The sequence below is a fragment of the Pieris rapae genome, chromosome 10 (assembly GCF_905147795.1).
Source record: "Pieris rapae chromosome 10, ilPieRapa1.1, whole genome shotgun sequence".
Lineage (NCBI taxonomy): Eukaryota > Metazoa > Arthropoda > Insecta > Lepidoptera > Pieridae > Pieris > Pieris rapae.
In genome coordinates, this window is record NC_059518.1 from 8,317,293 (window position 1) to 8,388,740 (window position 71,448).

The window sequence follows — 71,448 nt, forward strand, 5'->3', positions numbered from 1 at the left end:
GGTTCGTAAATGCGTTACAGCTAGACTTGCAACGAATATTATATTCGGCAGTATACCGAATACCGAATATTCGGCGTGCGCCCTAACCGAATAGCCGAATATTAGGCAAAAGTATTCGGCTGGATTTTAGTGCTAAAAACTTACGTACAGACGTGATTTTTTCGCTCCTTTGTTTTGTTCTAAGCCTACCCTAAGTCGAATTGGTTCGGAAACACTTCGTGCAGCTGGTGCGCGGCAATTGATGACAGGGATTTTAATAAATATGTAATATTAGAAGACAGATATTTGTAAAATTGATGGGATATAATTAAAGATAATTGATGCATATTCATAATGAATATTAATGTGTATGCATTTTATTTTTACAAAAATATTTAATGGTGCATAAATTATAAGGGTTCTTGCTGTTGAATTAATGGATGCTTCCGATCAATGACCGCTGATGAGTTTACATTCAAGATTTGAAATATATACCTGGCAATATTATTTATTTGTCAGTAACTAAATATTTTAATAACATTCGGACCATCCAATCATTTGTATTATGTATTATTTGTAACATATAAATAGAAAAGGAATGCTACATTATCTCGGTAAACTTAGAATCTAGAGCAATGTTCCTAGTTTGTTTATCACTGTATAAATGCCCATAAAACACCTGGCTAAACGAGATGAATTCGATCGCCTTCAGAGATCCGCGGGCCTAGGCTATGTATAAACATTTATTTCAGACTACAGCCAACATAACGACCTCAGGTATTTGTACGGCCTTGGCCTGTTTAAACTAACTAAGGAGGTCGGTATCAATTCGACCTATACTTTGATTGTTTATATTTGTTGGTAGTTAAGCATCTGGCACGTTGCTTGCGACCGTTTTGCTGTAGGTCACACTAAAATGTTTAGAGCTGGCCAGTTAGAAACATTGCTTATGAAAACTTTTTTCGAATTTCAATTTTAGAACGCTTTATTAACCGAGTTTAGTATTTTTCATTCGTTTGTCATTTGTTTTTATAAATTGGCGGCAAATCGAAAACTCTTGTTACACCTGAAAACTAACCGTGAATCTAGTGCCACTATTTTGGTTTAACGACTTTAAGCGTAGACAACATTTACCACCACAACCACCCCCACTAGATGCCTATACTTTAACCGACGACCACCTGTGCATGGACTGGTGTCGCCAAATTTTAGATAAGTTTAACGGAGGTGACTCAATTGCTGTATTTGACATCATCACAGGTGATGAAAACTATATTGCTACGAACCCAAAACTAAAAAACAATCAGCTCAGTGGGTGTTTCCTTTTGAGGATCGGCCAACTAAGAATAAAGAAAGGAAGAAGTCGAGGAAAAAAGATGATTCTTGGGTCGGAAAGGTCATTTCGCGTCAGTTGTACTAGAAAATGGAAGGACAGTTACCTACTGCAAACTGGTATGTAAATTGCTGTTTGCCTATTGTCAAGGAAAAAGTTCGACAGCAGCGCCCTCGAAGCAGGATCCTCCTTCGCCATGATAATGCTTCGGTGCACTCCGTAAATCGGATTGTTCAATATTTGACAATGGCAGGTGTCGAGATAATGAGTCATCCGCCATATGGTTCCATCGAATGCGACGATGTGTAGAGAGGAACGGAGATTACTTCGAAAAACAATAAAAGTATTGGCAATTTTCTACATTAAGCCGTTTTTCATTTTGTAAACATTTTCAGTGTTGCCTAACAAAAATATAAGGAAAACTACATTCATATTTGATTTTTACTTTACTCATATTTATGCTTTATCTTGAATCTTATCTACCTTATCCTATGAGCACTTAGGTTTCGTAAATTTAAGAGTTGGGATTAATTCTGATAAGATTTCAAACACCTTTGCTGGAATTCCAATCAGCGTCTTTCATTATTTTAAAACTAATAGCAAGCGGTCCATTTCCACGGTCCACCCCTATCTATAAGGCGATCCAACTCTCCAAATCAAAATTTTTATTGTTTCGCCGATAATTAAAACATAGTTATACGGGATGTTTATAAGCGAGTAAGCCAGGTAGTTATTATTTCTGAACAGTCAAATGTATGATAGAAAGAAACGCTATATTTTGTGTCAAGGATCTTTATTGACTCTTAGGAATCAACGGCTAAGGATTGATACTTTAAGGAATAATTTCCCCATAGTTTATATGTGTCGCAAGTAAAGCTGCTATGACAACTCATGGCATATTAATAGTATTAAGTTACATAACATATATAATAAAATTCTAAATAATTTAAATCAAAATAACATTTTTCAATCGTGTACCCGTATGTACCCCAAATGAAACAATATATATTTTTGATATTTATTTTTATAGTAATTTCGTCTACAAACGGGTGAATGACAGTTACAGTATACATGGAATGTGTAAGTATCAAGTAACCGTGACGATGTGACAAGAATACTTACAATAATTGATTTGAGATGTTACTACATTCACGTTAAATACGTTAAATAGATTATTACTGCGGTCATATGATATAGAATAAAATAATATAGATTCTCCAATGTATCGACTTAAATGTTCTATAACTGTATATACACAAAATTTCTGTAAAACAATTTGCTTTTATTTACACAAATATTTATCTATTCACACTATTTTTACTATCTTACCGGTGCATTATGTCGCCTCACATAAATTAAACCATTATAGTATTACCAATAATGCTATCTTTATCAAGCAGCTCAGAATAACCCGATTCGTCGCTGCACGCGCTGTCGTTGTCACCGACAGTTTTAAAAACATCAGTCTCGGTGCTCGAGTGCAAACTCTCCACGTCAGTTAGATTATCCAGTAGGGATTCAAATTTACCATCAAGATTACTATTAGGAGGCGGGTACGTCGAACGTCGTCGAAAACCATTGTTTTCACCAATCGGTATGTGGTTTACCTCATCAGAGGCTAGACTTAATTCATTTGCATCGTCTATTCCATGTATTGTGTTTGAGTAGCTTCTGCTACTCTTTCGCGTGGACTCGTAAATTTCCCTGCAAAAAGCCGAAGCTCTCTCCTCGTCACTATCATCCTTATGCTCTTCTGGGAATTGAGGGAGGGAGATGGGCTCAGCATCAGATGAAGTGACGGTGCTAGCTGTCTCACATCCCGAAGAAACTGACCCATCGTCGCTATCCGTGACGAGGTAGTTACTTTGTGACATTAACTCTTTTCTTTCGCTTGTCGTAGTCATTTCTCTGATTTCTACAATCGCATCTAATTTATCGCTATCATTTTCATCTTTTTCTTCCACATCAGTTTTAAGTTTACTTTCTTGCACAAGTAAAGTTACTATATCTTCAGTAGCGCCATTAGATCCTTCAGATTCAGATCGAATCCTTTTGATAACATTTTCTGGACACGACATTTTTCTTGGCGATTTAATATCTGATCGCCGCCTGTCTAATGTTTGAGTATCATAAAAGTTAGATACATCCTTTTTACTACTTATTTCAGCTTCCTCTTCATCTTCTTCGGAACAGAGTTCTTCGATAGCACCAAGTTTAGGAGCAGATTTAGATCTTTCTAAGGGCGGCCTATAATTAAGCGCGCCAACACTGAGTAGTATTTTTCTGCGAGGCATGCTGGGATTATCGTAGACGCTGTTAGCAAGACTTAGCCTAGCGTTTTGTTTAGAAATTCGATCTTTCTTAAATTCGACTAGTGCCTGTTTTAACTTAATTTGTAATTCTTCTGTTATTTTCTTTGAAATGGATTCTTTGGTGCAAAGTACGGCGTGGCATCGTAGCTCGTGTTTAAGTTTTTTACCTTCATGTCGGTAGACCCAACAGAAGAGCTTAGGGTAATGTGGAGGGCTCGTGCAATAGGTAATGCGGTGGGACCAATACTCTGTGAGGCCGTGTTCTTTGGTGATGCCTTTCAGGCCGGAGTTGGTGACTGAGAGTTTCATGACTACGTCCGGTTTTGTAGATTGCTGGTAATTGCGCCACAACGTCGCAAGCGGCTTCTCTATGCAACCTTCACCTGAAAGAGAAAGAAAAAAAATTAATCTATAAGCTTTTACTACGTCAATAGTAGCTTCTAACAGTATTGTAATTATTGATATAACTTATATAGAAATGTATTCATTTCCTGTAATATTTATTAAAGGCCAAATATCTGGTCGAATAACAAATTAGATGGTAGTGTTTAGGCACGTATTTAGGGCGATTGACGTGGGTCGTTCCGCTTACGTGAATGTCATGTCGGTAACTGAATGATATCGATTCAATCTACTGACTCTCATTGGTAATGTCGAGGTGAGCCAGGCATACTTTTCTGTGTATGGTACCCGTATGACATTGTCTTTTAAATTCTTAGTCGATTACGATCTCAATAGAGTTTTTTGTAGCCGACGTGTTTGTTTCGACGTGCGACAAAAAATTTGAATACATTGATCATTTTTTTTATATTGTTCTGCAAAGTTGTATTGAATTGGTTTTGTTTTTATAGTTTAATATAACAGTTAATTTCAATATACAAACAATATAAGCTAAAGCATGTCAAAAGTATCCTTGAAGAGGTCAGCAACCCGTGACCCCTGCCACCCTAAGATTACATTTCACCTCTTCCGGCGAAGCATGAACCGTGAACGCCTGCGTCATCCGAAGACTTATTTTAAACCTAAACTATGTACATTGTTTTCTTGAAGCTTTCAAAAATTTCTTTTTTTTTTAACATAGGAAGGATTTCTCATGATTAACTCAGAAATCAACGCTAAATGTTACGTCAATTACCAAACGATTTGACAGGTTCAATTTCAAGGTATCCTTTCCATTCAGAAATCGTAGTTTTTTTTATTGATAACGATAGCAGACGTATTTGCTTTGTGATTTGATAAAGACGTACATTATCATAATTATTTTGCAAATGCGCCAGGAATTGTCACTTCTATCTTTATGTAAATAGAAGTATTTATTTATTATGATTGATCATAAGATTTGTAAATCTGTGTGTGTTAAAAACATATATGATGCTAGCGAGGCGTGCTAAATCAAAAATATGCCAGCAAATCCTCACATGAATTCCAGGTTTCGCATAAACTAAATAATTAATTTAGTGATTTATAGCTTTAACACCAAAGATTGTCATTAGGCGTGTATCTTTTATTAACAAATGAAGTGAATTAATTACCTCATTTACTTTCGAGTGTATCCAGCAATCGTGGTCATGGCAGAAGTTTTACTTTAATGTGTAGTACTCGTACTTAAACCAGAGACAATTTTATTTTATAACTTCTATCAAACGAATCGTGCGTAACAAAAACAGCTCTCCAATCGTTATGAAACAATTCGCAGCTGCTTCAATTGGGCTCAATTTAGTTTATTTTTAATTTAGGTACAAATATTATTTCCTAAATTAAAGATAATCATTTATTCACGTAACAGATATCACTTTCAGATATTTGTATATAATATAATCAAACAAAATGTTTACAATAAAACTTATTTAACTTGTTGTTTCATTTAAATTAAATACTTTGCTGCTAAAGACGTAAAAGTTTAAAAATAAAAAGACGAAAGATTTTTTTTTAAACTAAACTGGTTTGGATTTCGAATCACAATTCTGAGTATAGGAATCATTTCATTAAAATTTAAAAAAAATTATCGCTACTTTAGCTTCGTACCAATTTGTTTTAAAGCAGCGGTTTTTAATTTATATTTAACGTATTACAGTTTCACTGTTTAACATGAAAAAAGAAGTCGTCAAAATATAAGGTTTCCAACCTGAAACAATTGAAATTAAATACGTATTCTTCATTTAAAATTATCCTTACATTACTCATTGCCATAGACCGCATGTGCCCTTTTTAAATCAAAATTTCTAGTTGCATGATTACAAAACATGGGTTTGATAAATTTTAGTTAGGATGGGATGTTATGAAACCACATCTAGCAAAAGAACCAAGATCAAAAAATACGTTATAATTTTTACAGACATAAGAATTGAGAATTAATTGCCAAGTCCTTCGAGAGAGTAAGGATCCCTAAATAACCCGATTGACAGGCGTCATTTATTTATTTTATACAGTATAATCCAGGAAACTGTATGGGTTTGGCGTCAGATTGCATCTGTTTCTTTGATTTTAATTTTATAGACGGTTTCCTGACCATGTTTCATTTTTCCGCACAAAAAGTTCAAACTATAAACTTTCTATTTCTGTTCTGACTCTCATCAGATCAGATCAGAGATGAGACTTGAAGCCAATATTCCAACAATGCTCTTTTTATATAACTTCATTTAATATCTGTCAAATTTATCTCCTGTGGTCTTCCTACCGGAAGCGGTCAGCGCTCGGCACATTACATAACAGTTACATCACATGTAATAACTTATGTAAAGTAACGGTCAGAGCCTGTCCAATGACTGATGACTCTTTGAGACGGTTGTGTCTAGCTGTTCCGGTGAGATGTCCTACTTGTTTTCTTTTCCTATATCTATGTATTTGAAATTATTAAACAAAATTGGATCATAACTGAATAAGTTAATGCGAAAAATGGCAAAACGAACCGTTAATTTAAATAATGTAAAGTTGAATGAACAAATATTCCCACGGTAGAAATCGGCTATAGCATTTCAAACGGTTAAGAGGTAACATTTGATAATTTGAGATTAAATTAAACAGGGTTTCAATTATTTAGTAAACGTAACAGTATTCTAAATTATAGTATCGTAAAATATTATAAGGATATTTTACAAACACGGAACATATCACAGTCCCATACTGAATACAAAATTTGAATTTAGATACGCACACAGATCCATTCACATACTTGCATTCACACATATTAAGGTCTTACACAACTTTTGGTTAATTAGTTATGCTAAGTTCATTAAAAAAAATGTTATAGCCACGCTCCATGTACTATATTGTATTGTAATATAGTTACCCAAAAATCAAAGGTCCCTAGTGTGGGGCTAGTCCCCAGATATTTTGTCCAGATGTTTGATAAAAAACAAAACATCACAAAAAGAAAAATATATAATTACGGAATACTTTCACTTCGTATCGTAGATGTGTTATGTCATATTTAGTTTTTATAAGGATAACGTAATTACCTGAGAACGTTTTAACATTGTAATTGGTTCTTTGTAATCGTCTTGTTTGTCGTCGTCTTATTGACTTTTGTTTAGAAAAACAACTGTTTATTGTGAACTCTTATTTCAAGAAAAACACCAAAAATAAATGGACATGGTTATCACCAGATACTCGAACCGCTAATGAAATAGACTTTTTTATTATTAAAAGACCCTATCATCATACCGTCGAAAATATAGATATAATTAATACCACCCACCCAACAGACCACCGTATGGTTCGGGCAACAGTGAAAATTTCAGCAAAAATTAAAAGTAGAAAACAATTTAAAGGCAGACAATCAGGACTGAACCCACTAGAACAAGAAACACTTAAGAATATTTTTTCGGTTCAACACATTGAAAAATCTAAGAATATACAAGAACAATATAATAATATTATACATCGAATTAAAACCAGTGTCGAAAAGTTACCAACAATACCAGGGATAAAGAGAAATAACTATATTATAACTGAAAAAATAAGAGATATGATAAGTGAAAGAACTGAACTAAAAAATAAACCTACCAAATCAGAAAGTGAAAAGAAGCGTCTTAAGCATCTGTATGGAAAAATTAGAAAAAATATAAAAAAAAATAAAGAATATTATCAACTCAAAATATTAGAAGAAGAAATAGATAAAAATCTGTCAGTTAAACGAGGAAACAAACGCATAAATAATACGAAACAATGGGTACAAACACTAAAAAGTCGTACAAACGCAACAATAACAAACAGAGATAATATACTAAATATAGCCACTAATTTCTACAAAGAACTGTACAGTTTGCAAAATCAACCACTAGATATTAGTAATAATGGTATATTAGAAAGTTATAAAAATGAAGAGACCCCTTTGCTACTGGAAAGTGAAATCAGGCATGCCATTATGAAACTTAAATCTGCAAAAAGCCCTGGAGATGATAACATAACTAATGATATACTTAAAGCAATAGTAGAACCTCTAACATCACCTCTCACGGAACTACTCAATGAAATTTTAAAACAAGAAAAAATACCTAAACAGTGGGAAACATCTGTAATAACATTACTATATAAAAAGGGAGACCCAATGAACATCAATAACTACCGACCAATAAGTTTATTGCAATCCACTTACAAACTTTTTACAAATATCATCCTTACCAGAATGAAGATGGAGCTAGAGTTCCAACAACCAAGAGAGCAAGCTGGTTTTAGAAGTAAATATTCAACTCTAGATCATATATTCACACTTAGACAAGTCATTGAAAAATACATGGAGTACAAAAAGACAGTATATATAGCCTATGTGGACTACTCCAAAGCCTTTGACACAATCTTACATAACAAACTCTGGTTAGCTTTACGAGAACAAGGAATACAAAATAAATATGTTAACTTATTAGAAAAGATATACCAAAGAAGTAAAGCCACAGTGAAGTTGGAGAAGAAAGGTAACATGTTTCCACTGAAAAGGGGTGTTCGGCAGGGCGATCCCGTGTCGCCAAACTTATTCATCGCACTTCTGGAATTTATCTTCAGAAAGCTGGATTGGTCAGGGTTAGGAGTAAATATCAATGGCGAAAATTTAAGCCATCTTCGGTTCGCAGATGATATTGTTCTAATAACTGAAAGGCATGAAGACTTACAATACATGCTGCGTACCCTAGAAGACATAAGTAAAGAGTGTGGGCTGGAAATGAACCCTGAAAAAACATGTATAATGACAAATGGCATAAAATATTGTATAACCGTCAACAATAGAAATATAGAATACGTCGACCAGTATGTCTACCTTGGCCAAAATATTTCGTTTAAAAGCCATTATATAGAGGAGGTAGAGAGAAGAATTAAAAAAGCCTGGATTTCATATTGGTCACACAAGCATATTTTTAAGTCTCAAATGAGTCTATCACTGAAGAAAAAAGTGATGGACTCAGTTGTGACACCTACACTGTTGTACGGCTGCCAATCATGGCCTATCACAGTTGAATTAATAAAGAAAATTCAAATATTTCAACGATCAGCCGAAAGGAGCATGTTAGGCTTAAGTCTCAGAAACAGGGTAAAGAGTACAGCGATACGACAAAGAACAAAAATTATAGACGCGGCAAAAATGGTGTGCCGCCTGAAATGGCGTTGGGCAGGGCACACAGCAAGAACAAGTGACAACAGATGGAGCGAGAGAGTGCTGCACTGGTACCCGCGCGGCACGAGCCGGCCGCAGGGGCGCCCACGCCGACGCTGGGCAGATGACATCATCGCAGTCGCCGGGGTTACCTGGCCGCGCCTGGCCCGCGACAGACGCGAGTGGAACCGGAAGGAGGAGGCCTATGTCCAACGGTGGACAAACCAAAACTTAAGTGAATGACGTTTTATTGTCCCCTAATTTTAAAGTTTTTTGGAAATAAAGGCTATTATTATTATTATTATTATTATTATTATTAATCGTCTTGTTTTATCAAGTTTAGGAATTAATTACTTAATTCTGTTTAGTCATCTCTCAATTTATACACTAGACTAGCGTACAATACGCTGCCAGTTATTCCTAAATTAACTAAATGTACAAGGAAATATATGAATCGATATGTTTTCCTTCAGATATAAGGATCGGGTCGGCTATACTTAGAAACATCACATTTCTAAAGGCATGTAATGCAATCTGTGTTCGCAATTACCAGGGCCTAAATAAAGCTAAAAATTTAAATACTAATAAGAAAATCGTCTTAAATCAATATTTATTTAATGATAGTAGACGTATTCAAATAAATATTGAAATATTTGCAGAGCAACAAATATTTTTTTTTAACTAACCTACATTAAATTGAAATTTTCGCGCTAAGTGAATGTAATTCTTTGAGACACAAAGTATCCTTAAAAGGAAATATGTACATTGAATCTAAATATGTACAAAATTTAGGGATAATTACGTGACTTATATCTGCTCTTAGCTTACAATAACATCTGGAATATGTATTTTTTTTAAAGAATTCTATAAATTTAAGTGTTATGTTACCGCTAGTGGAGTATGAAGAAAATCGCATACAAACTAGCATGCGTCAAGCTATCGGCAGAACTAGGACGTAAAGATAAAGATTCTGTAATCAAACGAATTTTATGTTTACGTGCAAAGTATAACGTTAACGAGTAAGCATGCTAACGGGTCGTGATAATGCAAGACTGAAGCAAGGAAATGAGCGGAAAAAAGGCGTACAGTCAGCCACACTTAAAACAAACGGCATATATTTTTAACAACCATCGTTAAGATACCGCCCCGCCACCCATACACATTACTAACAGTATGCAAATGCGTTGCCAGCAGAGGAAGAAATTGGTTCAAACTTTTTTTGAACTAGCGTTACTATTAGTTATGGTCGTTGTGAAGGTAAAAAGAAGGAATGTATTTCTGTACGAGCCAAGGCTGTACACTTTGCTTACATAGGCTTAATTAGTGTTGTACGGGGCGCGATTACCTGAATCGTCGGTGTTACGCCCCGAGAGTATAGCCACACTCTTAACCATTTTATTTCCTAGCATATCAAGTCATTATTGTCAATACAAATTTATATTATCTCTGCAGCTCTGCAGCGCTTCATTTTTTTGTTTCAAAACTTTTTAAAGCATGTTAAAAAAGTGCGTGTTAAAAGGACCAAGGAACCGCACAATATCTATTACTAAATCTACTACTACTACGATACTTAATATTAATTGAAAATTGAATTGTAGTAAACTTCTTCGAAATACTAATGTGCCTATCTTCATATGTTACATTGCATGTAATTTATAATATTCAATAAAATCAATGGGATATAGATAGCATCTGAATTAATTTGGAATCGCGTAAGAAGTACGAACGTCGTAACAGATTTTTTGCTTAACGTAACCTAAATTTAAATATAAGTTTGGTATTATTGAGTAATTATCGGCAGTTCGCCGCAGACATTTTCTCTGCGAGTGCTATATCCAACTGGTTTAGGGTGTTTATGAGGTTGCTTCACTCCTACAGCGGATGTTTACAGCGGCACGCATCGATTGCTTTTTCGCAACAATTCGAAAGCGGTGCCAGTTGGCAGTCAAAAGGTTTTGCAACAAAAAAATGAAGCGCTGCAGAGCTGCAGAGATAATATAAATTTGTGTTTTGAATAAATTATTGCCACACATTAATTGACATTGCAAAATAATTTTATTTAAATAAGTATCTCAAATATAGAATGAGGATCGCAATTGGCCCAAGTGGGTTATTGGACACCTAAAGGGCGAAAAACCGGTGTGTAAGTAGGTAAGCTTTCACTGAACTGTCAATACTGCCACGCAATAAACATCGCGTATATAAACGAGTTGATTGTAATTTTAAGGTATTTTTATCGATATTAAACACGAATATACAATTGATTCTTTGTAAGCAATCTAAAGCAACGTTGCATGGACAGAAATTTATCATTTTAAAATTTACATACATAGTTTATCCAAAAGTAAAAAGAAACTACCACCAGATTTGACCTAATTTAAATTATTTATAGTACAAAATAAAAATCAGAGTCAAAATAGATGTCAGGTCATTGTTAGACCTCGAGTCGATGACCGCATAGCTACGCATTAGGACGCCATTATTCATTCCATTCATATTATTCATTCATTCATTATTATAATTTCTTTATTACGTCTTATTAAACATCATTTAATAATAATTTAGGTCTGATATTCTATATGCATGTCGCGTCGTGTCCGCGTGTTTTAGGAACGCTTTTTAAATTTTTGTATCTATGTTAATTTTGACATATGTTTGCCCTAGTTTTGTGGTCCAAATAAAAAAAATGCATTCAAGGTTACAGTTTATTTTGTAACGACTGGTATAAGATATATTAATAGTATTGGTCCACTATTAACCACTTTAAGGCTAGAAACGCATTCGCGGAATGTGAAATTTTATACATTCACTCACCTATTATGTGTAAGTAAAATAAAATATCAATTCTTATAAGGTCGGCAACGCACTTGCGAGGCATCTAACACTCCCTCTCTATCACTTAACATCAGTTAAACATCCTGCCCGTTTGTAGTATAAAAAAGTTTTACCAAATTAGGTTTATGTAGAAAGGTTTTACGTAATTAAAAAGAAAAAGAAAAACAATACTTGCAGAAGTGACGCATTTCCTACAAAATAATTTCCTTAATTTCGAGCGATAGCTATAAAAACATTAATTCGAATATAAACTGAAAAATCATACTTGTACTTCCTTAAATGTAATTTTATAAGGCATTTAATAATTTATTTTATTTTATTTAGCGGGTGCTATTACTGTGCAAACTACGTATTGTATGTATATATATATATATATATAAATAATACGACAACATGAATCGTAGGTTCGATCCCTGCAACTTTGTGTCTATGTACGCACTACGCATTATTAACAATTGTAGTTGAAAACTTGATGAAAGCTAGGGCGCAATAGATTCGTCTTTAAACTTTCTATACAATAAAGATGCCGCTGAAGGCCATTTTACATATGTATAGGTGTCCACGAGATTACATTACGAAGGCAATTTCACCTAATGTGTTTACTGTTTGTCGAGACATGACAAACACGACTTCATTTGCTTACCTAATATAGCAACCTAACTTTGTATTCTACGGAATTCCATATACCTATGTAAGAAATAAGAAATATTGTTATAACGACCAGTAGATGAAAATTATACAGGGCGGTTGGGGTTTTTTGTTGAAAGAAGACTTTATTTTCTTTTTAAAAGTTAGTAATTCTGCATTCTAAGATTTTCTAAAAATTACTTGCCTCTGGGAATTAAATGTGGAATCGACTTAAATGTAAAAAAAACACTCCTACTTACATGATACCAACCGAAAGAATGGCCAAAAACGAATAACTTTTCTTAAGTTACGTAGTATTTCAATAATATTTGAAAATAATAATATAGGCTGTTTGGGATATCGCCCCGCTGTGTAACAGCGATTAACGACTACAGACGTGATATTATCTGAAATCATGAAATTTAATTTCTTGTTGAGTGTCATGACCGCTAAGTCATTGCCCGGATGAGATTAGTTATACAGACTTCATGCAGAAGATGCAGGTGAGATTGAAATTTGTATGCAGCGCAGTAGGCAAAGAAGTTTCCGATGTTAATATAACAAAAATTTACTAATGTTCTGCGACTCTATTGAAGATGTCTTACTTCTATGTTTACCTTATTATATTAAGTTGCAAAATTGAATTTGACAAATTCTGATAATTTATATAAAAAATAAAGAATTAATCAATAAACTCTCGAAAGACTCCAAATCCAAAGCGTTGGGTTCTTCATTCTTCCCCTCATAGCACGGATTGGTGAGTTTTTCAACTTTCACTTGTCACAGATTACGTACTTCTTCAGTATAGATATAGAGCAACGGCCTAGTGGTTTCAACGTGCGATCTCGTCCCTGAGGTCGTAGGATCCCCGGCTGTGCACCAATAGAATATCTGTCTATGTGCGTATTTAACAATCGCTAGTACGGAAAAAGAAAACATCGTGAGGAAACCGTCATGTCTTCGACCCAAAATTTGATGTGATCTAAGGTCCAGACGCTGTTGGTATATAAGTATATATCAAAGACATCGTCAACATTTTAATCGTTGTAGTCGTTACTATTTTATTCCTCATAACGTGTAGGAATTACGCAGTTAAAAGCATATATGACATTACTAATAAAATTTTAACGTGCACTAAAGATTTTTAGACGAATTGCTGGAAAGTATTTTCAGTTTGCTATTTTTGCCTGACTCGGTCCAAAGGTTGGGGAATTGTATCTGTTATATTTGTAAAATCTTATTCATATAAGTAACCAAGTACACTTATGAAGGTCAACAGAAATGATTCTAAATTTACATTTACTACCAGTTCGCAAGTCAAGGGCGTACAGCGGGCAAGAACCTTTGCCCGTTTTTTTTAATCGCTAAGTTTTGAGTCATACTATTTGTATGGCTGAGCGTCGATAAATATTTAAACTGGAGTAAATCATTCCCAATGATTAGAATTATTCAAATCTTCATAACATTTTACCTCCAAAGCATCACTCATTATTACATGATGAATATAAGTCATTTAAGTATTAAAAAAAGTGGTTATAATTATCATTGCTTTAGCTATTACTTTTAGAATTAGTTTAATTATAACAATCAATTGAAAAATTATAAGTTAATGAAATTATAAAATGATAAAAGAACTCATGAGGGAAATCCCTAGAACTCTAATGATTTAAATTTAAATGTATAATTAAATAACATCTTAATATTTTTTTATTTTCTTTTTTTTTATAGAACAGGTGGCAAACGGGCAGGAGGCTAAGAAGAGTCTCCGTACTAACTTAGAGGTAGGAATTCACTTCAATAATTTGTTTTGGCACAACTAATTTTGGTTGGCTGATCATCAACTTGGCTACACTCAAACAATGATCATATTATGTTAATATAATGTTTTTTTCTAAGTTTTATAATTACTCGCAAACTTCGGGCCAGAGAATATTTTAAAATAATGGCACCAATTGAAATAAGTGGTAGTGTTAATACAATTCTACATTAAATCTTATTAAGACAAAGGACCGTTGCCAATAAAGACGCATTATCTTGTTACTTGCTCATTTAATGCACTTTTTAACACATTATAGTCAATTGCCTCGTACGAACGGTTAATAAATTCTAGTTAGGGCCGTCAATTCTAGCTGCCTTTAACCTACAAATTAGAATACAAAAAGCTATTTTGTCCTTACAAAGGTATACAATGACATATAAATAACATACAAATGACATACAAAGCTATTGTCGAAATACTATCAAAGTAACGCCGCAGACGGAAGATGCAAAAGTGAAACTTGTTTTTTTATAATTTTATTGTTTTTGTTCAAGATTTTATAAGGATAAGCACATAATGAGTAATTGATACCAAATATGACAAACAGGACGACCAAGACCGCCAAATATGGCAGTGCCGACGATACAGTAACGACATACACCGATCACTAATTGCTACAGACTGAATTGCTGAATTAAACTTAATTCAAAGCCATTAAGTTGCATAGGGAGGTATAAGTATTCGAAGCACATATACGAGGGGAGATCAAGGCAAATTGCAAGTGCAAATTGTGAGTTGATAAAAGGAAGGAAATCGCAATATATATCTAATAAATAACTACACACAAATCAGTGGTATAATGGAAACGTCGATGTCCGTCGTACTGAATGAGTGTTTTTTTAGGAAGTTTTTGCCTCGCACCACCACTATGTGGAACCTGTACATTAAAGTATTTCAAGAAAAGAGTGAATCAAATTTTTAAAAGCCGGCAATGCACTTGCCAGCCAAATAGCCATCTGGCAATGTGTCTATGGGCGGCGGTATGACTTAACATCACATAAGCCTTCTGCTCGTTTGCCCCTGTTACATAAAAAAAGGAACAAACAAAAGCTTTCGTATGAACTTCAGAATTTTATTTTAGTTATAAAAAAACATATATCATTAAAACAAGCGTCATATTAGGCAACATTTGTTTCGATTTCGTGGTAATATTTACCACAAAATGAATCAAGTCAATTATGATACCATAAATCTTCATCACATTAATTTATTAGGGAAAACATCGCATACATTTAGGCGGAACTAAGGTCATTCCCATTTGGCGCCTAAATAATTCAATATAATAATAAATTCTAATAATAAAGCTTTTTGCTTTGTTACCATATTTTTAAGCCAAATGAGGAAAACGTCTAGATGATAACTTTATGTTCACACGTATTACACGCTATATAAGCTTAGCTTACCTGAGAAGAACGAAACATAATTATTCATCGTTTCAATTTAATATTTGTATACGGCTTAAAGATAACGATACTATGTTTAAGTATACTTTTCACAAGCTTGAAAAATAATTATACCATAATAGCTAATAAAAATCCTTGGTACGACGTAACCTTTCAATAAAAGGAAACAAAAAACGACAGTTTATTTTTCTCATAATTAACACATTAGTTTATCACGTTGATGTCATAGTTATCACACCCCGAAAATTGGCTAGACATGTTATTAAACAACCCGTGAATATCGTATTAAACTTTTAACAAGTAAACCTTATCAATAATATAAATAAAACCTTGAATACAGGTATGAAATATTAAAATTTAACAGATAATATAAGCTATACCTTGTCATCTCTATAAGGCCGTAAATCTCTATATAAAGCATATAACTACAACTAGAACGTAAAGTTGGGTTGTTGATTTTTAAAACAAATTTCTTTGTATAAGCACGATTAAAATTAAAACCTGAATTAAGCAAACAAAATGTTACCAAATTAGGATTCATAAACAGCAGATTCAAGAGGTTAACGTCCAAGGAGCGATAAGACGCGCGCCAATTCTGTGGTACTTATTTCAAAAAAGGTTTTATTATCTGTGGCAGCGCGACGCCCGGCTTACGTGATAACTTAACTTGATAAGAAAACTTGGTTTTATGTTTGGCGCCGCGATTTTTAAGTTATTAACTGATACTAAAGGTTTGCTAAATAAAAAAGCACATAACTAAACATTGAAATACTTAATAATTATCAATGAAAATTTTCAGTTATTTTTTTACATTATGTAACAATCTCATTTATTACACCTAGTCATCGTACTATAATATCTTTGGTTGAATAAATAAATATTTAATATATTTTAAGAAAAAGCAGCAGTATCAAACTATGTACCTACTACATATTTACCATACAACGTCATAGACTATTTGGTGATCGATATTTACATAAAATAAATTTGCAAAAGCGTGTATATATATCAAAGACCAAAGATCGCCCAGGTTATTATTCATTCAAATTCATAGTCTAAATATGTTAATTAATTCTAAATACAGAATTTACATAATTGTTCCGTAAGTGACGTATGACATAATTGATAAGTCAATAGAGGTTTTTAGTCTATGGCATCAGTTATACGCCAAAATATAATAAGTTCCTTTTAATAAAAAAATAAACCGCAGTATTAAATAATAATATTTTTTATTTATTTAGATAAAGTAACCTAACAGCTTACTTAATATATATTATAATACAATACAAAAGAATAAAATTAAAAAACTGAAATTTGACATTTAAAAGCAACAAATAATACTAAGAATTTAAAACTACAACTTAAAAAAACTACTACTTAACAAAAGTCAGAGTCTTCCCGCTTCTTCAAGTACTTCTTGACATCACTCTTTTTGTGGTGAAAAAAGATCAATGTCCTGACAAAGGTTGTCATAGTTTGATAAAACCCGAAACATTGGCGAATTACGTAGGTAATTCGACTTCGTTCGAGGCACACTGAACAATTTCGAGTATCTTGTCGCATACGCAGGAGCGATTTTAAATTAAATTAACGATAGCAAATAGGGGCTATCTATCCGCCTATTAAGAATAAAAATAATAAGTCTTGCTTTGGCTTTGTTATTGTTATAATGAATTGTATAAAGTGCCTAACTTTTAAAGTCCTTCTCATCCTATTTGTTACAAATTCTATTTATGTAACACCTCGATTCGTATATGGACGAAGAAATGCTTGAACATATAAAACAAAAACTCTTCGATATGATAACCTCCTTAAGTTTTTTAATAACAGTGAAAAAATACTAAGTCTTGTTATGATCTTTACTAAAAATTATGCTTTTTAGTTTTTTTTAATTTTATGGCCTGGAAAACCAAGGGTTATTTTCAGTTAATAATTTGCACTTTTTTAATGCATGTAATTTCACATGTTCTTACGTTCCACTTGTTTTCTTATGTCATCCCCACAGTTTTTATATCTAAAACAAAATGCGTTAATATTTTAAATTATACAAAGGAACATGGTCTATAATACAATTTGTACTACAGATGGTTAAAAAAAGTTATTAAACGTTAACGTCATATATCATAACCATATATGAAAAGTCGATGTCACTGACCCAGTGAATCACATATTTTTATTACAATAAACTTACGTAAAGTCGTATATACACTTACATTACATTTACGTTTTATGACGGTATGCGACCCTAGACAGCAGTATAACGTAAACTGCAACGTTTCATAAGTTTAGTACAGAAATTCTTTACCTGCATCAACCTTTAAAAAAACTTAAATTTCGTTTCAAGAGCTGTCAAAACATTTTATTTAGTAAAATTGATGAAAGTAATGGCGTGGTGGAACATAATCTTAATACCAGCGAATATAACATGCTCTGTGCCTTTACCCGAACTTTTTTGTATCCTAGAATTACAAACGGAAGTAGGTATTTGTAGATTTTACTCACGTTTATAAATAGAACTTTATTAACTTGAAACTATAATTAGTGATAGCAATTCAATATTTATATATAATGCACTAAAATATTATAGAAATTTCGCGTCGCTCGGCCTTGCAAGTTTCACTTTTAATTCTTCACTATTCATATCCCAATACATACTATTATTAAAATGTTGTATGTAATTTAATCGCTTTTCGAATAGTTAACCAATAAACATCTAATTAGATATCATTAATTAGCTATAACTAGATGCAAATTGTACACGCAAATATATGATTATGCGCAAATCAATGCCTAACCTACATTTGTAAACAACGCGGCAAGTTATTTATATGCAATCGCATAATGAGCATTGCGAGTACCACGTATTGTTTACCTTCACGGTAGACTTCTGGACTGATTTCGATATCTTACAAGGGCAAACGTCAAAACATCTGTACTAATATTATGAAGAGGAAAGATTTGTATTGTTAACAGATTAAGGGCCTGTTTCACAATGTATGGATAAAGTGCCAAATAGCTATGCAACACATAAATTAATCGAAAGATAAAAGTTCCGAATAAGATACTTCGCATTTCATGACGTATAGCACTATCTGACAGTCGTGAAACGCAAAATACTGTTTATCCTACCAATAAGTAACAAATATCTTATTTGGAACTTATCCGGACAGTGTGAAACAGGCCCTAAGGGTCTATTTCACAATGTATAGATAAAGTACCAAATAGCTATGCAACACATAAATTATTCGGAAGATAAAAGTTATGAATAAGAAACTTCGCGTTTCATGACGAATGGCGCTATCAGACAGTCGTGAAACGCAACAATAGTGTTTATCCTACCAATAAGTAATAAATAATTTATTTGGAACTTATCCGGGCATTGTGAAAAAGATCCTAAATCAATAATTTCTACATTAGAATGTTATATAACATTCAAATACACAATGCCTATTCGTCTGACAGTTATAATATTTCTGTTCGTCTTGATTTTTCTTATCTTTCAAATATCAGTACACACATTTCGATATTATTTAGATATATCGCTAACAACCCTTTTTAAGTATCTGTCTCATATTTCTGTATCGCTTTCGTAAACAATTGTTTCTTCTAATAGGTAAGTAGGTGAACTTTCTTCTGTGCCTCACACACGCCGTCGACTCTTTGGGTCTTACGCATGCCGCTTTCCTCACGATATTTTCCTTCAACGTTACGAGTGAGGGTTAAAATAGTATGTTAATAATATAAAGCTCAACAATAAACGAATGCCTTTACTTATAGTGAGTGACAATCACGCGCAGGCGCGGAAGCGGTCCGGCGCCGCGTGACCACGTGACTTCCGCTTACTACCGACATGTACTACAAGGCTTCCTATGAAGCCGTAACTTCATTTTAAAGGGGAAGAATTTAAACATGATAAGTTAAGTGAAACCACTAAGCTATGGTGGCCAAATATTGATTATTTTTTGACGTGACAATTGAATTACGATTTTATTATATTTAAACTTTTAAGTATCAATAATCTTAAATTAAGGTTAAAAGTTTAACGAACTTAATTACTGCAAAGGCATACAATTGTACCCTCTGTGATAACGATTTAGAGAAAAGAAATATCAAGTAAATTAAACAAACAAATTATAAAATTATTTTTGTTTTAATAAAAATAAAAAAATATTTAAAATGCTAAAGAGGAGACAATTGTGTGTGTCTTTGAGGAAATAAAGTATTTTAAACCTTTAACCTTAATTAAAGATTAACATTAAATTGTCGATTTAAATGTATATTTTTAGATTTATTTATAAATAACGCAAAATTCATATACGCCTTTACAGGTGGTGTAAGCCGTGAGTATTTAATTTGAAAGAATCGTTACGGGAATTTAGAATTGAAAAATATAAAACCATTTTGTATTAAGCAAAATTTAATATTTGATAATATACATTGCATAATTTCTCGTCTCAACATTCGGTAAGTATTGCAACACCAAAGTGACCTTTTCATTATAAAAATATTTGCAATTTCGGATTTTAACACACTGACACCGATTTAGGCGGAAGGTGTTTGTTTGCGCAAGCAATAAATGGCACCTTCTTTGAATTTAAGTACCTACATAGGTGACCGCGCTTTCTTGTGTTATGTGGCACTAATAATATTGTTGTGGATAAACGAGATAACGGCAGATTTTATCAACGATTTATATAACGTAACGCAATTGTAACTTATTTAATTACGGCATACTATTATTATAGATTACCCTGCATACAACCTAAAAAAATTATTAAAAAATAACATACATTCTGTTAGTCGTCCCAAAGCTATCACACATATATCAGATGCAGAACTGAGGAAACGGTTAATCATATAAATCAATGACTGCCGGTGAAGTACAATTCCTGAGTTTGACATTGTATTTTACTAATTGCAATAAAGATTATTAATTTAGAAAAGATTTTCAGTTAGAAGTAAATACACAAAAACAAAATGAACAACCTGAATATAAACTATAAACTAAAATATAAATTATATTGCTATAAAGTCAAGCTAAGCATAGAATTAACTTATTAAATATTCAATTTCCAGTAAATAATTATGTACTTCAGTCAGCGAACTTCTTTACCTCGCATATCAGTTCTTTAAACATATTTTTTTGGTAATTGGGTTTAGTAAAAGCTGCTGTGTACGTTATCTTAATCAAATAAAAAATTATAAGATAGTATTACATACAAACTTCAACGCCTGCTTTAATAAAATACCAAAATCGAGTTCACTTTCTCTCTCCTTCCGAATGCAAGTGAAATTATTTACTGGTTGTTATTTTGTGTACGTTTCGCGAAACTAAACGATTTGGTTTGCAGATCTCGGAGATCGGAGACGTGACAGAAATATTCATCGTTTGTAAACATTTCCAAGAACATTTGGACAATGCCTACCTACCATATGAGAAATACAGACTGTAAATATAAAAATTGAAGCTGAAATATCTCATCGTCTACTGATGATATTATTTGATACAAAACATTTCGTTTGAACAATGTTGCCATTGTGAACAAATCCTTCAAGTTTGAATTCTAATTTTAAATAAATTAAAATAACTACGTTATTTGCATTCGTTTTTTACAAGTGTTTTGTTTAAATATAGAATGCCAAAGTCCTAATATGGAAATAATATAATATGTATATCGTCTGCATATAACTATAGGACGCGTTATAAAGAAGTTAAATGAGCGAGATAGAATATTACATGCCATTTTAATTAGTCATAGTAAATCGGTTAATAATATTGGATATATGCGAGCTTTTCCTTGTACTCTGGGTTATCAGTAACCAGTAAGCCAGTATATATATCGATGTATTCAATCAGGTCAGTTATGAATTACGAATTATTAGTGCATGACAATGTTTCGCAAAAAAACAACCGCCTTTTTTACTAAGCCAAGTTATATATAAAAAACGCGTGACAATTTTTTTATTTAAAAATGCACTCACCCAAATAAGTTTATTACAACTTTATTTCGAATTTAGAATGATTACAGTGATGTCAAACGTACCTCTGAGAAATTTAGAATGGGTCTCGTTCTGTTGATAGTATTCAGCATTCTTTGCAGATGAATGTTTTTCGTTCTGAAATTGAACTCAAATCCAAATGTATCTCAAATGTCTAGAATAAATTACATTCATTTTGTATGAAGTAATAAAGATTTGGTACATTAAATTGTCTATATTAAAATAAAAGGCCGTATACTTAAAATATTTGTTGTTTATATAACAGAAAGTAAAGTATTTAACTTGAAAAAAATGCAATTAAATCGGAAACAAATGTTAACGAATTACGAAACCGCGCGCCATTTAAGCTGCTATTAAAATTAACCTCTTGACATCTGTAGTAACCCTGCACCCAGCAATTTGTGTAATTAGCGATTGCGGGAACCTGACTCACGTCCTTCTGACAATGTTTTTGTCATAATTGCTACTACTCATCTACCCCTGCTAATTGAATAAAAATCTGACGAGCCATTTGTAAAAATAGTATATAATATACTGTTTTATTGAAAGACTGCTTTTCAAAGGATTCATTTGTTTTGTTTTGTTTGAATTTTGTTTGAGTTTTTGTATCTTATTTCTATATAATTAAAGTTAAGACACATGAATGATGGAAAATAAGGTAAATCAGGAAAATGAGAATCATCGGATTGTAAATATGTTTGTAAAAAAAATAAAACCACTTTAATAAAAAATGAGCTCATTAATTTTAAGTTGCTGTCAGCAGCAACACCGAATTTTTGGTGGACTTACTATATTAAAGTTATAGCTACATGCGCTGAACAAAACTATTTTTTTTTATCTATGAAATTATTATAAAATTTGCGTGGCAGTCCATTTGTACCATTAAACTGCTACCAATAGATGCATGAATAAATAATGAAGCAAAAGAGTAATATAATAAATTTCGGTCGATTTGCTGAATACACTGCATGCAAAAATCCTGTATCACGGAATTGTTTCTCTTTGTTCTGAAAACGCAACAAAACGTATAATCCGGGGAAATTACAAAAGGCTTTGTTTCTGTCCATTATTGCAAGGATTATATTATCGGCGTTATGTTTACAGCAACAGATGAAAGAGAGAATATGTGTTGACCGATGACAGGACTAATATTATGTAGACTAAGATCTTAATATTTGATAGATTAAAGCCGAGAGACGAGACGGCACGTAATAAAAATTACCCGTAATATCAAATTACCCGCATGCCAAAACTTAATAGGTTTTAGACATTCACCACACACAACCAATGTTTTACCAATACACGAATTAAATTTACGAATAATAGTTATATGAGCAAGATATCTTGACAAAAATTTATGGTAAAAAAAGCCGAAACCCATTAGAATTGTTAACGTGGCTGCACACGCAGTCGAGCACTCTCTTAAGCATATTATTTTACATATTTTAGCATATATGTATATTGCGTGTAGTTAGAAACTCAAAACCAGTCCTCTTATACTGTGATAGTTTATTCGTGCGATCTTTATATACAACTATATGTTTATAATATATGTAACTTTGTTAAGAACCTTTGGCTTAGGTACAATTTAAAGAAGGAGGTTTTATTTTAAGAAGTTCTTTCAACTTCCCAAAATAAAATTAAATTACGAACGAATGTTGCAGCGCAGGACAAAACTCGAAAAACAGGCTTCAAAATCTAATTCTCAAAACGGGTTGCCGTAAATTATCGTTGTGTGCAGAATTTATTGCTGTGCACTGTGTGGATGTTGAATATATCTACTTAGATATATTCAACATATAATTACTTAATTAACAAAAAAATTTTATTTTAGGAAATTTTTAGTAACTTTACGATCATGACTTACCATGAGAAAACTGGGAGAAAATTCTAGCACCCCGAGCACTCTTATAGCAGCCAAGACCATTAACAGGTGCTCTACTCTAAACTACTCATGGTAAGATGACTCATTTCTCTCAGACATCGTTATACATATATTTGAAACATTTTTCTTTACCAATTAATAAGTTTTTTAAATAAATCAAGTAAATGTGTCCGCTGTTTTAAAATATACTGATTAATTGAGGTTCGAGAATTTTCCGAGTCGTTGACCAGGAATGAAAGAGTATGTTGAATTTAAATAAAAAATATATCTGTGCACCGTATGATATATATATTTCTTTGTATCAAAATGTTGTAAAATTAATATCAAGGCTGGCAAACTTTCACATTAAAAAATACACGTTTGCTTTTATTAAAATAAACTTTATCCTTAAATATTACGAAACAACTTCAACGTTAGTGCAATTTTAAGAGACGAAATATTTTGAAGCACGTTATTGCTACAGATGTAGTTCTTAGCAAGATATTTTATGGGAGCATCTACACACAAAAAGCTGAAAAAAAAACGAATTCGAAACGTGCTATCATTGACTATTGAAAAAATCAATAGTCAATGTTAGCACTTTTTTAATAATGACAACTTTTAAATATACGCAAGTTTAAAGTTATTAAATAATCTTTTATTATGCTGTATATTAACGAATAATGCAAAAACTAAGGATATAATAACGAAATATATTTATGTCAGAGGGACATAAAATTTTGTGCATCACTCTTAATAATTTTTATAATGTACGTAAAGTCTGTAACTGCAAACAAAAATTGCAGTTTATTAGTTAAAGTAAACGTTAATCGTAGGAAAAGGCAATTAGGGATTACATTACAGTTTAACGTTTTGGATTTAACTAATAAGTTTTTTCTGGAAGATCTGCATAGGTCCCAAATCTCACACATTGTAATGCATTTTTATAATGACTAAACAAGTTTACTCCAGTTTAAACGATAACTTGGGAAGTGTGAAAACTCACTTCACAAATTTGTCGGTAGACGTGATACAAAATCAACCTTCATATACTGGACATGTTAAGCGCCTTAAAACAGCATTAATATGAAGTGCCATAGCATTGTTCAAGAGACGTGCGACGGTCACGGTCGACCGCTCACATCGTGTGAAGATGCCACTTCTATTATATACCGCTATATCAAAGATCTTAAAATTCAGGAGAAAATCTTTCAAAACCCATTCGCACCAAATAAAATGTAATAATGTATGAAACTGATATAAAGTTGAATAACATTTTTTATCGATTGTTCATTCAAGCTTGAAATAATTATATCGAGAATGCCTTGATATTTTAAATGCAGTGAAACCAGACTTTACAAACTGAGCCACCACAAAGAGTTGGTTAATTACCAATGATGGCAAACTTTGACACAAGCTTTATGTATAGTCCCTGCATTGGCTTTAAGTATAGCGATTAAAATTTCACTCTTACGTACTTCGTATACAAATTTGGTTTCTTGTCTACGGTTTCCGCTTGGCATTGAAAATCCAGCGAAATATTGCAAACACCAACTTCAAAGACAGAAAGCCATTCATTGATAGGATTATTTGGAAAAGGCTAAAGAAGGCTTTTACCCATGAATGGATTAAGATCAATGTTACTGAAGGAAGGATATCGATTTTAGAAGTAAACAAAATGCATATAACAATTCTAAGCTGAATATTTAAAATTTGTATAGATTAGAAATAAAATCTCTTTATACAAACATAGCGACAATAGATGCTGATATTTCAAGAAAGAACTCTAAACATCAACTTTTGTAAATAGGGTAAAAAGATCGCCTTAATATAGCTCCGTCAAGCTGGAACCCGCTTTAGAAAAAACTTGATTTTTCTAAATTTACTTTTACCTACAAACGATGCTAGTAAATGTAGTAAATTTTATTTTTTTGTAGTATCATTAATTGCGCCGAAAAAATAATTCATACCGCGCAAAGCAGGAAATATTACAAATAATTCGATAAAAAACTTTGAAACGGGTGCTAAATTGTTTGTAGTTTATTGTAGTGACAAAAAAAATTTTTTTTTACCCCACTTTATTAAAAACTACGGAATAGATGCTAAAATAAAGGAACTATGCAAAAAAAAGACACCGACTCAAAAACTACAAACGATGCTAGTAAATGTAGTAAACTTTATTTTTTTGTAGTATCATTAATTGCGCCGAAAAAATAATTAATACCGCGCAAAACAGGAAATATTACAAATAATTCGGTAAAAAAACTTTGAAACGGATGCTAAATTGTTTGTAGTTTATTGTAGTGACAAAAAAAATTTTTTTACCCCACTTTATTAAAAACTACGGAATAGATGCTAAAATAACGGAACTATGCAAAAAAAAAGACACCGACTCAAAAACTACAAACGATGCTAGTAAATGTAGTAAACTTTATTTTTTTGTAGTATTATTAATTGCGCCGAAAAAATAATTAATACCGCGCAAAACAGGAAATATTACAAATAATTCGATAAAAAAACTTTGAAACGGGTGCTAAATTGTTTGTAGTTTATTGTAGTGACAAAAAAAAAATTTTTTTACCCCACTTTATTAAAAACTACGGAATATATGCTAAAATAACGGAACTATGCAAAAAAAAAGACACCGACTCAAAAACTACAAACGATGCTCATAAATGTAGTATACTTTATTTTTTTGTAGTATCATTAATTGCGCCGAAAAAATAATTAATACCGCGCAAAGCAGGAAATATTACAAATAATTCGATAAAAAACTTTGAAACGGGTGCTAAATTGTTTGTAGTTTATTGTAGTGACAAAATAATTTTTTTTTTTACCCCACTTTATTAAAAACTACGGAATAGATGCTAAAATAACGGAACTATGCAAAAAAAAGACACCGACCTAAAAACTACAAACGATGCTAGTAAATGTAGTAAACTTAATTTTTTTGTAGTATCATTAATTGCGCCGAAAAAATAATTAATACCGCGCAAAACAGGAAATATTACAAATAATTCGGTAAAAAAACTTTGAAACGGATGCTAAATTGTTTGTAGTTTATTGTAGTGACAAAAAAAATTTTTTTTTACCCCACTTTATTAAAAACTACGGAATAGATGCTAAAATAACGGAACTATGCAAAAAAAAAGACACCGACTCAAAAACTACAAACGATGCTAGTAAATGTAGTAAACTTTATTTTTTTGTAGTATTATTAATTGCGCCGAAAAAATAATTAATACCGCGCAAAACAGGAAATATTACAAATAATTCGATAAAAAAACTTTGAAACGGGTGCTAAATTGTTTGTAGTTTATTGTAGTGACAAAAAAAAAATTTTTTTTACCCCACTTTATTAAAAACTACGGAATAGATGCTAAAATAACGGAACTATGCAAAAAAAAGACACCGACTCAAAAACTACAAACGATGCTCATAAATGTAGTATACTTTATTTTTTTGTAGTATCATTAATTGCGCCGAAAAAATAATTAATACCGCGCAAAGCAGGAAATATTACAAATAATTCGATAAAAAACTTTGAAACGGGTGCTAAATTGTTTGTAGTTTATTGTAGTGACAAAATATTTTTTTTTTTTACCCCACTTTATTAAAAACTACGGAATAGATGCTAAAATAACGGAACTATGCAAAAAAAGACACCGACCTAAAAACTACAAACGATGCTAGTAAATGTAGTAAACTTAATTTTTTTGTAGTATCATTAATTGCGCCGAAAAAATAATTAATACCGCGCAAAACAGGAAATATTACAAATAATTCGGTAAAAAAACTTTGAAACGGATGCTAAATTGTTTGTAGTTTATTGTAGTGACAAAAAAAATTTTTTTTTACCCCACTTTATTAAAAACTACGGAATAGATGCTAAAATAACGGAACTATGCAAAAAAAAGACACCGACTCAAAAACTACAAACGATGCTAGTAAATGTAGTAAACTTTATTTTTTTGTAGTATTATTAATTGCGCCGAAAAAATAATTAATACCGCGCAAAACAGGAAATATTACAAATAATTCGATAAAAAAACTTTGAAACGGGTGCTAAATTGTTTGTAGTTTATTGTAGTGACAAAAAAAAAATTTTTTTACCCCACTTTATTAAAAACTACGGAATAGATGCTAAAATAACGGAACTATGCAAAAAAAAAGACACCGACTCAAAAACTACAAACGATGCTAGTAAATGTAGTAAACTTTATTTTTTTGTAGTATCATTAATTGCGCCGAAAAAATAATTAATACCGCGCAAAACCGGAAATATTACAAATAATTCGATAAAAAACTTTGAAACGGGTGCTAAATTGTTTGTAGTTTATTGTAGTGACAAAAAAAAATTTTTTTTTACCCCACTTTATTAAAAACTACGGAATAGATGCTAAAATAAAGGAACTATGCAAAAAAAAGACACCGACTCAAAAACTACAAACGATGTTAGTAAATGTAGTAAACTTTATTTTTTTGTAGTATCATTAATTGCGCCGAAAAAATAATTAATACCGCGCAAAACAGGAAATATTACAAATAATTCGGTAAAAAAACTTTGAAACGGATGCTAAATTGTTTGTAGTTTATTGTAGTGACAAAAAAAATTTTTTTTTACCCCACTTTATTAAAAACTACGGAATAGATGCTAAAATAACGGAACTATGCAAAAAAAAAGACACCGACTCAAAAACTACAAACGATGCTAGTAAATGTAGTAAACTTTATTTTTTTGTAGTATTATTAATTGCGCCGAAAAAATAATTAATACCGCGCAAAACAGGAAATATTACAAATAATTCGATAAAAAAACTTTGAAACGGGTGGTAAATTGTTTGTAGTTTATTGTAGTGACAAAAAAAAAATTTTTTTTACCCCACTTTATTTAAGGAATACGGGATAAATTCTAAAATAACAGAGTTATGAAAAAAAAAGAACTAACTCAGAAACTATAAAGGATGTGGATGCTTGTAGCAGTATTCGTATGCTTGTGAAGCAGTGTTCTCAACCGTACAATAATTATCGTACATGTACGATAATTTCATAGCTACGTACGATGTACGATGGTACTCGACTATCGTACGCAGATTGTACTATAATTTCCGATCTCATGAAAAATTAGATGATTACACAGATAGCCCTATAATAATTTCAGTTTTTTAGTGTTAGTGCCATCTATTGCCTCATTGTTTTATTAGGATCACATGCCGTTGCTTCATGGCGCAATCCTTTTATTGGTTGTTACTTGTTACTGTTGTTCAATTCGAATTATAAATTCGAAATGTTGGCACGTGCATCACACTCGAAGTGCCCTCGTCCACTCCCCGCTCAGGTCTTGCCATACGTCGAATATTTAGTTTGAATTATTATTTTTTCAATTTAAAAAACACAAATTTACAAGATTTAAACTATAAATCATTTCCAACATATTATGTCACTACAATAAACTACAAACAATTTAGCACCCGTTTCAAAGTTTTTTATCGAATTATTTGTAATATTTCCGGTTTTGCGCGGTATTAATTATTTTTTCGGCGCAATTAATGATACTACAAAAAAATAAAGTTTACTACATTTACTAGCATCGTTTGTAGTTTTTGAGTCGGTGTCTTTTTTTTGCATAGTTCCTTTATTTTAGCATCTATTCCGTAGTTTTTAATAAAGTGGGGTAAAAAAAAATTTTTTTTGTCACTACAATAAACTACAAACAATTTAGCACCCGTTTCAAAGTTTTTTATCGAATTATTTGTAATATTTCCGGTTTTGCGCGGTATTAATTATTTTTTCGGCGCAATTAATGATACTACAAAAAAATAAAGTTTACTACATTTACTAGCATCGTTTGTAGTTTTTGAGTCGGTGTCTTTTTTTTGCATAGTTCCTTTATTTTAGCATCTATTCCGTAGTTTTTAATAAAGTGGGGTAAAAAAAAATTTTTTTTTGTCACTACAATAAACTACAAACAATTTAGCACCCGTTTCAAAGTTTTTTATCGAATTATTTGTAATATTTCCGGTTTTGCGCGGTATTAATTATTTTTTCGGCGCAATTAATGATACTACAAAAAAATAAAGTTTACTACATTTACTAGCATCGTTTGTAGTTTTTGAGTCGGTGTCTTTTTTTTTGCATAGTTCCGTTATTTTAGCATATATTCCGTAGTTTTTAATAAAGTGGGGTAAAAAAATTTTTTTTTTGTCACTACAATAAACTACAAACAATTTAGCACCCGTTTCAAAGTTTTTTTATCGAATTATTTGTAATATTTCCTGTTTTGCGCGGTATTAATTATTTTTTCGGCGCAATTAATAATACTACAAAAAAATAAAGTTTACTACATTTACTAGCATCGTTTGTAGTTTTTGAGTCGGTGTCTTTTTTTTTTGCATAGTTCCGTTATTTTAGCATCTATTCCGTAGTTTTTAATAAAGTGGGGTAAAAAAATTTTTTTTGTCACTACAATAAACTACAAACAATTTAGCATCCGTTTCAAAGTTTTTTTACCGAATTATTTGTAATATTTCCTGTTTTGCGCGGTATTAATTATTTTTTCGGCGCAATTAATAATACTACAAAAAAATAAAGTTTACTACATTTACTAGCATCGTTTGTAGTTTTTGAGTCGGTGTCTTTTTTTTTGCATAGTTCCGTTATTTTAGCATCTATTCCGTAGTTTTTAATAAAGTGGGGTAAAAAAAAATTTTTTTTGTCACTACAATAAACTACAAACAATTTAGCATCCGTTTCAAAGTTTTTTTACCGAATTATTTGTAATATTTCCTGTTTTGCGCGGTATTAATTATTTTTTCGGCGCAATTAATGATACTACAAAAAAATTAAGTTTACTACATTTACTAGCATCGTTTGTAGTTTTTAGGTCGGTGTCTTTTTTTTGCATAGTTCCGTTATTTTAGCATCTATTCCGTAGTTTTTAAAAAAGTGGGGTAAAAAAAAAATTTATTTTGTCACTACAATAAACTACAAACAATTTAGCACCCGTTTCAAAGTTTTTTATCGAATTATTTGTAATATTTCCTGCTTTGCGCGATATGAATTATTTTTTCGGCGCAATTAATGATACTACAAAAAAATAAAGTATACTACATTTATGAGCATCGTTTGTAGTTTTTGAGTCGGTGTCTTTTTTTTGCATAGTTCCTTTATTTTAGCATCTATTCCGTAGTTTTTAATAAAGTGGGGTAAAAAAAAATTTTTTTTGTCACTACAATAAACTACAAACAATTTAGCACCCGTTTCAAAGTTTTTTATCGAATTATTTGTAATATTTCCTGCTTTGCGCGGTATGAATTATTTTTTCGGCGCAATTAATGATACTACAAAAAAATAAAGTTTACTACATTTACTAGCATCGTTTGTAGGTAAAAGTAAATTTAGAAAAATCAAGTTTTTTCTAAAGCGGGTTCCAGCTTGACGGAGCTCCTTAATATCTATCTGTAAGAGGTTTTATTTACATTTGTTTCTATCGCTTACGTGGTTGGATTTTAAAAAAGAATATTTATTCAATCATGACTAACTTTATAAGGCAAACTATTTATTTTATAAAATGCCTGTGCCTTGGGCTGGATATTTATTTTTTAAATGTATTTAAATCTCAGACGTAATTTGTTAATCACTCTAGTTTTTTTTCTTCTTTCAAAAATACAACTATCGTTATAATATTACTAGAGGTGTCTTTTAAATGTGAATATTTTTAAACCACATTTAACTCTTCTTTTGAGGTATGTACCGATGTAAGATGTACTTTGTAAGTTTATTTTTAGTGTTTAAACGCACTAAATTACTCTTGATAGATATTGTGAAGGTCAGGGACGAATCCTCACACCAAGGTTCTTGAACACCGAGTTTCACGATGCGGGATTCAAATCATTTGTGATATCTTTCTCGATTACCATATGTAAATAATATGAATTTCTACTTTTAGGTGTTATTTTTTTAAGAATATTGTTAATATTAAGGTAAGTCGATATTTTTTTAGGTTTATTATAGTGTTAATAAAAAAAAACACAAATAACTTCCAACGACCTTAATGATTTGTTCTTATCACTGGAAAGAATATTTCACAGCGTGACAAAACAATCTAGGCTAACATGCGTGAATTTAATAATTTACTTTTTAATATTGTAGTTCTTAAAATGCAGAATCTAGAAAATCGGCATAATTTCTAGATTTAAATTCAAAAATGTGAAATTATATGCAAGGCGATATATGTTTACCTCAACTTTACAACAGATTTCTTTAATATGTTTAATGTTCTCGATAGACATGCTATGAATATAGATAACACTCAATATATTTTTAAAGTTTTATATTATAATAAATATAAATAAATCTGCTATGTAGATAATTTAACTTATTTAAATGCATTTGTTAGAAATGTACGCCGAATGAATCCAACTACAGATAACCAAGCCATAGCCATTCACGATAAACAAAACATTCGCATTTAATGCTAATGTCATTATAATATGTAAAGTGATTTGGCGAATGCCTCCCGTTATGGTAACGGGATCAGATTCCTTGAGTCTAGCGAGTTGTATTATTACTTAAAGGGCACAGATAACTAGGCTACACCTTACATTCTTCGTTTTACTGAGAAAATATCCGTTAAAATCTCTTCAACGGATGTAAACGGGATTTATTTACATTTACATAACGCGACGTGGTAAGCGAGTTTTTAATTAATTCGCTTATATAGTTATAATTTCAAATAAATTAAAACATTTCAATAGCAATCCTTAAGGTTATCTAAAGCTGGAAGTGACTTTTCGATGGAACAAAAATTATAAGCTGAGAAAAAAGGCTGGGTCAGATCTCTGTATCTGTTTTGCGATCATGTTTTTTTATAAGTAGGTAAACTGATATACAGTAATACCCCGGACTTACGCGATAGGTGGGACTGAGCGCTATCCGCGTAAGTCGAATTCGCGTAAGTCGGGGTACAAATTTGCATATAAAGACATACAAAGTATGTTTAATTGGGACTGGAGACTAAATAACACAATAATTTAGGAAATAATTAGTATCTCATTCTAGATAATATGACAAACAATATTAATAGAGTATAGTATAAACGCAATCCGAAGTTAGTTTGATGTAGAAGGTTTCATAAATTGTAATTACAAAGTCGTTTTCTTCTCCCGTATATCTCCTCGTAGAATCCTAGTCATTTTTTAATTCCATGTTTTGTAACAAAAATGCGCTCTTCATTGGAGTCTATGCTTTCCAAAATTGTTAACCCTTTTTCAATCGAACTGAGGGCTTCTGTCAAGTTTCCAACTGTCATCTGATCTTCCAATTGAACTGGATCCAAAGAATCATCATTGTTCATCATTGTGACTTGTTCATGCATTGATATGAGCTCATCATTTGTGACCTCCTCATTGTGTGAATCCAGAAGCTCTTGAACATCATCACTATCCTACACAGTTTACATCACTACACGTCTGTGCCTGTTGTAAACTGAACGAATAATAATAATGCGGGGGGGGGGGGGGGAGTCAGAAACAAACGCCGCCGCTTGACTTTAACTGCGCGGCGTTAAAACAAAAAACGAATAGACGAGAAAATTAAATCGCGTAACTCCGAATTCGCGTAAGTCGAGGTAGCGTAAGTCGGGGTATTACTGTATATAAGCCGTTGTTGTTTGGGTCTACAGCATGCCGATAGTATGATGTTTTCCTTCACCGTAAGAGCGAGTGTTATTTTTATTATGCGCAGATAGTCCAATGCTGCAATACTAAATCGATAAACAATTTTATGCAAATTGAATAACGACACAAATAAATACAAGAAATACCCAATCCTTTTTTAAAAGTGAACTGTATATAAGGGCTAAGGTAATTGCGAATAGATATAATAATTTTCAATAAGTCTCAAGAGAACTTAATCGTTATTAAGAAGACCAAACTTACTTAAAACTTACTTTCCACTGGTCTGTATTACAAGGCGAGCTGACAAGCCAACATATCATTTAGATTGCACATGTTTTATGTAGTAGAAGTTATGCATAAAACAGTACATACAGTAGTTTTGCGCTTCTTGCTTAAAAATAATAAAATATATTTATTATGGGCTATAGGTAAGATACAGATATTTTTCGTCATTGAATCTGTATCGTTAGATATTCCTACTCATCGGCACGAAGACAGATGGTATAGTCCGAGAGAAAAAGCCGGCGTAAAAAAACTGAGGGTACTCTTTTAAAATCTTCATACAAAATGAATATAGCAAACAACACTTATTTTAAAACAAATATCGGAAAACAATTAGAAGTAGCCTGTCTAGACCTAGTTTCAAGCCCTTTTATCAAGTAGATAATCGTTAACATAGTAAGCCTTAATACAGGATTTCTTTAAAAATAAAAGAGACTCTGAGAACTTCTACTCCTTAACTGCTTGAAAGAAATCACTCGAAAGCGATGTTATACCACCTCTTTTAATTAATATATTTAATTTGCAATGAAGTATCAAATAAATACATATTATGTATTTCTATTGTATAGTCGAGAATCTCGTAAAATAATTGTTGATATTCCAAATGAATTATGCGTTACTATCGTATCAGGCGAAGAAAATTGCTTTGAAAATTTTATAACGATGTAATGTTGATGAGATTGAACGTAGACCGAGGTTATCGTGTACTTTAGACGTAGTGGAAAAATTTTATCGCTTTCAACGAACACTATAGGAAACGTTATATTTACATTGAATTAGGATCGTTTTATTTTTGTCTGAGAGTATAAACAAAGTAACTAGTAAAAGCAGATAGATACATAGAGTTTCGTTTAACATATTTGGGCCTGTTTCACAATGTATGGATAAAGTGCCAATTAGCTATGCAACACATAAATTATTCGAAAGCTAAAAGTTCCGAATAAGATACTTCGCATTTCATGACAAATAGCGCTATCTGACAGTCGTGAAACGCAAAAATACTGTTTATCCTACAAATAAGTAACAAATAGCTTATTTGGAACTTATCCGGACATTGTGAAACAAGCCTTAATGTAATAATGAAATATAAAAAGCATACGGCCTAATTCTACGTGACTTATCGCTGTCAAATACAACACTGACATCTATTTAATAAAAGAAAACACTGTTATATTGTAATCTATGGCAAAATTACTCAGTAAATATTTAGAATTTACAATATAACCCCCTATTCTTTTAGACCTTTAAAACCAAACAAGAGGCCAATTCGACACTATTTGGGATTGATATAGATAAATGTATGGATAGAATATAAAACAGTATGACCGAATAACGTCTATCCCACCAGATAACGTACATACAAAGACCTAAAATATAAATAAAACAATATTTTGATTTGACAGCGTTTTTGTATGATCACGATTATTTTCCTATTAATAGTTGAAGCTAGTTTTTTATTTAACCTTAACCTTATATTCTCATTAAGTTTTAATTATAATATTATTACATCGTTAGCATTGAAAGGGTCGTTAAATTAATATTACACAAATTATTTTGTTATTTTATACTCTACTTTTTGTTGCTATTAACATTTTTTTGAAGTATATTATCTGTGCATAAGACAGAGCCCTCGTTGGTTTCGTTGACATTTGATGGCAGTGATCCAAACCAATTCGAATTAGAGTCCTTAAAAAAAAAGAGCGTACCAATTCTTAAAACGTTGAGTGTCCATGCAGTCTCACTTAACATCAAATGAGCCTCCTGCCAGTCTTTAAAAAATGATTAAAAATTTGATACGGAATACACAATCAAACTAATCAAGTACCGCAGGTTATAGACCACTATACTATAACTTTCAGGGGGAAGGATTAGTTAAAGCATGATGTATATCTATATGTCAGAGCGTTTCATAATTTTGGAGATACTAATATAGAATATGACATAATTAGTACATAATTTTTTACTGTTTCATTGGGATTCGAAAAGTAACCGCCCAGCTACATGTTGTATTAAGCCACGGCCCGTGTATGATTTAAGTGAAATCAAATTATTTTTAAATAAATAATAAACATTTTTTCCACAAGGTATAAAGAACTAAATAAATGTTAAAGACAAATATAGTTTTTTCTTTACCGCATAGTATTTTACCATACATTAAATGTATATAATTAAGTTTAAAAAGCACTACCACGGTTGCGGGTTACGTATAAAGTTTCGCCGTCAAAATTGGTTTCAAATTACAGTGAAAGTATGAGCCTGATCTTGGATCAATTTTGTCGGTAATTCAATCTATGATCTGTGTACTAACAGTACATACGGTTACTGAATAATAATAATGGGTTCTGAGCTATCGATTAAACAAAACCAGTGGTGGTGGTGATGGTACAACCCTTGGGCATATATGTATCTGTCTCGTTTATCACCTACTTGAAACAAAAACAAATCATTAGTTTCAAGTGGTCGAAAGTCGAAAGCCATGCCCCTCACATTTGTTTCCTCACATTGTTTTCCTTTATGAGCGAGTGATAAATCAGCATATAGATTTCCATTGATGCAAAGCCGGGCATCAAACCTACTACATCAGATCACACCACACGGAAGCCAACATCGAAATTAGCTTTATAGAATAACTCCCTTATCTGAATACTAAATTACTCTTTTGTTTCTGAATCCAATTGTGTTGACGAAAATATATATGTTAAAAAATAAATATGTTTATTTTGGAATATAAGATACAGGTATCACTTATTTCACGTTATTAAATTTGAATCGGTAGACATCCCTACTCATCAGCAAAGAAGACAGAGGGTGTAGGCCGAGAGAAAAAGCCGGCGTAAAAATCTCTCGGTAGCTACTCTTTTAAAATAGCAAATCATAAAACCAAACTAATTTTAAAATAAATATCGCAAATTAATTAGAAGTAGCAAGCCTAGCACCAGTCCCAGACCATAGGGTCTAAAAGGGTCTAAATGATCCTCTGGGATTTTATTAAAGAAAAGTATCCCTTTTCCCAAAGAATTACTAACTTTACATAGTCTAGTACGGGGAAATTGCAGCCTGCGTTTGTTTCGAGTATTAACATTGTGCATACGTTCTATTTAGTAAACTTATCACTATTTTTGTATACATACAAAATATTTCCATAAATATATTGCGAGGGAAAGGTAAGTATATTAATTTTCTTGAATTTATCTCTCAGAGATGTAATCTATGTAATAAATTGTAGGTAGTGAATGTGTTAATCCAACATATTTCGCGAGAAAAGCAACAAAAAAATAAACAAATCATTTATACTAAATATCCTTACTGATTTATAAAATTACACTGACAAGTTTCTGAATATTAAAATATATATATTAAGGAGCTTATTCAGAAAACCTTGGAATAAACAATATTATGTATCAACAAAAACGTTCTAAAATGAAAAACCATTGATAGATTACTATGTCCAAAAATTGCCTTGAGAGTTTAGCGGGAAGTGATTAACGGAATATTGTATTTTTACAATTTATATTTTATGTATTATGTTATTTCTGTATTAAATATGAATTTTTATGTTAATAAATGTGAAATTATTTATATTTTACCAAATAACTATCAATATTTTAATAGAATGCGTTACACTATGCAGGTCTTTATCGTGTCCCAAAAGGTGATCGAGTCACACGTTCTTTTTCATTCGTAAGACATAATTTTGTACGACGTCTTTTATGTCAAATGTAAATGAATCTATAGAAAGAACTATTTCTTTATTAACAGCATATTCACATATCTTTTAAGGTTTTAGAATCGCACACTTAACTACTAAAACTGAATTGTTCCTACCAATATTTTCCTTGTGTCGCTTCAATTGCAAGGTTATTTCCCCTAAATAAGTGACCAGCTTTTTAAATAGATTACTTATATATTAAAAAAATGCACAACCGCTGATTTTTTTAAAATCTCAATTAAATTAGAATGTGAGAAACTTCGTGAACGTGCAATATGGTAATTCTGCAAGGTTAGTAGAGTTGATTAACCTGGCGCTTGCGAAAATGTGTGGGCGAATTATTACATATTGCGTGCTTGTATGTATGTCGGCATGCGAGGCTTTCTGATGAACCGTTTTACATTAATACTGGATAAAACGCGAAACAACTAAAAACACTTTAAATTCCATATTTAACTAGCATTTGTTTTTCTAAATGTCAAACAATACATGATCGACAATAACTGTTAAACTATTATTTAAATATATTTTTGGTGCGAACGTGTTTAATAAAATATTATTACAATTTATGATTAGTTTAATCAAATAACCTTGAAAACCACTATCAGTGAACATGTTCCTCTGTCTTTTAAATGTCATCTCACGTCGGCATCTGACACTTGACACACTGACTATTGTTTGGCGTTTTGTAATGGAATGCGCTGTGCATACAGAGTATAGCTCAGTTGTAATGAAGTTTATAGTCTAACATCAATTTCGTCATGAAATATGGACGTATTTTTTCAAGGTTGTATGAAAATTTATTTATTAAACTAGCTTTATTAGTGTTATCGAAATTTATTAATATAAAATATATTCATACTATATATGTATAGTATAGCTAATATAATAAAGAGGTATGCTTTGATAGGTTGTATCTCTGGGTCTACAGAACCGATATTGAAAATAATTTACCACGAGCCAAGCCACGAATATAAAGCTACATATTAAAAAGGAAATGATTTTTTGTAATAACCGGATTTCCAAAGTAAGTCGGAGAAAAAAAGGGTTTGATAAGCTTACCTAAAAGTCACAGACAGCATTAGTCTAACTTTTAAATCATATAACAATACGTCCGCCACCTCGCTGATTTTTCCACAGAATTTATTTCGGTTTTCATCAATATCTAGAACAATTCATTAGGAAAATTTAGGTATATAATTTTTAAGGTTTACAGGACTCAGTTGCCCGTGCGAAGTCGCTAGTAATATTTATATACCGACTAGCTTATATAATTATTGTATAAATTCATTATAAGAATTGACAATATTTTATATCTAACTACGCTGCGTATATATGTAATAGTGACATTTGAAAATCCTATTTCTAATTCATTACCCATCGGAAGCAAACAGAAAATAATTGTGTAGATCTGTTCTTATATAGATAACCAACGGTCTTCATAAACGCACTATAAGTCTAAAATAACTACTGAATGTTCTTATCTTGTATCACTTTAAATAAACGTGACATTCTATAACTGTTTGAGGCAAGTATGTTATGATACCCTGAAACTATATGACATCTCTAACAAAAGATAACCCTGGAGATAATTATTGGTTTATTTACCACTGCAACAATATTGACCCAGTTGTTTCCGCATGCTACTCTCATTCCTGCGGTCGAAGGTTCATATCCAGCTGTGCACCAATGGACTTTCTTTCTATGTGTATGTAACATTCGGTGAAGGAAAACATCGTGAAGAACCCAAAACTTGCCAGAACCCAAAGCTTGCCTTAAACCCAAAAGGTAGATGGCGTGTTTCGGGCATAGATCATGTTCTTGTCTGTTGAAAACAGATACATAGACAGACAGAAGTCTGCGACTAATCGTTTTTATTTCCTATCTGGTATATCTAGGTTTGCGATGGTTCTAACATTTGATGTTAATATTACATTTGTGTTTTCTATTAAAAATTACTAAACAAATTTGAATTCAGATTTACGATAAAGTCTCAGATTACATAAGACTTGAAGCAAAAATAGACACAGCTAGTTTTACTAATTTGAAGTGATTACTTCGCTGAATCTCAAGTGTTTTCTCGTTACAAACGGCTTACATGGGAAAACCATCTTAATAAAATGATGTCATATAATAACAATTGAAACCTCTATGCCCTAGGAGGTACATACATTCGGGTCTCTATGGGATAGTAGTAAACGTAGTCAGGTGCATCGATACCTATAACACAAGAAACAATTAAGTTTTGCAACTCAAGTGTACTTCGAGAACTCGGTTTTTTGTACCTAGGGGATAATGTGCGACCGCGAAGAACAAGGTAATTTGCGATACCAGAACCAATCTTTTGCACAGATCCCCGATGACAAAGACTTTGGTCCTACTGAATACGGTCTCCGACACAATGTATGTTTACAGTATTGTATGTTATCTATTTTACATTTAATATTATGTATTTAATTTTTAATATCAACATTATGGTATTGGGTTAAAGCAAGGATAGCGTATGATATAAATAAATAGTAGTTTTGCGTTGGCGGCCTTTATTTAAAGTTCTATAATTCGTTGCAGCAGGTTCCGTAAGGGAAGCGCGGGAATGACTGTTTTTAAAAGCGCTCTCTTGTGGAATACTAGATGTCAAGGATTACTTAGTTTGTAAGGTCTTAATATTAAACAAAAAATAGCATAAATACGGAAACGCGGAAATTAAATAGCTATTATGTTCTTATATTTCTAGTTACGCAAATATTACAACGTCTGTTATTAACAATAACATACAGGTATGATATAAGTGAGCTCATTAAATATATTATTCCCTTCGATATCATGAAACACATTCGATATCACACTTGAAACAATATTTGAATTGTTTCCGGTGTCGAACCTACACAAATATTTCAAGGCTCTGACATTAATCTTGCTTGGATAAAAAATATATTTTTCTATTGTTTTTGTAGTTTTGTATGTAACTCTTTCTATTTAATTTTTGATAAAATAATTTAACAAAAAAAAACAGCAATGAGTACGATGTTGAAAGTGTGAGACGAGTCCTTACTATCCCTAGTTCTAAAGCACAATGTGATTTCAATGATATGCCAACCCTTACTTTTTTTGATCCCGACAAATACAAAACAATACAAATTAAAAGTAATAAAAACAGTTTTAAATCATAATTAAAAGTTTAAACAACAACAAAAATAATAGAACTATTATCATAAATTTGATAATAAATAATAACTATGAAGAATTGATGATGACAATATAAAATATATTTTAATCTATTACGTATGCAAGTGTTGCCATTGCACAAATATTTTTATTTATATAGTTAATTTATTCTCTATTGTATTGCGAAAAGTTCGGTTTAATTGTAGCATTTTGTGTTTTTTTTATTTATAATCAATTTATATTGAGTAAAAGTTAGTGTTTTGTATTGGTAATATCGGGGACGCTCCCATTTTGGTAGGTTTAATTGTGACGAGGTCGACGGCTTGTTTCTGTAGCGATATTGCATCAATATGTTGGTACGTTATTTATGTTCGCAAGATGAGTTACAAAACACAAATTTCTTAATATAAATATTGATTAAATTTCATAAATTTGTGTATTGTTCAACAAAATGTTAATATTTTATAGCGGAATAGAAATGACCGTTACCTAGAAATAAAAGATAGCTTGGCGGGAAAATAGACTAAGGTTTGATCAAGACTATTATTTAATATAATTTTTTTTAATTTATTTATTAGCCGGATACAAAGACTATTGGCTAGACTATTATTTAAATAGTTAATATTGCCTGTTTTATTTTCACAATGTGACAACTACAATTAAAATGTCACAGCTTTTCCAAAAGCCTGTGTACACTGTACCTAGTAAGGCAATAGGTATAGTGACCTCGTCAATGAAAACATAAACAATAAAATAAATAAAATACGAGGTACGATAAAATATTGAAATATTATTAACTAGTAGATGTTTCAACTGTGAGTTGTTACACTTTATCCCTGTAAAGTGGGATTTAAATACCAATAAATATAATTCAGTACTTCTTCTCTTTCTTTCTTATAGAGTTCGACAATTTCAACGTTATCGTAAAATACGTGAATTACGTCCAATACTTGCTGTATAACTTACTTAAAGGTTGGCAAGAAATAAAATAAAATCAATATATCAACAGGCGTAAGTGAACACTCCAGAAAAATTGTGATAACTAAACGGGTATACGAGTATATATACGAGCATAAAGACTATTATTAACTATTAAAAGTCAATAAACCATATAATAAACAATAAATTGTTCTAGCGATAAATGCAAATTATATTGATCATAATTAATTATTATGTCAGCTGCTATTTAAAAGAAAAATTACACTAAAGGTTAACAATATATCAATCCGGGGTCACACGGAAACTCTTCCTCATATTTTTTATATTGGACCTTCCGACTCCCGTCAGTTTAATGTATTAATTTTTCAACGAGATAACACGTGCCCACTAAAAACATAACTAAGTAAAAATAGATGTACTTTTTTGCGATTTGCTTAGTGTCTTTCTGTTATGTAATACTCCAAAAAAGCTTTATCTTAGTTAATCTACCGTAATACCTTAGTAATGTAACGAATGTTCTTACTTTATAAAGATATAAAGCCTTTTTAACGGAGATAAATTATTTTAACTGCCAATGTTGCGCAAACTACTGGAGGCTGATGTATAACGTAAAAATACATTTATTTTAATGTGACCAGCGAGTCATGTAATGTTATCAATATCTAGTGTTGCCTCAACCCCTCTCTGCTCTTTCTAAATGTTCGCACAAATAGAAAGGTAAAATCATTTACAGCCAGAACTCGGCCTAAATTCGAGGCTACAGATTCAGTGACTTATTGTTTATACTACACGTTTACGATGATTGTAATACATATGATGTAATTGTAGAATTTTTAATAGACAATAGTATTTATAAACACAATGCTTCTTCTTTTACACGTGTACATAATCAATTTGATGTTTACGACAGATAAAATATATTAAGATATACAATGTGAACCTACGATTATGTATGTGAAATATAGTAACGTAAATAGTATGAATGTTTCGTTTCTAAATTACAGTAGGTCGTATTTGTGTTATCTTGCTCATATTCTATAAAATTATTTTTGACTTAATTCAAAGTTGACAGTTTAACACAAGATTGAAATGTTCACGAGGGTCCCTATTCGAAGATGCTTTTTCCTTAAATCAATAGCTGATTAATTAGAATACGTTTTGTGAATACAACGTCCCGATTTATAACGATGAATCTACCAACGACTCAGACAATCACGTGCACTAACAAAGTGTGAAGTTATTTAAAAGATAAATCTGCAGAGCTGGAGCGGTAGACGTGTGCAGTGAACTAATTGCAGTCCCGTTTGTGACCTCCACTTGGGAACCGTTTAATTGATCTTAACGCACTCGTACAAGAGTATGTGGGACCGGCAGTGTGCATCGGAAATGTTTGCTAATACGTTAACCGACTATTACTACGCGATCAAAAGGGTTGACTTTAATTATATAAGGAGCCTTTGGCAGCACAAAAATACTAACATAGTAATCAGTTCTATAGGTTTTCGTAATGGATTTTACAAAATATATATTCAGGCGGGAAGCAGGATTCATAAACTTTTTTTTAATTTTCAGACTATTTACAATGTTATTTGGTGTAGATAACATAGCTTTTAATGTAATGGCTCGAAGATCTTAAAATACGAATTTTATAATATGTTTATATTCAATTTACGTTTATACAAAGCGAATTACTGACTGGAAGGATTTTCCTGTTTTTCTTAGACAACAAAATTAAATCTTCACGTGCGGGTTTTACGTAAATAAAACGCTATAAGAAAAGTAATGAACTATCCTCCCATGCATATAAATTATATGTAATTACTGTAATTTACACGCAATACATTCTAGAAAGGTAACGCAACTTTCTTTTAAACTTTATATAAATTATTGCGTAAGTTAGGTTAGATCTGGGCTTAACTGGACGTCATTTTTCATTCTCGGAAAATTTACTTAGGTATACCTACCTACTTAGGTATACCTAAGTAAATTTTCTATGTATGCAAATAAGATGGGTTTTTACCGCGGAGCAGAGAGTTAGAGAACTGGCAAATCGTACCTTAAAGTATACGAATTGTGTCAATATATTTCCTTAATGTGGCACCAACACAATACAAGTATAATCTTAAACATATCATTTTTAATAAAATAATATAAGGCACAAATATTATATAACGTTAGTTATTCGACTAACTACAATTATTAATAGGTTATGAGGATATTATAACTGAAAAGAAAAGTCAATGTTCAAGACAAACACAGGTCATTCACCGCTGAAAGGTCACGAACTCCCTCTGACCTGTCAGCTGTTTATTAGACGAGATATGATCTGTCTAGAATTATTATAAGCATTGCCCTCTTGTGAATGCTTATGAGAAAAACAGTGGCAATACAACCCTTAACCTTGGTCAAAGATTTCTGTATTTCCTAAGTGATATTTTTTTTATATTAGGCTTTTAAGTGATCAGCCTTTTGTGCCTGACACACGCCGTCGATTGCCACTATCCTCACGATGTTCTCCTTCAACGTAATACCGACAGCTAGAGGCGCACATAGACTGAAAAGTCCATTAGTGCTCAAGGTCGAATCTGCGACCTCAAGGATAAAAGACGCAAGCTAAAGCTATAACAACACTGCTCTTCGTGTCTTCTAGAATACTCTACTAAATAACTCTCATCGTTTGAACTATGTTAATTTGAATGTATGTAGTTTATTTGAATATGTATATAAATCTGCTTTCAGATACCTAACAGCTCTTTGAAGCCTAAAATATCTTTATTATGTATTACTTATTTGTTTATAAGGAAGTACTCTAGGCTTTCTTTTATACGCCTTGAATATGCCGTCAGTTAAGAAGCGATAAATTAAAGACGTCATACGGAAATCAAATCAATAAAAGTTAAAATTACGATCCACGTTTAAATTGGTACCTTTTTAACTATAAAGTTTACTTCCTAGAACAATGATGTACCATGTAGATTGTTCAATTAAGATTCAGCATATGATTGAGGCGCACTTCCGCGGTACATGTCATGTATAATGAGTTGACGATCGGCGTCACAGGCAACTTAAAAAGCTATATTTACCTGAAACAAAGGAAACTTTTATTAAATAGGGTAAAACAATAATCGGTAAATACTTGTTTGTACATTGCGACATTGCGATATATTAGGTGAAACTTTTTATACTTCAAATAACGCTAAACTTTATTCTCACGTGGCGGTAATAATAATTATATTATATCGGATTATAGTTTTTTTTAAATATAATTTTAACTGATTCAACCTATTTCTTTGTTTGTATCGCGTGATCGCTTTGAAAAAATGAGTTTTCAAATACGTAATTATTGTGTTATATCAGACGCTTAGGTATGATTCTAATTAAACGTTAAACTTTAGATAAACTTGCTCATAATTTATATCTAAATGATTTTGTCATTTAATCCCTGAAAAGTGTAAGAAATAGCATGTTGGGTTCTCAAGACTTTATTTACTTCATGTAATAACCAAATTCGTGATTCATTAATTAGTTGACTGTTTTGTTTTATTTCCTTATTAGAAAAACGTTCAATTTGTTTGCCTACCCATACATGTATGTACTTTTTGTTATCACTCAATATGACTTTGCTGTGGAATAGAAGCCTGGTTATCCAGATCCCAGGACCTAGTTTGGTTTGCAAATGTTATGTTTTGTTGCAAATGTTAAATGGGAGAAAATAAAGAAATTATTATTATTATTATTCGAGATTCCAATTAAGATTTAATAACTGTATGATGACAAACTTATGAACAAAAGATATTGAAGAAATATTGAGATAATGTTTTCTAGACAGGTGTTTTTTTATAGTACAGGAGGTAGTCGGGCAGGAGGCTCATTGATGTAATGTGACACCGGGACCCATAGACAACTGTCAGTTTAGTAGTTTTGAAATATCCAACCATTAATGGAGGTGATATAATATATAGACCTACACAATGTCAATAAAAATTCCAGTCCATTGAATTTTTATAAATTCCTTTTATTTATAAGAATCATTTGACTGAACTGAAACTGTTTTAAATTACTCACGCGTACATGCCAAGTTCCGTGTTTGATAACGATTTTACTATTCAAGTTCAAACTCATTAGGAATTTTACATGAACGGGCGGAACGTGACAAATACTGCATTACTCCCAGTCTCAACAATATATTTAACTGGGTATTTAATCTCTATCTAATTTCAAAATTGTTTCCTTACTCATTAGTTAGTAAACTCATGAATAGTATAGATATATATTTCTAAACTTGTTGCCTAAATATGTATGTGTTATATACACTCTCATAAAACACGACTTAATTTTATATTTTAATTATATTGATATGTAATATATAAAGTTCGAGCATATGGTGTACTTCACAATTTTATTATTTTATGGTCAATATCTATTTTCGCGCGAAACAATGATTTTTATTTTTATAAGTAATTATTGATAAATAATCAAAAATATCAATGAACCTGTAGCAGGCACGTGTACACACATGTCTTGGCACAGACCAACGTCTATAAACAAAAAATAATAGATAAGAAATAGAATAGATTATAAACACATTATGTTGATATTATTTAACAGTTAACATTCTTAATTTAAAAACGTAAAAATATTTGTTTACAACGTACTTGACCGCCTTACAAAGTATATTATCAATTAATACTTTACAAATTTAAGTATATTAAATAAAAGAATTACGTCAATCGAGGTTAGTCACTTCAACAAAAAGTTTCATTGAGAATAAATAAATTCGGAATAGGTATTCGCAAGGTTATTGCGTGACATGGTGCTGTGAAAGACTTATAAACATTTAGTTCCATATTCATGGGGATCACGTGTACATATGTCTGATTTTTCGCGTCTAAAATATGAGTAAAAGGGTATGAACATGTTACTGGAACGCAATACTGTAAAATCCTGGATAAGAGAGAGGCCGGGACATTGTTAGTCCAAAATAAAAGAGAGAAAAAGCCAGCGGTGTTAGTTACTTAAAAAATGATAAAAGCAAGTGTTCTATACACATAATAAAATAACATCACTTTAGTTAATGTAGAAAATGTAATATTAGACAAATTAAACAAATCAAAACGCAAAAGTGCATTTCTTATCGACATCTCAGTTATTCTAGAGCTAACTAGGCAATGAATGTATTTGAATTATTCCCGGCTTCGTTTAATTAATAGCCGGATGTTGCGGCAAAGATAAATTCGAGTCCACAGCTTTTCATACTTTATCTAAGACTTAGTTATAAATATTTATATATCTTATCTATCAACCGATAGTGCATTTCTAATTCTAAATAACTTCTATCATGTGAAATAACGGAATTAATTGGTACTGTATGCGTTTTACTATTTTTATTGAGTTTTGTCGCTTGGATGCTTCGGTTAATAAAGGTGTTTGATTTGTATTTATTTAATTTATTATAATATTTTTACGGAGCTATAGAACACAACTATTACTCATATCTTGATATGTTAATTGTGTTACTGTTAAAATTATTATTTAAAATGTTGTGGTATGTATAATGTATCTGTGCATGGGAAGACATTCTGTTGATGGCGCCACACGTCATCGGAAGCGTTAAATGTCAATGTCAATTAAGGGACATCGTCATAAAGATTGTTCGATTTTCGAATAATGTATATAATCTACGATTCCGAAAAACAGAAATCTGAATCCCAGATCCTTTTACCGCCACTGTTTTTTTTATTCATCTATCTTACCTGGCACTTAATAATTAAAAACATATACAACAACGGTTCCCAAATCTTACACATAGGAATGCAAATATACTTAAATGAATAAACACTGTAATATGTTATTTATTATTTTTAATTAACATATAGTTTAGCACTTATCTGGTAAATATATTATTATTTTTTAATAATCTAATGCCAGTTTGTAATGAAACTATCGCTTTTAAAATAAACATAAAAAAAGATAATTCAAACATTTCAACATAACATTCAAAGTCTGTGGGTGAGTTAAAATAGTTTTATAACCTCTGAACTTGAGTTTATCAAATCCACTTAAAATATGTATAAGTTATCTTTTGCACGTGAGGGGCATTATAATTGGCATGATTCTTTTTTGACTTATCTAAATATTTATAATAGATATAGTTATCTTAACTGTTTTATTGGTATATTATATAATACAGTCCGAGTCACTTGAATAGCCTCACCCCTAAATTTTGGAATTTCTGTATAAATATGAACGAATATTATTTTCATACTAGTATTAATTGGACTTCATGCGCAGTGCATTACGATACAAAACAAAACACGTACGAACCTGCACTGGAATACCGCGCCCCGCGTCGGTGCGACATTTCGTCCGCGTCACATGATTAGCCTCAGTGCTATTCGAACATTACTCGCGTGCGTTTGTTTTGGTTTTTTGGTAGCAATTCTTTATTTAAGCGTCGAATATTACGTATATATTTTTTTCGAAGTCTTATTCAAATGTTTAGCTATCATGGGTCGTGGTCGAAAAATAAAAAAAACCGAAAGAGAAAAAGTGAATTTTTATTTGGATCAAAAACTATCTCACCGTGAAATTGCAATTAAAATTGGTCGCAGTCCTAAGGTAGTTAATAATTATGGGGAAAAATAAAGAAAACTATGGGAAAAACTATAAAGGTCGTACAAAATTGGCTACTTCGTCAAGTGAACGTCGGCTTATTTTACGTGCAGCATCTAATTCTTCCAAGACAGTGCGACAAATTGCGAATGAAGTAAACACCAGCGCATCACTGTCTACCGTGCGATGCATTATAAAGTCATCACCAAACCTTAAACGGCAGAAAATCAAGAGGAAACCTCATTTGCGCGATCAATATCAAAAAGCCCGTTGTTATTTGCTAAAATACATATGTCTTGGAAAAATCAAAGGCATAATGTTGTTTTTAGTGATGAAAAAAAATTCAATTTAGATGGTCCAGATGGTTATTCATATTATTTTCACGATCTAAGAAAAGAAGAGCGGGTGTTATCACGTCGTCATTTGGGAGGTCGCTCAGTAATGGTATGGGGGGCGGTTTCTTATAAGGGGCCTATTCCAATTTCAATTTTCCGAGGTAAACAAATTCAGCATTGTATACTAATCTATTAGAAGAAAAGAAAAAAAATATTTTTAACATTTTAAAACACCGGAACTGGATTTTCCAACACGATAATGCCTCTATACATGCGTCACAAGAAACAAAAGCTTGGTTTCAAAAAAGTAAAATTGAAGTTTTAGATTAGCCATCGAACTCTCCGGACTTGAATATTATGGAAAATATTTAGGGCTATCTATCTCGCCAGATATTTGCCGGTAGACGCCAGTTTAATAGCAGCGCAGATCTTGAACAAGAAATTCATAAAATTTAAATAATTTGGATCAAAATTACATTCATTCATTATATAGGTCTATTCCCGAACGTATTTTTAAAGTTATTAAAAGCAATGGAAAGTATACAAAGTATTAAAAACATATTATAGCCTTATTTATTTGTGTTTTATTTCACTGATGCTATTCAAGTGACGCACCATTTTCACTACTTTAGTGTGCAGTTAGTACTATTTATTTATCTTATTTTTACTTTTTATGATTAAGCTATAGTACGACGCTAATTAAGTTTACTTATGAAGTAAAACAGGCAACATTGAATATACAACAGAATTTATATTAATTTTGGGGGTGAGGCTATTCAAGTGACTCGGACTGTAAACTATAAATATTTACAAATAATATAAATTAAGTATATAGAGTTATTTTATATAGATACAAAAAAAATATATACAAAAGAAAATATGTCGGCTACATTGCAAAAAATACACAACCGTACAGGTACAAAAACCGCTAGGTTTAATATATTTTTTTTTTAAACCTAGTCACTGAAATCTGCTAGAACGCATCAAACTGAGAATTATGACTCATCGACAAATATCTTCACTATTTGATCAAAACAAAACAGATGCAGATTGAAAAAGCAAATAACACTTCATAGTCTAGATGACTTCGACAAAAGTACTAATGTCAATAAACAAAGTCGTAGTTTATCCTCAGTTTAGGGTCAAAGCGCGCGGTAGATAGTTGAACTCGACAAAGGTCACCGATAGTGAAAGCGAACACTATCCATAGACTAGGTATCATCATGGTGTTCTAGAAAATAGAAGATTATACTAGAAAATTGTGTTAGCTATGAACCAACCTATGTGCGGGCTGCTGCCTTTCGCTCACCGATTTCAGTAAGAAACGGAAACGGCAGGTTATTTCTTAATTCGTATTTATCTTTAAAAGTTTCTTTTCGGAAAACAGTATTTGAAGAATTTTAATGGTAATATTATAATCATTAGTATATTTCTGTCTTTAGTCTCCCTAAGTTACAGTAACTTCAAGAGTCTGTTTTAATGCCAAAGAAGACTTTGAAACTTAAAAATCTAATTTTGTCTATGGAATGCTTATTCATGATATACTCTGTATATTGGATTACGATAACGACGCAGTTTATGGCGCCCAAATAAAACTTACTTTTTCCTTCACCATGCACGCAAGTTATGACGCAGTCTCCTTACATCGTATAAGAGGATTATCTCGAAGATAAGAGGAGACAAAGAGTGCCTAAGTGTGATTTGTGTTAATTAAATACACATTAAGTCTCTATTATCAATTGAGGTTTTTCGAACAATTTGTGGTTACACCATTATTATAATTACCTGATGCTGGACGTGAAGAACACAATGCATCATGTATGAGGACTCATGATGAATAATATTTCTCTATATGTGACCTTGTTCGTCTGTCCGTTTTTGATATAAACAGTGTCGAGACAACGTCAATTATTTGTAATCTTGTTTTGGTTTCCGCGTTTTATGCCGTATCGCCAGGAAGTCCTGGGTTTTGATCCCCAACCGAATAAAATCGTTTCACGTTAAATTCAATTTTTATAACATTGAGCATTGACGGTTCATAGCCTAATTGGGTTACATTAAACCGAATAAGTAGTTAAAAAACGAAAATTTAAACTATTTTTATACCAACCCAAAGATCTATTGTATAATCTAAGATATCGATTTGGAATATTCTACTCTACGGAAAAGTGAAATATGAGATAACTTAAAGCTGTGTCGTTATTGGAAAAGCTCAACCTTCTCTTTTGATGAGTTTCGGGTTCACATCGAAACTCAAGGATTTGACCTCTGGGTACTTTCATTCAATTTCACTTACTCTCACGACAATTTGTAATGGCATACACTGATAAGATCATAATTTAATCTCAAAATTCTCACTAAGTAAGTACAAAGTGTATCTAAAATGCAGAAAGCTCACCTTTTTCTATCGTAAGTTGTATTTTTTTCAGATAAGTATTTCATAGTAGCAAACATCCCTTTTAAACATCCTTTTTAATTTCATTTATATATAACTTGGTGTTTGAATATTAGATTAATACAAATAATGTAATAGACCTTATTCGGGTACCTACTTAAATCAAAATTACATGAATTTATTATATATGTACACTAATATTATAAAGAGGAAAACTTTGTTTGTTTGTTTGTTTAATTGTAATGAATAGGCTCATAGGCTTTTAGAGCGAGTCCCACACTCTGTGCGGAAATGCATTCCCCTCAATAAAAAAGGGGGTAGCATAGCAAAATGTTCAAAGTTGGCATGTGCTAAAAAGGTAGGCTAGGCATTAAGGAGAAACGAAGTTCGCGGAAGCAGCTAGTATTTAATATAAGTCCACCACCTCCGAAGGAGTGAGGGCCAGGAACCAGATGCCCACTGAAGTATTTCCGAATTAATTCGAGTCTTTCAAGAAATGAACGTTCGAAAAAGAGCGACCTTGCTTGCCCTCTGTTTTACTAAAAAAAACAAACAAAGTGAGACGGGCCCGTTTCCACTTGATCTTTTTAGTATGTTTCCACGTCTGTTACTATGCTGTTTATCACCTCTTTGAGTTTAATGGAAATATTTATGAATATTAGATCAAATAAAAACAACACCGCAACAATTTAAATCAAGTTTTTCTTCACAGTTAAATTACTTACAGAATAATTTATTCATCACGAATCATTTGAGATAAATCTCCGCGCTGTAATGACCTATTAAAGTTAATCTTAGATATTAAATAGCGGTCCAAATTACATAAGGAAAATCTTCATAAATTGCATTTTTTTGCGAAAAACAGCTCGTATACTAAAAACCCTTATTTCATTTATGTGATATTTCGACTTTTATTTCCTTAAATTATTATTGTATGATGCATTTACAATTTTGGTACATGTTTTGTTTCTTATGTTATACAAATGACCGAGTTGTGTTTGACTCTATTTCGGACACACAAAAACACTTCGATGAATTTAAATACAAATAAGAGACACTGATTAGTATCGTATTACGCGCCCTCTGTATGAGTCTCAAATCGACTCGTAATCTTTTTATGCTGATAATGCTTATTCAGTATTAGTTATTAAATCAGGAAAAATCAGTACAGTATTTCGTAGCCAATAATATTAATGCGAAATCTTTGTCACTAACTTGACATCTAACTTCCTCAACCTCCTAAACCAATCTTAAATTTACTAAAGAGATTAACTATGACGAGAGTGAACTTATATATAGACTTTTCCTAATTTTGTATGTAGATTCAAATATATTTTCTTAAATTTTATTACATTATCATAATTCATTGTCATATTTCCTATTTCCATTGTAACTGAAACTATGAGGCCCAAACACCTCCCCACAAGCAAAACCGAATTTTTATAACATGGCCGCAACGGAAGCTCTCCGTCTCGCTCTTGCTATCTCTGTTATACATTTTTTCACCACATTCCAAGCGTCATTGTTCCCACAGACACGGTCTAAAGAGTTTCGACGCATTTCCTAAAATTACATTACTCCTATTTCCAACGCATTAGAGTCCAAAATCGTCTATTTTATATGTGTGTTCTTCCTTCTGTTTTCACAGTAATGGCGTTATCAATATACTTGTTCACGATGTTTGATTTTGATGTTGTATTAAATAATCGGACAAAAAATGCCGGTTCAATTAATTAAGCCAGGTGTGTGGGTGTTTCCTTATGATATGTTAACAGTTTTACACTTTAATGCAGTTTTTATAAATAGCTTTACGACTTGACTTTTTAAAATTAATATTTCATAACAGACCAAATGCAAAATGTTTAAAATTATTCTCGTTATTAATCTCGTTTCTGATTAAAGAAAACGTTTAACAATCGCCTATGTTCTCGACCCCAATTCTTGTTTCATATTATATTTAACTATTTATCTATAATATGAAGTTTCAGGTATTTTACGGTAGTCAAGACGTGATTGTGTAACATTTACAATAACTTGAAATTCGGGTCTATGTTTTAATCGACACTAAGATCCAAAGTTGGAGGTTTATGCATGTGTATGTAACACATAACTTAGCTGTGGCCTGTGGACGATGTGATGAATGTGTCATACGATTCACCTCGATCTGGTTTTGTATTATTTAATTTTAATAAATATTAATATTTATAAATGCTATAAAATTAATATATAACCATACATTAATTTCCGTTAATCGTTCATCGTATGTTTATCGGATCGTATAACATACAAGCCCGTCCCGGATTCGCATGTTATTTTTTTTTTATTTGTAGATATGTTGTTTGTAGATATTAATATGTTCTATAATATTGTGGAATTTTTTTTATTCTATCATCGCAGCGCATGCAACGAAATATATTTTATAGCATTTTTTTCACATCTTAGATAACATTATTGTAGTTTTAGTAGGGATCCTTATTTTTCTTAGCAGCCTTTATTAATCAGTGATAATGTAGCATTGAAATGGAATTTTTAAAATCAGTCCAGTTCTTTTTGAGCCAATTCGTTAAAACATACTTACATACAAATCTTTCCGCTTTATACTTTAGTATAGACATACATAGCTACACCGTCGATGCAATGTCTAATTTTATTGGTCTAACTTGTTTTGTAAATATCTTTCGCACTTTACAATTAGTTTCATATATGTCTTCTTTTATTAGAGTAGCATGAAGGAGATGGCTTAATATCCATCCTTTGCACTATGTCGAATTATTTTAATCGATTTATAATATTAAATGGTTTTTGTAATAAATAAAAAACCCACTGGCGCTACAACCTTTTAGGTCTGACATTTGTGTTAATTTGGTGATCATTTTACAATAGGTAAAGCCAGCCTTCTAAGCTTGACAAAAGCCGTATACTTTTTGGGTTAAGCATGTCGGTTTCCTCACGATGTTGTCTTTCATCATACGAACAAATATTAAATGCACCAGCAGTAGTTTTTTTTGTTGATATAATTTTGCCTACACACGGCACTCTAATACATTAGAAAAAGTACCAAAAAATACAATTTTAATTACGACAAGCAGGTAGACATGACATACAGTATACACGAAGAGATCATACAAAAATTGAACTTTTTATTTTTTTATTTCACTACATTTACTAAACAAAAATCACGACCTAGCTTCTTTATCAGAATGCTAAATTATTGCATCATGCATTCACCCTTTGTGGTCAAAGTAACCCGTAATCGAACGTAGGACCACAAGGAGAGTTATACAACACTTATAATAAATAAATCAGTTTATTTAACGGAAATTCGGCTTTCATGTTTGAGCGTTAATTAATTGTATAAGACGTATAAAGAACATTAGACGAGGTTAGACTATTATTATATAAGATACGAAAATGCGATTAATACCAGCAAGCAATTTGCAATAAATTTTATGCTTACGTTAATTGGTACTAACGGATGCTTATAATCATCTCTGCTTTAATACTTGTGAAAGGATGTTATGAAATTTCTTACCACGATAAATATTACATAGAGAAGCCGAGTTTTTAAAAAATCACTTCGTTTCATTTACACAGTTTTACAAGTAAATGAGTGGAATTTATAACATAAAACTAGCATTTATATATTTTTTTGTGTTTATTATAATTAACACAATACGGCTTACAAATAAGACGGTATCACTTAACATCAGGTGAGCCTCCTGCCCGTTTGCCCCCTGTTCTATAAAAAAAAAGAATATACTTAAAAATGCATTAAAAATAAATGTACTAATTTTTTTTACAAGCCCGTCCTGGCTACGTACCTACGAATGAACAGAGCAGCAGAAATAAATAGACCCAAGATACTCAGGGATAGCGATGTTTAAAGAAAGAATTTTCGAAATCAGCTGTTTTTCTGGTGCACACAAAAATATAAATTAGTACATTTTCCTATTTATTTAAAGGAAAAAATTCAAATTTGAGTGAATGGAATCGCGTTTATATCAGACTAAATTGACCGGTATCACGATGAGTTAAGTATAATCAGGACAGTTTTAGTATATATTTAATGTAACATTAACATGTAATTGATATGAAATATTTATGTTTTTTTACATACCGTACTCGATGACTATTAAACTGAAATAATTTTAACCAAAAACATTCGTCGCTCAGCCATTAGGAGCTATTTCACTTCGATTCTGAACAAAGCCTGTGTTCCAAATAGATCAAATTTAAATTTGGAATATACAACAACATTATACATTTAATTCATGTAGGGATTAGATTCAGAAGCAATACTACTTTTGAAAATTGTCCTCTTACTATACATTTCACTACATATTAAAATATCGATCGACACGTTCGGTACAACACTAATGGTATTAGATGACTCCTTGACGCATGACGGATGAAAGTGCTTAAGAATTTTTAAAGCCATGTCTACAGTGAACTGTGGTTATGCTTATCTGTGAGTAAAACTTTTACTTGCGTTCTTTATTTATTTATTTTGTACACCTACTGCCAATTGAAATTGTATATAACTAAAAATAATTGTACTAAAGATAAAGCCAAAGATGAAATACATATGTTATAAAGGTTCAAAAATTTACGAAATTGTGATAGTTTAAAATCAATAAAAATTATTCAAAACTAAGTTTGAAAGTGAGGGTGTGTATATGTAGTGTACCTATACAGTAACTATACGCAATGCCAGTCCACTATATTATACTCAATGTGTTTCACCATTTCACTTCGTAGCGTGATGTAGCGTGTTATATACAAAAAAAACAAAAGAACGGAAAACAATCTGAATCAAACGGATGTGAAATATTATAAACGATATATGTAGTTTACTAATATTAACGGAATATTCATTATAAAACTGCCAGAACAGTTTCGGTGAAGAGACCACAAACACCTAGTTCAAAGCGTGTATTAGATGTAGTACATAGAAGTCCCGAAAGCCGTCTAAGACATGAGGAAACCTTTATTAGCAAGTTGTCAAGTTACCTGATGATTGTGCACAGCCGTGCTTTGAAGGTAAAAGAGTAATTACCAGTATAGAATATCTGCAAACACCCCATTACGTAGATCATAGAATCTTTTATTGTTTGTGCATACAAAAACAACGTTAAAATAATCACCTCGTTAACACATTACATTATGGTGACATAATGAGCTGACTCATTGAATGCCTGACGGTAACTGATCTACATAATATTAATTTAGTATTAAGTATATATTGCTAAACTAGTTTCGTCCATGTTGTGTCTTAATAAATTTAGTCGATTTTTGTCGGTACGCTTGAGTCTTAATTTAATATAATAATGCGTTTTTCATCAGAAGACAATTTAAGAGAATGATATGTAGCGACATCTTTATTAATCTTCATAATATTATTAAATGCATTGCACCCGTGCGAAGATAGGGGTCGCTAGTTTAAAAGTATGCGTTGTTATTAAATGCTGCGCAATACTTTTAAAACGACTCAAAAAACCCTGAATGGCATTTATTAGGGCTTTGATACTGTTGCTTCAAATATGGAAATTCAAATAAAACTTGAAAAATCAAACCGTTTATGAAATAAATAATAATGAAAAATCTTCCTTATTCACCCCCACCTCCTTAATCACCTAAGTGTTAGAGATCTGTCATTCAAAAGTTTTGACAGTCATTCTAGAGCTCTGTATTAATTTTTAATCTTTTTTGTTCTCTGTGATGGTTTGTTATTAGTAAACGATCTACCTTTATGTTGTCATATTTATTTATTAATAACACCTATTACTTAGTACTAGTGTTTTTCGTTGGCAGGTCTATAAAGTAAATTATTGACGTACCCAAGAAATGTCGTTGAAAAGTAGAGGATTTTGCGCCATTTTGAACGCAGCTCAACTCAGCTCCGCTCTGATAAATTTTAAATTATTCCTCCAGATATATTGAAATATTAAAGCGAAATCCACTATTGCAATGATTAAGAAAGAATTTCAAATAAAAACTGCATATAATGCAACAGATGAACGAAATGCGAACTGAAACACTGATTGCTTTTACTGTTTGATGTTAGGTTTTTATTTCATTGTAAACTCTAATTCTGTAATTTTACTCTTCTGTAATTATTATGTGTATAAAGTTTATAATAATGGATAAATAAATATCAACTTTAAATGGATAAATAGAGAACCAAAAATTAATTTAAAAAGCTTATACCTAGTGGCAGTACTCATTCGTTGATGAAGCACCAGCTAGAAGGTCACCGTACTTTCTACCAACTTAAATCTTTTTTAGCGCCTATCGACCTAAACTTAACGGCCCAAGAGAACAACACTCTCCAATAGAAATATCTATACACCTGGTACATTTTGTGTGAAATATTAAAATTTCATTAAACGCTTAAAAATGACTAATTTTAAGTTTAATTAAACTAGTATTAGTAATTCATATAAGAATAAAAATACTGCACTGTACTATACTGTATTAGAATTATACAGTATAGATCGAATAATGAAGTTGAGTTTTTATAGTTAGTAATTACTGCTCATTAGACACATTATATGTGATTATAATTTTAATAGATCGTATGATCGCCTAACAATAGACCTAGCTGGTTTGTGTGTAGTAAAATTTACAAATATTTAACTACGTTGTTGATATATCGTTTTTATTTTGAAAAAAAGCTATAATTAAACAATAAAGTTAATAATCTACGTTATGCTTGAGCTAACGCAAGACATAAATAAATACCTTTTCTTTCTATTACATAACCTTTTTTATAAAGTATTATGTGACTTTATAGGTTAGATTATGTTTGAATAAAGAAAAATTGAGTTTATATGTGTTTTTATTAACCTATTTTATTATGTTTATAATTCACAAAACGAAGAAATCTATTATGGCCCTCAACGACCGAAAAGACTTCAAGAGAATGCGCTGATGAAAACATAATCACCGAAACTGAAGTCTGTTTTGAAGTATCAGACAAATCGTACTATAAAAATGGTAACAAAAAATTGTATGACCGCTATAATCTTTGTATCGCTCTTAAAGGCAACTGAATAATCAAATCAAATTCTATAAAAAAACATTCTATGCCTACGATAGACTACGAACAGCCCAACTAATAATAGGTATGTAGTTTAGTTTTTAGACAAATTCGGCTACAGTGCATACAATCTGTTGTTTCTGATGTAAAACTCTAAAAATACAAACTTTATATGTAGTATTTGCGATGGTAATGATTATCTATGTTTCGACGGTATACAATGAAATGGCTCAATTAAATTTATTTATTGTTGGAATAGACTTTAAGTCACTCTTAACTTTTAAGAAAAGTTTCGTACAAATCTTTACAGCCACGCATTATCTAGTTATTTAATTATTCTCCTTCAAGGAAAATGTGTATTAAAAAATCGGAAATTATAAATAAAGCGTATAATACCTCACATAGCGCATTTACTATTGCCAAGATAGCATTACAGAGTTTTTGTTCCTATTAATCTATCAATTCCTTTTTTGCCGAAAAAACCAAAAAGTCAATGTCGAAACGTAACTAGCTTGAACTAATCGGTTCTCAGAAATGTTAGCACTAAATTGCCTCGAATTTAGGTTTAATGAAGAAATAATTATCAAAATATTTCAAGCAATAACTATTAAAGAAACAAATTGTTGCAGACGTGATGTTATTTGGAAACGATTGTTTTATGTAATCGAAACAAACAGGTGGATCTGATTTTCTTCAATTTATTTATTATTGCAATGGATTAGATATCGTTTATTTTGGCACGAACAAGCTAGTTTTCCGAAATGTTACACCCGTTTTATACACATTATCTAGGTCGTAAATTTATAAATAAATTATCGTTTCTTATAATTTTCCTTTTTAACTAAAAGTGACATCGCGACCAACAAAATGATGTTATCTTCTTATCTATAACAATGTTTGTAAACAAGTTATGATATAAGACTTACCTCTGGCCCATCCGGTGAGTACGTTGCCTAGGTAGGCGACCTTGTACACTGGATCAGGCTCGCTGATACGCACACTGTTGGTGCGACGCAAAAGCCTCCCCAGACCTCGTGACAGCTTCCCAATGGCGCGGCTCGTGAAATCCTTGCCAACAGGTACATCCCCCAAACATACTTCTGCGGGCAATATACTCTTCACGTGCTCTTTGTGGCTGATTAGCCGCGGAATTGTCAGCGGAATCCGTTTACGCTCCGGCGTCAGAGTCTTGGCTTGATTAACGCTGTATACGTTGCAGTTCCGTCGATAATGGCTGTCTTTGGTACCATCCTCAGTCTTTTCTGATTCACTTCTACCGTTCAGATTCTCTTTCAAAGAGTTATTGTTCAGATTATCGGGATTGCCATCGCTGTACCTGCGCTCGTTCGAACGACGTTTGATTAAAGAGGAATTTCTAAGAAGTATACTAGTGTCGCTAGAACTTCTGTTCTTAAGTATGTGAATCTTTTTTACACTTGTTACAGTACTGTCAACTTCATCAGCGCTCACAGTTCTTTCAGTTTTCCCCTCTTCATCAAGAAAGCGAACTCTTAAACCATTCGTTTTTACATCCTGTTTTTCAATCTCCTGGCCGTTAGAGTCCAAGCAATGACGTTCGTTTTCACTAAGTCTACCGCGGGCCATTTTTCTAATTAGTTTTTTCAATCTTACATTATGAATGGGTCGATAGGGTTAGCTATGGGAACTTTCTAAGCACTAGTCAACAGCAACACTAAACCAGTCGCTAAACACACACAGTAGTAGTTACACTCGTCCATTAAAGAACACCGGTTTGGAATGCGGTTCCAACACTGAATGCACTGAGAGAAAACCGTCACAAAAACTATTGCAAATTGTAATTCCAATAGACACACGATTACGAGATTGTGGTGGCCGGTGATTACAACACTGGTAAGAGGCTGTTTCGAAACTTTTTTTCACTGCGAACGACGCGTGCTCCTCCCGCGACCCGTTGTAGAGGAGTGAAGCGGCGGTGCGCGGCGTATGCGCCGGGCTGAGGCAATCGTGAATCGCTCACTTGATCCCTCGATCGTGCCTGAATCAAGTTATGTGCGCTTATCCACTTACACGGTACACACTCGCCACCTGTAACAAATAACAATGTTTAACGATTTACGTGCAAAGTTTAAACTGTCACGAAAGCTATGGCATATTTTTATGTATTAAAAGCAAGATTTTTGCTGTTTGTTTGTAACAAAAATCAGTGGCGCTGAAACCTAATTAGGTCTGGGCCTCAGATTTCTGTATCTGTTTCATGATGATTCGTTAATTCTAATGAGAAGTAGGTGATCACCGATCAGCCTCCTGTGCCTGACCAGCCATCGACGTTTTCGGGCTAAGGCAACGGCAACGCAAAGGCTTGATGATTTCTTTCACCGTTCGAGCGAATGCTCACATAGAAAGAAATATATATAGCCGGGGATGGAACCTACGACCTCATGGATCTCCTCACACGCTGTAGCTACTAGCCAAATAATTCAATGGAACTAAATAATCTTAGAGTCTTTACGACATTATTAATGTCTATATGGTTAATATGCTTGAACTTTAAAATGATGGTAAAGTATTGTATGAGGACACAGTTAATTACTTTAATCTACTGTGTACTAATGTTATTTTGTATTAACATTATTGTACTAATTAGTACCGTAGGACTACTGCGACTATATCTAAATTAATTACAACAAACGTGTGATATTTTAATATTTGTTGAAAAATTACCATATCGTGTTAAGAACAAATTGACTAAGTTTGAAAACTGGTTTTATGATTGAATATTTTTTAATTAACTGTTTTAGTGAACGACCTGTTAAACAAGTTTTCAGTTATAACCTGACAGAAATATAACAATATTGAATTTATTAGCTAACAAAAAATAATTCTAAAATATTAAATTTTAAGTGATCATTACAAGTTGTAATATTCGTGTAAATTCCATATATATATCATTAAAATTATATTGTACGAAGGCAAATTATGTTTCTTAATTGTTCGTAAAATGTCCTAATACACTTGCAAGGCAATTTGTTCAGAGAAGTGAGATTGTAAAACAAAAGAGTAAAGCAAAAATATATATAATAAAGTCATTACTTTTTAAATCACGACCCGTGCAATTGATCAAACACAATTAAAGAAAACGCGTCATCATTTTCAATCAAATATTATGAAATCCCTTAATTTTGTGCTGACATTGTCATGTGCACATTTTGACTTAACCTATTTGTGAAAAACTAACGAACAAATTGTACAATCATCAATAATTGTTTGTAATTAATAATTGTCACGTACAATACTCGTGTATTTAGATTTCTAGGTTGGATAATTAGCATGTTCGGCATTGTTTTCGCTAAACTGTGCAGCTAATTTTAAATAATTGCAACAGTTATGTATTACCAGTATAAAACATCGCCTCGATTGAGAAAAGATCAAGAGTTATATTCTAATCTTCTATTTTTAATATTTATAGTAAATTAGTTTTTGGACATTATTGTGTCAATACTTTAATAGCAAAATACTATGTATTACACGGTTGTAATAGAAAAAAATATTTACAGAACAGCAACCACGAGATGATTAAGAAAAACACTAAGAGAGAATAAGAGATGGGCAGACAATATAAAGAGAATAGGAGGCACAACTTGGTCAAGATGAGCTGACATAAGAGAAGAATAGGAGCAGCTGGAAGAGGGCGGATATTTATAAAATGTGTGGGTGTGAGGAATAAAGGCTTCATAATTAAAATTTAATATATAATTATTTAATACATAATAATAATAAGTTAATATATTATGTTATTATAACGGTGACGACTTTTTTAAAACACTTGAAATGTCGAAATAATGTATTAATTTCGTGTTAATATCCATTAAAGAAGTTTTAATTAACCTTTCATTACTCTTCCAAAGGGATAACTACTACTTTAGTATTAATAAAATAGTTTTTTTTATTTTACTTTACCATCAAAAAATTTTGTACATTTATTGTCAACTCTTCATAGTACGACGGCAAACAATCAAGAACTCTTCATTCAAACATATCTTTAAATTGAATGAATGTAGTATAAATAAATAAAGTGAAATCTTTCACACACGCAGAACTTTAACCGGAATGAAATAACCACAAAATGTCTGAAACCAAGGAAGTGATTGTAATCTCTTAGATTAAAATGTGTGACAGCAAGGAAACAGTCACGTTATCAATTGCGATGGAATTGAACACACTCCGCATTTAGGTTAATACGAATAAATCCCTTGATCTTGAAATGATAACACAAAAACACAAATATAACTTTTATACGATAGAAGGACAATTAATAACTGGCAGTAAATGTTAATTCACAATTAATTAAAAAAATTTGACTCATCTACACCAATATTATAAAGAGGAAAACTTTTATTGTTTGTTTGTTTGTTTGATTGTAATGAATAGGCTCATAAACTACTGTACCGATTTTAAAAATTCTTTCACCATTCGAAAGCTACATTATCTAAGAGTAATATAGGCTATATTTAATTTTGAACAAAAATAGGGTTCCGTAAGATATTAGGGTATTTCGGACACAAGGTGAAAAAATTAACCAAAAAAGTTACTTATTTTGCGTACCCTGCCTAAACTATTAAAGATAGAACCATAAAATGTTCGAAGTAATAAATGATATACATGGCAAAACGACTTTTGCCAGTTCAGCTTGTTCATATGTGTACTTGTTTACCTATGTATATGAATAAAGATATTTTTTGTTTTTTTTTGTTTTGTTTAATGTCTAACGGGCTAAACGTATTTTTATTCTCTTTTTTTTTAAATATTTTGTTTATTAAAATGTTTGTTTTGTCCAGAGTACGTACGAGTATATAACTGTCACTCCAAGATAGTATGGGTCCACTGAAAGTTAGTATTGCTGGTGACAGAAACTTAAAGCTAAGTTGGACCAATTTTTGATTAGGCGCGTCCACACAGAGCGAGCAGCCTCGCGAGGCATTTGCCAACACTCGATGGCTCGGGCGCTCGGTTGCTCACCCTTGGCAACGCACGCGCCTGCATTGGCCGAGGCCCGTCCACACTCAGCGAGCTGCTTCGCGCTGCAAATGCCTCGCGAGGCTGCTCGCTCTGTGTGGACGCATCTATGAACGTGTATTTATTATTTATATATATGTGTGTGTGGTTCCAAATAACCGTTTATCATCATCATAAAATTTAAGAGCTGGGCTCTTGTCTGAGGATTAACGTTTTTACTTTGTTAAAATTCTAATAAGTATATTTACCAGATACATTTTATCGTTAGGGATCCTTTAGCGTACCCTGGTGATATAAATACAGCCCAGCGGAAAGCGACGACTCTTTTTCCGAACCAAATTAATTAATTAAAATATCTCCTAAGCCCAAAGTGTTTCTTTTGCGTTAAATATTGAATATTTTAGAAAATAAACTAATCAAACTAATCACGAATAAGGATTAATCTCTTGAGGAATAATTGTAAGTTCCCTCACGTTTTTTTGCCACGAGTCGTCTCAATAGAGATGATATGTGGGGATGGCTATAATATTATGATTGGTACTGATTGACGCACCGGGACTTATACAGTTAGGATCTATCAACATATTTATGTCCCTGGATGATTTATTACGTATGTATTTTATTTATTTATATAAAAAAAATATATTTTTTTTAGAAGTATTGTCTAGTATATGAAGTCCCTTAGTATCTATAAGTATGGCAAATGGGTTCTTGTACACTTCTGTCTTCTTGGATTATGTCTAGGACATATAAGAGAGGGAGACAAGTTAAAAGTACCCATAAACGAGATAGCATGCACTGTCATGAGTGTATGAAACAAGAGATGTATATCAGACCGAGGACCGTAGCAATTGGCTTAGGTACTCACTACCAGTAGGCTTAGGTACACACTCGTCGTCAAACTGTTGGCTTCCCGCCTTCAGAATGGCGTCCGAGGACCCACCTGACATGAGCAGTTTAATGCTCTTTTTAAACAAACGTTATCCAGACGTTATTCGGGCCTTTAATGAGTCCGTTGTCGCTGACTCGCCGCGTTCGCCGTCACCGCCGCCGCGTAAGGTAAATAATAAAAATGCCTCCGCGAAGGCATCGCGATTAATTATCGACCAATCCGGTTCTCGCACGCGCATCGATGAATGCGGTACCACCTCGCGCACGGACCAATCAGGGTCTCGCTCGCGCTCGCGCTCACCGCTCCGTGCGGAAAGCGTAAGCGATGAGGTAATAAGCCAATCACGGCCTTCGTCGCGCATGTCGACTCAATCCGCCCGGGCGGAATCATTAAACGAAACGTCGTCGAACGAGTCAGACGGCTTCGAAACGGTAGGGCGCAAGAAAAAGCGCTCGGCTAAAGGCGGTCCTCCGGCCAAGAGGCCAACTCAGCCCTCAAGCCCTCCTAAGAGGGATCTTAGCTCCCTTTTATCGGGAAAACCCGCGCCGTCCGCTCCCGCGGACCGTATTAAAACACCGCCGCCCGTTTACATTAGGGACAAGGGTGTATGGCCCGCCCTCTCTAAGCTCCTCGACACTAAGTCGATAAATTACAAAGCCCGTACGCTGCGGGATAATTTATGCGTACAGGTGTTTTCATCGGATCACCACCGCTTTTTAACCTCCCACCTTCGCTCTGAAGGTATCGGAGGACATACTTTCCCCCTACCCGAGGAGCGCGTCCTCAGGGTAGTTGTCAAGGGCATTCCGAAGGAAATAGACTCCGGGATAGTCCAAACCGACTTAGTTGAGCAAGGGTACCCCGTTAGGGAGGTATTTAGAATGCTCCAACGCACTACCAAGGAAGAGTACGATATGGTACTCGTAGTGCTAGATCTCACTCCGAGCGGGAAAAAGATATTCGGTCTCAGAGAGTGTTGCAAGCTCTCCGGACTGAGGGTCGAAACTCCCCTCAAACATTCATTTACACGACAGTGTCATCGCTGTCAACTCTACGGGCACGCAGCCCGTAACTGTTTCGCCAGGGCGCGTTGCGTTAAGTGCTTAGGTGACCATGGCACCGCGGACTGCAAGCGCACACTTCCGTGCGCCGAGCCGCCGGCGTGCGTGCTTTGTGGGCAACGGGGGCACCCAGCGAATTATCGCGGTTGTCCTCGAGCCCCCAAGGCGCATAAGCCGACGTCTAGGCGCGCGGCGGGGCGTGACGCGGCCCGCCGTGGCCTGGGAGCAAAGCCCACTTACGTGCCGGCCCCGCAGCCCGAAAATAGCCCCTGGGTCAAGCCCCCGGCAACGGAGGGCCCTCCCCAGCTCACGTCAGAGGCCTTCCCGCCTCTACCAACCAAAGCGGCACCTGCGGCGCCTTCCCAGGCGCCAGCGCCAACACCCGCCACAACGGAGAGGACCACCCCTAAGGCGAGCCCTCCTCCTCAAGCCCCCCGCCCTCCCGCGGAGGCATCTGCGGAGTCCGCAAAAGTTCACAGCGCATTTAATCTTGCGCTTAGCGTTGTAGGCGCGTTAGACTTGGATGCCCTGGTTGCATTCCACGAAGCCTATACGTCAGCTAAAGGTGTGAACGCTAAGATTGACGTCGTTTCTCAGCATGCCCTGCTACTACAATCCGTGCGGCAATTTGTACAATCTAACACACCGAAATAGCTACGACCACGTCTAGGGTCAAGGCTCGATCGCTGTCCGTAGTGACATTTAACGCAAACGGTTTCAAGCCGCAGGCAGATTTGGTCCGAGATTTCCTCGTTCGCCACCAAATAGATATTTTCCTCGTACAGGAAACGTTTCTTAAACCCAGCGTCCGCGCACCTAGATTCGCGAATTACGTCGCGGTTAGAAACGACCGACCTACGGCGAAAGGCGGAACGCTCATCTACTATAGACGTGCGCTTCACTGCTCGCCGCTAGACCCGCCGTCGCTAACAAACATAGAGTGCTCTGTGTTACGCGTGGCTATGACCGGTCATCAGCCGATTATTATCGTGTCGGTGTATCTCCCTCCATCTAAGGACATCCTAGAGAGCGATCTTAGGACTCTGTTTGCGCTGGGCCCCTCGGTCTTATTGGTCGGGGATCTCAATAGCAAGCACGGGGACTGGAATAGCTCAAAAGAAAACCCTAACGGGCGAGCCCTCAGTAGGCTTATTGACGTGCTCAATTTCAATGTCATAGCCCCCATTCAACCGACTCGTCGCGGCATAACTTGTAACGGCCTTCTCTCAACGGACGTCTTAGACGTAGCGGTTCTACGAAACGTAGCACTACAGCCGCGTAGCGTAGAAGTGCTACACGAATTAGACTCAGATCATTTCCCGGTTCAATTTGAATTCGGCCCACCTAATACCCAAGAGAAGAGGTACAAGTGCATTGTCGACTGGCAGAAGCTAGACGAGGCCCTCAAGCCCGTCGAAACTTCTGACCTCTCTAACATCCCCGACGATTTAGTCTCGTCCGCTCACGCGTTAGACGCGATCTCCTCGGTCACAAATTACATTCAGACCAAGGTCGCCGAATCGTCCCGGAAGGTCCCAGATGAGTTCGCTCAACGCTGGGAGCTTCCCCCGGACGCGAGGCGTCTGTTGACCGAGAAGAACGCGGCGACTCGCGCCTTCGCCAGAGCGCCGACCGACGATAACCGCAGAGCACTCCGCGCCTCGCAGCGCCGAGTCAAAGAGCGCATGCGTGAAATAAGAAACGAACGCTGGGACCGTCTTACCAGCGAATTGTCACCTTCGCATACGGCCTATTGGTCTCTCGCGCGTTCCCTTAAAACCGACACGGTGGCTTCTATGCCCCCTCTCAAGCGTCCAAATCTGCCTGACGCATTCGATGACGACGAAAAAGCCGAGTGCTTAGCCGTCAACCTAGTGGAGCAGTGCACGCCGTATCTCGACCATAGCGACCCGGCGCACGTCGAACACGTGAACCGCGAAGTCGAACGCATAGTCGCACTGCCCCTCTCTCCCGAGCCGCTCCCGCCTACGTCGATCGCCGAGGTCAAAACTCTAATCAAGAGTTCACTGCCTCGTAAATCTCCAGGTCTCGACGACATCTCGAATAAGGTCCTCCGGTGCCTCCCGCCCCATCTGATATGCTTGCTAGTGGCTATATTCAATTGCTTACTCGAAAACTGCACCTTCCCGGCGCAGTGGAAAGAGGCCATTGTCATAGGTATTCACAAGCCGGGCAAGCCTCGTAACAATCCCACCAGTTACCGCCCTATCAGCCTTCTCAACACGCTGAGCAAGCTGTACGAGAAGGTAGTGAAAAAGCGCCTCCTAGACTATGCCCTAGAGAAGGGGCTCATTCCCGATGAGCAGTTTGGCTTTAGGCCGGCCCACTCGTGCGTCCATCAAGTCCATCGGATCACGGAGCACATCCTTTCAGGGATGAACAGCTCACTGAAACCGAGAGCCACGGGTGCGCTCTTCTTCGACATAGCGAAGGCGTTCGACAAGGTGTGGCACAACGGCTTGATTTACAAGCTCTACCACCTTCAAGTGCCACTGAGACTCGTGCGTATCGTACACGACTTCTTGTCCGACCGTTCAATTCGCTATCGCGTGGAAGGAACGTTATCGTCTCCTCGTCCAATCAGGGCCGGAGTACCGCAAGGCTCGGTCCTTTCGCCCCTTCTCTTCACGCTGTATACCGGCGACATCCCTAGGGCTCCGAATGTGGAGCTAGCCCTCTATGCCGACGACACCGCTCTCTATACCACTCATAAAGACAGAGGTGTCATCGTGGATAGACTCCAGACCGCAACCACGTCGCTAGGCGAATGGTTCCGGAAATGGGGCTTTCAATTAAATCCCGAGAAAAGCGTTGCAGTTCTCTTTGCCAGGGGCAACCCCGGTGCTAACGCTAATACTCGGGAAAAATTTCTCCTCAAAAAAGAGGTCACCCTTTACGGACAAGCCATTCCATGGCAAAAGTCCGTCAAATATCTAGGAGTCACGCTCGACAGCGGCATGTATTTTCGTAAGCATGTAGCCGCCGTTCGCAAGAAGGCCGCTTTTGTCCTCTCTCGCCTCCATTACCTCCTAAATAAAAGGAGTCACATGTCCCTTAGACACAAGGTAACCTTGTACAAGGCCTGCGTCCGACCGTGCATGACTTACGCTAGCGTAGTCTTCGCGCACTGTGCCCCCTCGTACATCCACCGGTTACAGGTGCTACAGTCGCGTTTCATGAGAATCGCGACCGGCGCACCCTTCTACGTGAGAAACGTCGATCTCCACTATGACCTGGAGCTCCCTACCATAGCCCAATGGATGAAGTTGGCGTCCAAACGCCACTTCGACAAGGCTAAACACCATCCCAACCCACTGGTGCGTAAAAGCATCAATTACTACCCCTTCCCGACTAAAAAGGCTCGTAGGAGGCCCCGACACGTACTAACGGATCCGGATGATCCAATCACAGTAGCTAACGATAAATTAAAAGCCGCCCGCGCGGCCAATAATAATAGCAGTAGCAATAGACAGATTAGGGTAAAAAACCGCCTTCACCGGGGAAGGCGAGGACCTTTACTTCGCACTTCGCTCACTCCAGTGAGCTTCCGTCCTGCCCTTCAGGCGATTGACCCCCCCGCGACGGCCCAAGCCGAGGTTCGAGTCTCACAGGAGACGCCCTTGCGCGAGTCGCGGGAAACCCCCCCTTTCCGGCTGAGCTAAGCTCGCCAAACAGCCCGTGCTGAGCTGTAAAGGCCCTTAAGGCCAACAGCGAGATTCCATTCAAAAAAAAAAAAAAAAAAAAAAAAAAAACAATTGGCAAGAAAACAAATTACTACGTGTTATGTCATATAATTGTGTCACTGAGGCGATCCAAAACCCTTATATGAAAAGATTTATAAATCTGTTCTATCATTACATATTTATCTACCTAAAATAAATAATTATGTATAAAAATCGTGTGTAACTGTGTATTTTGTCAGCCCTGCGAAACCACTCTACCCATATTGATTTTTATATATATTTAATATGCTAGCTAGGTAGATATTAATTGAATAAATCTATTATGTAACTATTTATTTTACGCATTTTGCTAATAATTGGATATATCTATTTATTAATATATTATTAAATTAAACAATAATAAATTGCATCTTTTAATTTCAAAATCAGATCAATTGCGTCTTAATAATTCTATAAAAAAATGATGATCCCTTAGTCATGCATTGCTGTACAAGGTACTTTATATTCAATGGAACGAATCTTTCTGAGAATAACACTTGTGAATTTGTCGGTCTGTCGCAATCGGAAGAAACACCTGCGCACAATACACAAAGTAAATTGAATCTGTAGATACATAAAACATGCCTTTATTGCAATTTCTGTATGTGCCTTCCGATAAATGATTTTGTATCAAATAAGAAATGGCGTTACTATAATACCAAACCATTTTTGAGCTGAAAACCATAACCATGGTAACAAACATTCGGAAATACATTGAAATCTTGGTCTATAGTCTATTGGTCTTGATTTAAATAATTGAAAAATTGTTATAATAAACTGTTTTTTACTTGTTGTTTAAATTTTTATTTCTGTTCATATGTATGATGAACTTAATACATTAGTACTATTATCGTAAGAAAACTCTGCGGTAATTTAAGCTAAATTTTCTATATCTTATTACTGATTCTTGGTAACATTACGTATTGTTATTTATATAACACTTTACTCGTTTAAAATAAATTATTTTTACAAGATCTAATCAAGCGTAAAGCAAGTATTTCATGCCAATTAGCGTTGATGAGTTATCTCGCTCTATCACAGATAGCGACTGAGTAATTAAGGATTTTAATGAGAAACCCGTTACTTGCATCGTGCAACTTGCAAGGTCAGTGGAGCTTTCAAGTTTCTATTCGTATATATTCAATATTTACATTTTCAAAACTTTAATAATACAGCGTACCAGGTATTGTCTCATTTACAATAAGTATCATGACAAGGGTGTAATAAGGGTCCTTCAAGAAAAGAGCGTACCAATTCTTAAAAGGCCGGCAACGCGAGCCCTCTGGCATTGAGATATGGGCGGCGGTATCACTTAACATCAGGTGAGCCTCCTGCCCGTTTGCCCCCTGTTCAATAAAAAAAAAGGCATCCTATTTTCCGCTATACAGAAGTAGTATATTCTGCATCCTTGAAGTACCACTGGCCCAAAAGTTACAATGGCGGATGCCGCAACCGAGTATCAGGCTCAGTTACATTATTTAATTTACAAAATATATCACATCTAATGTGAACAAAACAATGGATGTACTGTTTTGCCCAGTTGCCCGCGTATAAAAACAAAATGGCTAACGGTTAGAATTATGACGTCTGTTGTGTTTGTCGATAATTTTACTGTTTTGCTAAATATATGATTACCTCTACGTTAAATATCACATGGTTTTAGGTCAAAAGGAAAATACTGCAACAATTTATAACATTGTATGTAAAAATCGCATATTTAATATCAATATTTATTTGAAGTTAAAAGTTTAATACTTAAAAAAAAATTAAAACTGAATGCGATTATTAAGATCTTGTCTATGAAATATTAGCATCCAACCTTAAAGATGCGCTTAGTACTCTTTAGTTTATGTTTCCATGATTCAGTGAGAAAAGAATAGACTTCCGGTCTACTCTTTACGCATTCACTCTTATGCTTACAAAGTTTTAATAAACAACAACCAAATAGACGAATAATAGGATGCTTCAATCTTCGCAGACGAACCCTGAACTATTATCTAAATCAAACGTTATGCTTCTCTATGCTGCAATAAGCTATAAATACCTTGATTGAACTTGACTTTTAACAGTAATCGTATGAAACTATTCATATCATACATCTTATGACATTCACTGTTAAATGATACCATTCGAATTGCTCGTTATGAATTCTTATGTCTTTGAAGGTGTATAAAAACCTTTGCTATCATTAATTCTTGAGTTAAGTAACCAAGCATTTCTTAAGGCAATTTCTGCGTACCACCACTATGTGGAACCAGCTGCCCACTAAACTCGACAATTCGACATCAAGAAAAGAGCGTACAAGGAAGGTATCACTTAACATCAGGTGAGCCTATTTGCTTCTTGTAACAGAAAAAACTCTTTCTGTATGAACAAGTTTTTTGTCACTCATATTATGCAAAATCTGAACAGAGGTTAAGTTAAGCCGAGTTGACGAAAACCATCATGATTATGAATAAAAATTCATAAATCGAATAAAAATTCTTCACGCTGTCATTCAGAATATAACCTTAAGTAAATTATATAAGGTTCAAGATCTCAGCAGAACATTTTAAGTATGAAACAATTCTTAACTATAAAATATAAGTTATTATTCGATGAAATGTTGTAACAACTGGTACATAAAAATATTTTTTAGAAAATGAACGGCTATTTTTTGGGGTTTATTTATGTGGCCTTTAAAGGTATTTTATTGAATTTTATTATAAATTCTTAAGCGTGAATCTATAACACAAAACAACAAGTTAAAGAAAGGGCCTTTTATTTAAAAAGATTCGTTTACTCAGAGTATGTAAATTTTATGCCTGATAACTTAATATAACATTGAATTAAAATTACACAATAA

The 71,448-nt window shown here is 33.4% G+C and overlaps 1 protein-coding gene across 1 annotated transcript; it reads right to left on the reverse strand.

The window, feature by feature from the left end:
• Nucleotides 1-2,326: 2,326 nt before the first annotated feature.
• LOC110994010 lies at nucleotides 2,327-59,888 on the reverse strand. Its single transcript, XM_022260476.2, has 2 exons — nucleotides 58,839-59,888; nucleotides 2,327-4,007 (listed from the first exon to the last, which is right to left on the reverse strand). Exons 1-2 carry the CDS (start codon nucleotides 59,515-59,517, stop codon nucleotides 2,668-2,670), a joined length of 2,019 nt encoding a protein of 672 aa, XP_022116168.2. The 5' UTR covers nucleotides 59,518-59,888; the 3' UTR covers nucleotides 2,327-2,667.
• Between the last annotated feature and the right edge of the window lie 11,560 nt (nucleotides 59,889-71,448).

Bases quoted from the DNA above. Each gene is read 5' to 3' on its own strand.
- LOC110994010 (XM_022260476.2), bottom strand. From the start codon at position 59,517: ATGGCCCGCGGTAGACTTAGTGAAAACGAACGTCATTGCTTGGACTCT. The intron at 4,008-58,838 runs GTAAGTCTTATA...TTTCTCTTTCAG, and splicing joins ACTCACCGGATGGGCCAGAG to GTGAAGGTTGCATAGAGAAG.